General features: G+C 33.7%; 3 protein-coding genes across 5 annotated transcripts; 2 read left to right on the forward strand and 1 right to left on the reverse strand.

Annotated features, from left to right (window-relative positions):
• Nucleotides 1-21,486: 21,486 nt before the first annotated feature.
• On the forward strand, nucleotides 21,487-26,503 carry LOC129299578 (uncharacterized). Of its 2 annotated transcripts, XM_054938064.1 has the most exons (11): nucleotides 21,487-21,967; nucleotides 22,071-22,223; nucleotides 22,746-22,961; nucleotides 23,105-23,287; nucleotides 23,541-23,762; nucleotides 24,067-24,183; nucleotides 24,275-24,418; nucleotides 24,794-24,895; nucleotides 25,179-25,247; nucleotides 25,689-25,786; nucleotides 25,889-26,026. In XM_054938064.1, exons 1-10 carry the CDS (start codon nucleotides 21,773-21,775, stop codon nucleotides 25,743-25,745), a joined length of 1,458 nt encoding a protein of 485 aa, XP_054794039.1. In that variant the 5' UTR covers nucleotides 21,487-21,772; the 3' UTR covers nucleotides 25,746-25,786; nucleotides 25,889-26,026. The 2 variants fall into 2 exon arrangements, with proteins under 2 accessions (XP_054794039.1, XP_054794035.1); XM_054938060.1 differs by lacking the exon at nucleotides 25,689-25,786 and having other exon boundaries at nucleotides 25,889-26,503.
• Nucleotides 26,504-37,822: 11,319 nt separating this feature from the next.
• LOC129302976 (LIM domain-containing protein WLIM2b-like) lies at nucleotides 37,823-40,692 on the forward strand. The gene is made up of 6 exons (XM_054941935.1): nucleotides 37,823-37,991; nucleotides 38,189-38,444; nucleotides 38,851-38,950; nucleotides 39,035-39,069; nucleotides 39,189-39,278; nucleotides 40,236-40,692. The coding sequence occupies exons 2-6, from the start codon at nucleotides 38,310-38,312 to the stop codon at nucleotides 40,443-40,445; spliced, it is 570 nt and encodes a 189-aa protein (XP_054797910.1). The 5' UTR covers nucleotides 37,823-37,991; nucleotides 38,189-38,309; the 3' UTR covers nucleotides 40,446-40,692.
• Nucleotides 40,693-41,464: 772 nt separating this feature from the next.
• On the reverse strand, nucleotides 41,465-48,358 carry LOC129302975 (probable sugar phosphate/phosphate translocator At3g11320). 2 transcript variants are annotated; one of them, XM_054941934.1, is made up of 5 exons: nucleotides 48,187-48,358; nucleotides 45,147-45,614; nucleotides 44,466-44,569; nucleotides 44,141-44,369; nucleotides 41,465-42,006 (listed from the first exon to the last, which is right to left on the reverse strand). In XM_054941934.1, exons 2-5 carry the CDS (start codon nucleotides 45,585-45,587, stop codon nucleotides 41,860-41,862), a joined length of 921 nt encoding a protein of 306 aa, XP_054797909.1. In that variant the 5' UTR covers nucleotides 45,588-45,614; nucleotides 48,187-48,358; the 3' UTR covers nucleotides 41,465-41,859. The 2 variants fall into 2 exon arrangements, with proteins under 2 accessions (XP_054797909.1, XP_054797908.1); XM_054941933.1 differs by lacking the exon at nucleotides 48,187-48,358 and adding an exon at nucleotides 45,938-46,033.
• Nucleotides 48,359-50,702: the final 2,344 nt, after the last annotated feature.

Consider the following 50,702-nt stretch of genomic DNA (forward strand, 5'->3'; position numbering starts at 1 on the left):
TATATACTATTGCAAACCTGTACAATACACTACATCTTACAGATATCAATACTCAACCCTTTAATTACAAAACAGAAGCAGGAGCTCTAATAGCACAATTCATTCATAAATCATCATACCCAACCAACATACCCTCATATTTGTTCATCTCTCACTTGCACTGGTATTTTTGTCCTTTCTAGTTTCACAATTAACACATACATAATCTTAGGCCTAAAATACTCAATTAAACTTAACATTCACATAGTATAAGTAAGTAATTATGAATTATTTTAGCTGGCAATATCAAAAAAAAATTGTATATGAAATATCTCCCTTATTAAACATAATTAATTATATAAACTAAGGTAATCATAGGTTAAGCTCATTTTTAGATTACCAAGTTTGAAGTTTATAGAAATGAGATCTCAAGTTTGCATAAATAATAAATTGCTTAAACATCATTTAATAAACCCCAAATTAGAGTAGAAAAATAATTCAGAAGCATGAGATATCTCATAGGAGTAAAAAGACTCAAAAATAGTTAAAAATATCAAAACATCAAAAAAATTGGGCAATATGCCACGGCATGTGCACATAATCCACTGTTGTCTCTCTCTGTGCCATGTTAAAAAATTGTGGCGTGTTGCACATATTAGATAGCAACTTTGCTTTTAAATGACAATAACCCGAGGCAACTTTTGACGTGCCCCATTTCTCTGTACAACGCTCAAATGAGGTGATCTAGGTATCTACAAAAAGCTCTTTTCATAATCTAGCTAATGGCATAGGTTTTACTTTTAAATTATATCACACAAGGAAAATGGACACCTAAACACATTTTCAAACCTTTTTCACAATTTAAGGGTGTCCAAAACCCCACACATATGCCAAAAGTCATTCCTAACACCTAGACCATATTTAATGGACTTAAGACACCTATATAACACACCACTTGCACAATTACTTATCAATATTAAACTTTCACTCCTGAAACCCTATAATATCAAAACAGCAAGAGGAAGTTTAAGCATTGCATTTAATAATTAACATTCACAATTATGAGAAAATCAACATCCTTATACTTGCATTAGTATTTTAGCCCTATCAATACTTTAATAATCTTACATATAACATTTCAGGGCCCAAAATATATCCCAAGATTATAAACAACTTAGTGTAAATGTATACAAAAAATGTATCTTAATTAGCAATGTTTGAATTATTACACAAAACAAAGGAGAATAAGAGGCTTTACAATAAGAATTCTAGATTTCTAAGCCTCTTGAGCCTTTTTCCTTTATGCATTGGAGCTAGAGCTTATAAAATATTGAAAGAGAGGGGTGAGTATAACCACTCAGCAACCAAGGTATGCCTATGCAGTTGCATATTAATTGATTAAAGCAGACAAAGAGGAGTTTAAATACTCAAACATATGTAATTATTCATAACACAAGTGTAATATTCATGATTAAACCCATTTTGATAATTCACAATTCAAATCTCAAGGTACATTGCCACAGTACTCACAACTTGTAACAATGACCTGCTTTCACAACTCAATGCACATTACCACAACATCGACAACCATATGGCAATGGCATATTTACTATCACGACTTACCATAACTTTAATAATTATGTGACACGTCGAATATATATATATATATATGCATGATCAATTCCTCCTTATATCTTCTTTATATCTTTTGACTAAAACTATAAGCTTTAATATCAACAAAGACTTCATTTGTGTGACTGGACTATCCAAACTCACCAATTGTGAGGTGTGACCCAATTAAAGATCACAGAACTTTCTCTTAGACCATGGCTTCTCCTTATTCTCAAACCTCTGGGGTATCGTATGTAACACACTAAAATTTTCAAATCAATTTTTCACAAATTATTAATTCAATAAAATCATCTTTACATCATCGAACCCTTATCATGGTAGAAAAATTTCTACCATGACAATAAATAACTAAACTTCTTTTTTAAAACTCTACTATGGTAGAAAAGAGTTTATCATATAAATAAAATATTTTACAAATATCCTACCATAATAGAAAGAATTTAACATAATGAATAAGCTCTATCATGATAATTGAAAATACATTTATAATAAAATTTTACCTAATGGAAAACAATGTAAAAATAATTCATATAAAAAAATGATAATTTTTAAATCAGCATTTAGTGTAAAAGCCTATCTTAAGGTGGCAGAATCCTAAACAATTCCTAAATATAATTTTTTTATATTGTTATGTGAACCAAAAAGCAATTAGAACATGAGGGATAGATAGGATCCTCATGACATGATATTCAAATCAGTTTAAGAATCAAGAGGGACAGACATGATCCTCTTGGTCATAATAAATGCAGTTAATAAAAAGGATTAGAGTCTATATGCTCCACAAAATAAAATATATCCTAAGTTGGCACTAAATACATTGCATGATCCCAAATAAGAGGCAACATAAAAGATGGTGTCTCATACACTAAAGTTACGCCTTTGGTGCTTTCTCGGCCGAACTCGCTCCTGTAAAAATATTAACCACGGGGAATGAGACTTAAAAGTCTCAGTAACCAAAAATTAATATGTAATGATGCATATGGATGTAACTAATCACGCGATTGCTAAGTGAGCACACAAAAATGTTTAACCGAACAGTATTTTCAAACAAACCAAACAAGTATTTAATTGCATGACTAGACCTTATATCCTCCTTTTGTCATGCCTGGATGCCAAATCACCCAGCTAAAGGTGAGTTGGACTAAGCTACACACCACTCATTGGATCCAATGAGGGCTTATCACGTGGTAATAATTAACTAGACAGAAATTCCCAATAATAATGTATATTAAAATACCCTGACAAGTCATACATCATTAAATATCCAAACAAGAATATAACCGAATAATAATATCTCATCATGATAAACAAAACAAATTTTTGACCTACTTGGCAATAATTTCAAACAAGTATGTAACAATATTTATTTTCAATGATTCATAATTTATAATTTTTTTCAAACAACAAAACAACATATAACCAATCACATACACACCCATCACAACACATTAATAATAGTTACCTTGTGTCTTGAACAATAAGTTCCCCTTCACAACTCCTCTTTCACCACTCTCTTTATCAATACAATCTACATAATTATTTCATGATACTATATATTAATTTTATATTAAAATTAATAAATAACTCTAATTTAAAGAGTTAGAAAATCTTAGGCCTAAGATCCATATTAACACTAATTTAAGGTTTATGGCTCATTTAACTTTTCAAATTCTTTTTCTAAAATTATCATACCCTAATAAACTATATTTAAGCTTTAAGTCACTTTTAGTATCACAATTTCATCCTTTTATATTCTAAAAATTTCATCCAAAAATAAATTAAAAATTTTAGAATTACTCTAAAGCCTCAAATCACCATTCTATAGCCTTAAAAATACATATTCATACTTAAATAAATATTTAATAATCAGATGTTTAACCCTATATCTCAAATTCAACATAAATTCAACCGTATATATCTAAAGTCTAACTTAAAAATTCTTGTACATGAGTTTCAACCTCAAAAAAATATTCTATAATATTTATTATATCTCTAAAACTTCAATCTATATTTTTAATCCATCATATCATCAGATTAACTATCCTATAGAAAAATACTAATTAAAATATTTGCTTTACTCTGTAAAATAATCATTTTATTAGAAAGCTAATATTATTTAGGAAATAACTACAAAATTAATTTTGTAATTAAATAAATTTTTAAATACTAATCTGAACAGGAAAGTTAGAGCATACTTGAAGAAAAAGAAAATAAACAACCTTGTGCAGAAGGTAGAGCAACGTGAGAGGGAGAGGGAGAGATAGGAAAAAATAATATAAAAATAGGATTACATTGGGACTATCTGTGAAATAAAGCTACTCTAGCTATTCACACATGAAGGGCTACCTAGCTAAGGTTACCTAACTTACTTATAGGTTATGGTTTCTCCTAAATCTCATACTGTGGGGTGTCATTTTCCTTAAACTAGCTTCCTCATTGAATAAATAGAAAACTAGTTAGGTTTGAGTTAATTGTAGAATAAGTGGGATAGTCCCTCATCGAACAAGTGGGACAGTAAATATAAATGAATCCAGGTAAATCATCGAGCTCCAATGGAAACCTTACCATATAGATTTTAAACTTACTACTCATCTTACTAGATGAACTCTCATTTCACATGATCATGCAATGCACAAACATGAACATTCAATGGCACACATATGTCTCATACATTAAACATACATATTAACTTCATTTTACTCCACACTTTCACATTTCACACTCAGTCATGAAATTCCACATCATATATAATCATTGAACTCTATTAACACATAATTATTGAACTTCACTTAATATATAGTTATTGAACTCTACATATAGCAAATCAATGAACTCCGTATAAACTATAACATCTAAAAAAATTTACTCTTGATTTATTAACCTAGTGAGGGTAATTAGTGAGTTAGTAAGGTATATAGTGAGAGGGGTCTAATTAGTGTAATTATGGTGATTTTAGCCTTAAAAGTGAGTCTGAATCGATGGCGGGCTACCTAGGCAAGGAAAGAGGAAAAAAAAGTGAAAACTTATTCTTTATACCACGTGCCGTGGTGTGTGGTCAGTCCACTATAGCGCACAGAGGTAGATTTGAATCCAAAGGGTTCCTTTGTACCATGTGCCACGGTGGAGGGCAGCGTGTGCTGTGGCACACGGGTAAAATTTTTCATAAATTAGTTCACTTTCTGCATGAAAATAGAAGAGAAGAAGGAGAAGAAAATAAAGAACTCTACTTTTACTTTGCTAGGGCATGTTGTAGGATCACATTGAGGCTAAATTAAAGCTATCAAACATCCAAGGTAAGTTTATCATACCTTCTTCTTTCTTTCCCTCATTTATAATGGTTTGTGGTAGGGTTTGAGTTGAAGAGTCCATGTTCGGTCCATAGGATTATAGGTCCCATCCTATTGATTAAACTGAGTATAATAGAAGTAGTTTATAATAGGTAAACCCTACTTTCATAGTTTTATCAAGAGTTTGTTGAGTAGAGCATTTAACACCCAAAAATCCACATAAATGTAGTAATTGGGAGAGGTTTGTAACATCCTAAAAAAAATTTTAAGACTCAAATTTATTTTAAAAATAAAATAAAATATCTATAATTAAATTAAAATTTAGAATAATTTAATAGAGGCTCAGAGTTTGAATTTTACTAAGCAAAAGTTTAGTTTTATTTGATTTTTAACTATAAAAAAAATTACCAAAGTTGACCCGGGCTTTTGTGCAATAATAAAAAATGTTGGGTCCTTTCTTGTAATTTTCCCCAAACTTTTTGACCAGCAATTTAAAGAGCAAAACAGACCAGAAATGCAGAGAAAATGAGCAAGGAAAGAAACGCACAAACGGGAGGGAGAGAGAGAGGAAGAAGAGAAGAGAAAGGGAGGGAGTTAGGCTTGGATCTAGGAGTCTTTGCGACCGTTGCGAGCTCGGTTACACGATAGGTAAACTCCCAACTTCAATCCTCTTCTCTTTCTCTTGATTTTCTTTAATTTTTAGAAGAGAAATTTTTGGATTTTGATCCTAAAGGCTTTATTCTTGTAAGCTTTTGTTTCTTTGGATCTTAAGGAATATGTTTTGAGTTTCTATATAGTGATCTAATGTTTTGATTGGATAATTGGATGAAAAGAGGTGTTTTGGGCACAAAATAAACCTTGAGAAATTGGGTTTTTGCTCTTCAATGGTTTAAGCTTATTGATTTAGTTATAATTTTCTATTTGAGCCCAATAAGATTTAAATTAAGGTTTGGTTTTCATTATAAGGGCTAATGGTGAAAGTTGGTGAACTAAGTGAAAGTTTTTAATTAATAAGAAATTATATAAAATTAAAATTAGCCTAATGATGGCTAATAAATGGCTTTGGTGGTTAAATGATACTATGTGAATGTTTGGTTTAATACATGGACTATTAGGGTGGATTATGACTCATTGACCCAAGTTGTGTGGTATGAGTTATAGTCTTCATTAATGCTATTTGTCATGATAAGTGATGTGGATCACTTATATGTTGTAGAAAATTGTTGGTGAACTTATTGAAAAGTAAGGAACAAGCCGAGCCCTATTTTGTACAAGGGGAACCCTTTTGATACCAAGGGTTGAGGTAACAAGGGAATTTATATTTCTTATTACTTTGTTTTAACTATTTTTGAATAAATATTACTAGTTATCATGCATTACATATTTTAAAAGATTAAATGTGCTTTAAAAGGGGTTATGGGGTACTACTTTGATTATAGTGCAAATATGTTTTCTAATTGTTTAATAACAATGTTTTTATGGAAATGAGATTTATAAATATTATACTACTTTAGAGTGTTGAATGGTCAATACTCAGAAAAGGTAGATAAGAGTAAAAAGCATGATCTCGGTGGGAGTTCACCAATGAGAAGGTATGGATTTTTGATATTCTATGGCACACTGTCAGTACTCAGTGTTGTCTTACGTATTGTGGGCTCAGTGCACTAAAGTGGTTAGTGTATTGAGTGTTCGACACCTCTCAGTGGGGGAGGAAATCTGACATATAAAGTGTGAGGTTGAGTGCCTAGGCCAAGGTAGCCCTCACATGGAGAGTAAGTTGGGCTGGCTCTGGGAAGGAGTTAGCTTTGACTGCTCAGGATTCACGTTGAAGGGGCATAGGCGGTTCAGTGGATTAGATCATGCCTTAGATTATGTTTTGTGCCTGTGGAGGTACAAGTAGGTATAAGGTTACCTGTGAGTTAAAGAGTGCCAGGGGCCATTCTGTTGGTCATAAAAGGCCATACCGGCCTAGGTCATGCATTCATACATTTTAAATGGCTAAATTATATACTATGTTAAATTTATTATTCATTTATTTAATTATGGCTTACTTTGTAATAATCAATGTAGATTTCTCTGTTACTGAGACTGTGGTTGTCTCACCCCTTTCTTTTCAATATTTTCAGGTCCAGGTGAAGGATCCAGTGGTGGACGGGAAAAAGAGCAAAGCTAGGGGTTTGCTTGTGATTTGTAAAGAACTGCAACCCCTTTCTTTTGAGCAAATATATTGTAATGTATTTAAGATTAGGGTGCCAGTAGGATATGATTATGTATGTATGTGTGAATATGTGTGGATTGTGTGCTTGTGTATGAATTTTTGTCTGTTTGCAGACTTGTGGCTAGGAAACTTGGTTATGGTGTGTGGTTTTGATGGATTTACTTAGTAGACCAAGTTTCTATTACAAGCAGATCTTTATTTTGATATATATGTGATTTTATAAGCAAATGCAAAGTGGTTGCATTGCAAATGGTGTGCTATAGGCAAATATACACCTTGGATAGAGAGAGTGGGTGCGTGGGCCCCACAAGAAGCTCTGAGCCAAGTGAAAATTTTTAGCATATGTATTTATATAAATATATGATATTTGGATTGATTTGTGACCACTCTTGTATGATTTGTGCATTTTAGGGGTCTAGGGTCCATTTTGGGAAATGGCACCCGGGTGGTCAAATTTTGATGTATAGAAGTTTTTCATCATTTGAATGTTCTATCAGGTATTTTTAATCTTATTTGACGTGTCCAAAGTATTCCCATAGGTTTGTGACCATTAGGATGAGATTTGGATAATTTTGAAAATGGTTTTTACCAAAAAGCTACACTTTTACATTCGGGTGTCCAAATCTTAATCCGACTGTTGGATTTCTCTAAAATTTGGGTCACAAGTAAAACCTTTTATAAGCTTCGTGTGGGCTTTGGAATCACATCGATTGGATATCGGACAAAGAAACGACGCACTTCAGTATTTGGTCTGGAGGTGCTGTCATGACAGCATTAAATTGCTGTCATAACAGCTACAGTAGTTATATTCTAACCTGCACAAAATTCAATCCGTCCGTTGGATCGTTTCAAAATTTGGTATGCTAATAGTATTCTTTAAAAGTGACATGTGGGCTTTAGAATCACTTTGATCAGAGGTTGGATGATGAAATGGTGCACTCCAAAAGTTGGTCCGGAAGTGCTGTCATGACAGCTTTTTTAGCTGTCATGACAGCAAAAGTAACCAAATTTATAACATGTCTAATTTTTAATCCGACCGTTGGATCTTTTTGAAATTTGGTATACTTATAGTACCCTTTGAATGTGACGTGTGAGCTTTAAAATCACTTCGATTGGAGGTTGGATGGCGGAACGGCGCCTCCCAGAAGTTGACCCGGGAGGGCTGTCATGACAGCAATTTAAATGCTGTCATGACAGTATCTTTTTATTTCTCTTTCGTCTAGCTTGCTTCCATGCACTATAGTTAGAACCTATAATTTTTTTAAGGTTTTAAATGTTTACTTTGCAATTGTGTATTTGTTTAGTGATTTAAATGTTTTGTTTCCTAAGTTGGTTTTAGGATTAACTCCTTAACCACACTTAGTTTATTTGACTTGTGTGATTTTTAGATAACACTCGGGGCAAGTGTTACAAGGTTTATGTCCATTAATGTGATTTAAAGTTTTATTAATGATAATGTGCATTAATGAAACCTAAAGAGCCCTTTGGGTATGAATGGATAGTGATTTATGGGTTAATGGAATAGAATGTGTAGAGATATGTGTTGATAAATATTCAAAGATGGGATCATGATTATATTCTTGATTTTAGTTGTAGTGTGGTTTTATTTGACACCATTCAAGCTTGTAGAAGCTTTAAAAGTTAGTATTGTGAGGGGCAAGTCTTTAACCTTTTAAAGGTTTGAGGTAATTGGGAGAAACCTAACTTTTATAGTTAAATGTTAATTGTGTTTGTGAGATGCGATTAATAATTTAAATAAATGATGCATATCAACAATGTGTTTAGTTGTGAAATGATTTTAGAAAGGAAAAAATTTTACTATGCCACCTACTTATGATTTATCAATTTACTTATGGCATGTTATTGTAAAAGTAAAGAATTGTGATGTGTGATATGTTAAATGTGTGGAGTGATTAAATATGAGTATGTGAGATTAATTGCAATAAATTAATTCTTGAAATGCATAATATGTGACAAATGTACATAGCATGATCATTGTTGTGGAGTTTGCCTAGGGAGAGGAGTAGATTGGTTTAAATCCATGTGGTATTAGCAATGACTGTTGGGATCAAGAACTTGCCTTGGCATCGACCGTTAGAATAGGGAGGTAACCCTTGTCCCATAGTTGATTCGAGACTGTCCTCCTCATTCTGCAAGAGACTTGAACCTAACTAGTTTTCACTGGTTCATGAGGAGGCTAGATTAGAGGTACGACATCCCATAATTGTTAGTATTAGAAAAAATCAGATTACATAAGTGAGTGAGTTTACTTTGGCATGGTAGTTCTTCACAAGTGAAAGGCTGGGTTAGTCTGTGAAAGACGTAGCTACGTGATAACTACCAATTTCATGTCAGAGATAATAGGATGGTATAAGGTTGGCATATGATCATGTATATAAGTTCAGGCCACATTGAGGGAACATGGTTGCTATTATTGTGACCTCGTATTGTGTTTTGCAAAATAATATGATATTATGAGTTTTGGGCTCGTTCACATGGTTGTTAGTTTTGTGAACTGTGGCCAAGTGTTCATATGTGCTATATGTGTATGTGCCTATTTGCATCTATTTATTTACAATTGATATGTAACTGTATAGGTTAGGTGAAACTTAGTTACTGAGTAGTTGTACTCAACTCCTCAATTCTCAATATTTTTAAGACCTAGCTCATCAGATCCGAGTTAGGGAAAACACATGGAAGGTTAGAATTGTGGAGTAATTCTCTATATATGCCTCCCTTTTGTTGATTTATGTGTATATGTTATCGTATTTTTCAATTAGGAATATTTGATATTATTTTTGCACTACTTGCATTATTTTGTGTACAACTTGTGTATTTTATGCCTTGGGTTAGTGAGTTTCAGTTGAAAACTTATGGTCCTTTTTTGTGTTTTATGAAAATTGAGGTTAAATGGTAATTTTATGATATACGTGTTTTTGATTGTGTGTGGTGTGTTGCACAGGTCTGCAAGAGTTCATTAAGTATGGTCGGATAGTCGGTGTGAGCTATTGGCACATGTGGTTGACTTGGGACATCTATTTATGAAATTTTATGAAAAAGTGATCAAAAATGGGTTTTGATGTCCAACTTTTTATAGAGCAAGAGTTAGAGTGTGAAACCAGCGCTATTAGCTAGAGTTAGGAGAAAAATTGGTGTAGACACTGAAACCACCTCAATTGAATGTTGGACGGAGATTTGGGACGTGTTGGAAGTTTACTCCCTGTGCTATCAAATGACAGCACTGATACTGTTAAATTCATGCAATATGTCGTGGCACATAGCACCTCACACCATGGCATATAGCATAGAGAAGACAAGACGTGGTGCACATGTCACGAGCCACGGCGTACATGTTATTTTCTCCACAGAATTTTTTTTTTTGAGTTTTAAAACTCTTAGTTTTAGGTCCCTTTTGATTTCTAAGCTTTTGCTACGATTTTTATACTCTAATTTAAACTAATTAACTAATGTTTAATATTTGAAATGAATTTTAGGATTTCATTGTAAATGGTTTGAGAAATTCTCTTTTACAGAATTTAACAACTTTAGTAATCTTCGAGGGGATAATCTCTTAATTACCTTGTTAGTAGAACATGGTTTGGTTAAGTAAGGGAGACCTTACATAAACCATGTCATAACACTCCATAAAAACATAATATTTGATTTTCAAATATTTTTATACCACAATTGCATGTCAAATAATTTCGCACATTTTGATTCTAACATTTAAATCAATAAATCAATTAATATACAAAAGCACAAGAAAGATTTTTATAACATCCTCAATTTTAAACTAGATTATCTAAGCCCAATTAGATTAATTAAGTGTGTATTAGTGATGTGTGTGGCTAAAGAGGCCTAACGGGTGTGTTTGATCTCAATTTCAACCCTGAACATAAGTTTGAAGGATAATCGAGTTACGCGAGAATGAAAGAGGAAGAATATTTGAAGAAAATAATTTCGTGCCATGCACTGCAACACATTGTGTGTCTGCCATGGCATATGGTCACATTTCTGCTGTAATAAGTCACAAAAATGATGCATTAAAGGAGAGAAAAATGGAGCACAGGAGGGAGACGCAAAAGAGTAGAGCTAGGACTCAAGAAATCTGAGTATTGGGAGTAGTTTGGAGCTTCTAAACATCAAAGGTAAGCTTCTTACACTTAAATCTTTCTCTTTTCCTCCATTTTCTTAATGGTAGAAGTTAAGATTTGATTGATAATGGTGATTTTCGATCCATAGAGGTTATGAATCTGAACCCATTGACTTAAATAGAGTTAATGGAATAAGATTGAGCTAAGTAAACTTGATATTTATGATTATATGTGGATTGATGGCTGAAGAACATTAAATGTTCAAAAATTCCCATAAATATAGTGGTTGGGAATAATGTGATCTCATTAATGAATATTAAAAGACTTAATGATATTTATGAAGGTTATAAGAAGCTAAGAAACCCTATGAGTCAAGAATGAATCTTGAACATTAAAAAACATTGAAGTATTATTGAAATTAGCTCAAATATCAATATTGATGATTCACATAGTAAATGCTTGTAGTGTGACTATCATTAGCACCATTCAAGTTTCTTGAAAGCTTTGGGAGTGTGTAATTAAAGGGTGAAACTTTTGACCTCTCAAAAGTTTGAGGTAACTAGGAGATTTCTATCTTATGCTTTTGTGTGTTTATTTTTTTTATTGATTTATGATTGATAATTGAAATGTGTAATTTAAAATGAAATGCAAGTGTGGCATGATTTATTTGAGAATCTACTAGGTCAATTTTGTAAGTTTTATGCCTTGTGATGTGAAATTCTTTAAGAACAATATTAGTGAATTTTCATATTATGTTTTATTAGGAGTTTAATGACTTTATGATTGGAGAAGTACCATGAATTCTTGTTTATGAGAAGTTCAATAATGTTTAAAATGGTAGAGTTTAATGATTGTGAATGTGTGAGGTACAATGATTTTGAAATTAAAGTTCAATGACTCATTTGATTTGAAGTTTCATGAAAATGTGTTTAAGGAACTAATTGAATTGTAAAATGATGGAGTTCAATGAAATTGGTTATGTAAAGTTCTATGAATTGTGTAAACTATGAATTATTGCGTGATATTAAAAGGCAGAAGTTTGTCCAGGAAGAGAAGTAGAGAATTAAATCCACGTGGTAGGGCTCCCATCTGAATGATGACTTGTCTAAATTGATTTTATTCTTATTGTCCCACCTATTCAATAAGGGATTGTCTCACCTGTTCAATGACAAACTCAAACCTAGCTAGTTATCCACTGGTTCAACGAGGAAGCTAGTTAGGGTGTATGACACCTTATAGTTGAGAAACAGGCGAAACTATGTTCCATAAGTGAGTTGGGTATGTCTTGGTCGGATAATCCCCTCATAAGTGTTTAGGCTAGGGAGGTCAAGGATTATATACTATCCCATTGTGATATAGCCCACGATTTTATGTCAGAGGAATAAGGAGGATATAAGAAAAGTGTAATCATGCATATAGTGAGTAATGGCACATGATTGTCTGTATTGTGATCCTAATGAGAATATTCATGAATTGAGTTATAATTACTCCTGATTATGTGTGATTGTATTGTGTGATAAACTTTTTGGGATGTGAAGATTGTTGAAAATTTTATTTCCCAAGTATGTACTATTATGCTTAGAAGTGTGAACATAGATTCTTAAATGTTTTACATAATTTAAAGTATTGATATTATTTGCCACTTACATTTAAACTAATTGATATGCACTAGTAGGGTTAGTTGGATCTTGGTTACGAGTAGTTATACTCATCCCACTATCTTTAATATTACAAGAATTAACTTAAAAAGTTTAGATAGAGGAAATCTTCTAAAGGCTTAAGATTATGATCCAATTTGTACGCCTCTTTATTTTTGAGTCATTATGTGTATTTGACAATTTCAATTGCCAACTAAGGATAGCTCATTTTGATTATTACTTGCATGATGTGATTTGTGAAGTTGTAAGTATATTTTAGGCCCTAGGAGTGAGTTGATGACACATGTTATATGTAATAAGGCTAAAATACTAATGCAAGTAGGAGTAGAGCATATTATGTGATGATTATGGATTTCTTGACGAAAATATATTTAAACTCCCCTAGCATGTTTTTTAAGATTAAGGGGTTGAGTAGTAAAAATTTAATCTATGAGTATTTTATGGATATAGTGCATTGCATGAGTTAGTGTTAATGTTTTGCATGTGATCAAATAGGTGTCAATGGTTAATGGCTTGTGGTAAATGAATTGGACACTTGGTTTGTGAAAATTATTGGAAAAAAGTGTTCAAATTTTGATTGAGAAATAATTTGCTTATGAAATCAATGCCATTAGTTAGAGCTCGAAAAGAGCTTTCTGTAGACACCTAGTTCACGTCAAATGGATGTCAGATGGAGAATTGGGGCCTATCAAAAGTTGCCCTAAAAGTTATCAAATTGACAGCAAAATTCACTGTCAAAATTCGTGCAATTGCGCCATAGTGCATGGTGCCAATGCATAATATGAAAATTTTAAAATTTTCTTGTTTTTAAAATTTTAAGCAAATGCACTCATATATGCATAGATCCCATGTTTTTACATAATTTTAAATTCTGATTTGTTTATTTGGAGATCTTTGAAAATAGTTTTAGTTTTATATACTTAAGATCCTAACTTTTTTAACCATTTAAAACTTGGCATTGTGTTAACCACCTTAATCTTAACTTTTCTAACCATTTGTAAGCTTAGTATCATGTTATTTATCTTAATCTAATTCTCTTAAATAATTGAGATTTCAAAATTAAACATGGGTTAGAAGGAGAAGGATATTATAATTTTTCCCAGTTATTTCAAACTTTTAAAAGGTCAAATATTTACTTCTCAATTACTCACTCTAAAGCTTTCATGAGGCTTGAATAGTCCAAGTCGTGATTACTCTACATTTATTCACACAATTCCAACACCTAGTTCACACTTCAACATTCTCAAAATTCAATTTCCTCATATACCAAGGTATCTATATGGTTTATTAGCTTCCTCTAACATCCATTAACTTCATTGAATTCCTCACATTGCACCAACCACCTCATTAATGGTGGAATTTTATGTATTTATGGCTCCCAACAACTAAAAAAGTATAGAGCCATAAATGTTAGGTTTAAATAACCTAAACAACTCACATTAACTTTAGTTTAGTCAATGGGTTCGGACCTATAACCTCTATAAACCAAAAATTATCTTACTCAAACAAACTTTAACTCCCATAATTAAGAAAATGCAAAAGGAAGAGAGATTTAAGCTTAAAAAATTTACCTCTAATGTTTAAAAGCTTCAAAATACCCTTAAAGCTTCTAAATCCTAAACCCTAGCAGAGCTCCTTGCATTTCCTTCATTTCCTCTTTTGTTTCTTTTTGGTTCTACATCAGTTTCGTGTTCTTATTTCTATAAAAAATGTACCACGCATCATGACTCTTATCCCCCTGCACGCAACGACATGTATATGTGACATAGAGAGGGGATTCTAGCATTTTAATGGCTCATACACCACGGTATGTTGTGCTAAGGGTGAGCATTTTACCTGCAAACCTATAAACCCACCCATACTCAACGGGTTTACCCATGCCTGCATATAAAAGGAAGAAAACAGGTATGGGCGGGTGATTACTCGTTTAATGAAAAATGGGTGGGTAACGGGTAAAGGCACGGGTGGCCCGTACTTGACCGTATATATATTTTTTAAAAAAAAAAAAATAACCCCACATAGGCTTCATCTCTTCCTCTATTCGAGTCCCTTCCAACTTTCTGGCTTCTTCTCGGCTTGAGCCCCTTGACCAGCGGCAGTGATTACCATCATGACCGTCGGTGTGACTTGATTAACTTCTTCTTCTCGGCATCATCCCCTTCTTCTCTGTTCTTTACTGTTTGAGTCTTCTGGCTTTTTCTCATTCTCGGCGTCTCCTCCCTTCATCGTTTGCGTTGCTGCAAGAGAGCCTTACTGTTAAATGACACACAAATCTAGATGTGCTTTGACTCGCGCACATATAGATTTGCTTCAGGTTCTCCAGATCTGCTTCTCTTCGCACAAATCTGCGTCAATCTGCTTCACACAAATCTACTTCACTCTGTTATCTTTTCTATTCTTGGTCTGGTTTGAGTTGTCTTCCACGATTTGCCTCGACTTAAGCCATATCCTCAATGAGTTGCTTCAACTTCACTGGATTCAATTTAAGTTTGAGTTGCTTCCATATTAGATTTGGTTTGAATGTGTTACTTGAATCTCGATTTGTCTCATGAATTAAATGGAATGAGAATTTTTTTGTTGTGTTTTTTATTAAGAATATGAGTACTATAGGTTAAATGGGTAACCCAAACCCGCCTGTACCTACCCAGACCTGTTTTAAAATGGATGAAAATGGGTGTATGCGAGTGTGGGCGGGTGGTTACCCGTTTAATTAAAATCGAGCGGGTAACAAGTAAGGCCACGGGTGGCCCGTACCCGCCCGTGAATAGCCCTATGTTGTGCACACGTCGTAACATGTGGCATAAAGCTATTTCTCTTTATTTTCTTACTTTTTGACGTCTAAGTGCCCCAATTTCACTTTAGACTTAATCCTAAAACTGAAATTATAACTCAAAACACTTGTTAACTCTTTGTAATCACATACTACTTAATTAACTTTATTTACTTAGTTAATTAAGGTTTAAATTCTCTAGGATGTTACATACACCAAGTCTATGATCTTACACAATAAAGTTACAAATTCACCTTAAAAAATGCCATGTAATTTTCATGCTTGTAATATGAACAATCCATTAACCATGTCTTCTTATGGACCATAGCTTTCAAGATGATAGGTTGTATTTTCATGAAATTTGTACCTTTATGATGTGTAAGGTAATAGGCTTTGTGTACAAGTCTTAGGCTTAGTGTGCAAGGTTACAAACTTGAAGTATAAAGTGATAGATTTGAAGTACAAGGTCAAATGCTTAAGGTGTTAGGTCATATGTGTAGGGTGCAAGGTGATAGATTTGAGGTACAAAGTGATATATATAGCTGGGGACCCAAATAGACCCAAACTTCTTGAAAAGCTAGCCCAACCCAAATTCCTAAGGTCCTTGGGCTACTAAAATGTTCGAATCATATCATTTTTTTGTGATTTTATTGTTGTTTCTTCGCCTAACGGCATCAAAAAATGATTTTCAATTCATAAAAGAACAAGTCCAAGTTGAAAATATAAAGTCAAAAATACAATCCAACAGATGTCCAAAATTTGAAAATAACAAGAAGAGAATTGAACTTTTACATTGTTATGGACTGTTAAGGATCCTGCTCTAACTCAAGGTCGATAATTGTATATATTAGTGACCCTTGTCATGAAACAGACCAAGCAATAGATGCTTCCAAATTAAAGGAACTTCTTTGACATGGCAAAAAAAAATCTTCTTGGGTGATAATTCATTGTCATATTAAGGCAAGAGAATGAAAAGTGTTCCAAATCCTCACATGAAGTGGTGGAAACACTACTTTTCAGCTTCTTGTTCTGAAAAACAAATACATGAAGGAGTATAAATAACAATTTTCAATTTGTTATTATTCTAGAATACAAAGACACTCAGAAGATTGGAATCTTCACTTTAGTTTGCCCTTGATACAATTCTAGGAAATGAAAAAGAGATGGCCAAGAAAAAAGTAAGAGGCCCTTTTTGGTTTTTTTTTGCTTATGATACATATATGAAAAATTCTTAAGTAGACTGAGCGTGTCATGTAATTTGTGGTCTATTCAATTAGAATGCTCCAAGTCATCTAAATGAAATCTTTTATGACATTATTTTAATTGATTTTATTCTTATAACATAATGCATATTTAATTTTTTACCTTTTCTTTCTCTACTGTCATTAATATTAAAATCAATTTATATTTAATGGCATTTGAATGTCATGTTTTTATTAGACTGACTACATATGGTGTGACATACTTGATCTATTTAAGAATTTTCTTAATATATACATAGCTATATAGGTTTGGGAAATAAAACATTGTAGAGATCTTACACAAAACTAAGGAGACTGGATAATAAATACTCTATATACTGGAGAAACAAAACCCTTAATAGAAAATGCTTATTGTTCTCATGGACAAAAATAGTGAAGAAACACATGACATTACTTAGAGTGACTACTGAACTCAGAGCTTGCCATGATTAGAGAAGATGATGAGGATTCCCAATCAAAATACCTTTTAAGCTTGTTCGTAGCCGTGAGCTTGAGTGGGTGAATCTTAAATTGTGGTTGTGAGCTCACTTGGGTGAATATTAAATCGTGGCTATTTGCGGAGTAAAAAAGAACCGAGCAAGGAAGGTCACTAATTTTGGTTTGCTAAGGAAAAAAGATGGTTGTTGAACAAGACAGATGAAGAATATGGTTGCTGAGCGAGAGTGCAAAGTCAAGAGTGAGACAAACAAAGGCACTCGACGTAGAGATAGAGCTTGAGCAGCTCAATAAAGAGAGAAGAGTAGAAGACTCACTGGAGACTGAAGTAAAGACTACAAAAATGAATAGGCAGGGTTTGCTTGAAAGAAGGAAGTACTAGAGTGGTGCCTGTGTAGTGTTTTAACTTTTAATGGGTGAAGGTGTAAATTTGGTCGTTAACTTTCTTCGGGAGCACTACATAGCTTGTACTATAAGGTAGTGTAAAATAAGTTATCAACTTTAAAAAATGGAGTATCTAGTGACCTTTGTTGTTTTTTATTTGACAGATGTTAACTTCCCATATAGGGCCCATAAAATTTTGACTGAATATGACACATGTCATTCCACCTCAACAAATAATTATTTTTAGGTTAAAGGTATAAATCTAGCTACAAACTATTTTTTGAAGAGTACTAGGTAACTTCTACTATTGGGTGGTGTAAATAAAATTATCAACTATAAAAAATAGATCATCCAGCACATTTCTATCAATTTTGACCAAATGCCATTTATTTTCCGACTTATGGGATTCACAATGCGTCAATCTCTTCAATATTCTTACTTTAGTTCTCAATCTCATCTTGAGAAGAAGAGGCTCAAAGAATTTTTATTTGAAGACATTCATAAAGATGATGCTAATGAAGTAGAAGAAAAAGAGAAGAAAATAAGGTTTCGTTTAAATTTTTGGGGCAATTCAAGCGAAATAGTAGTTTGAATTGTGATGCTACAACGTGTAGGAAAAGCTTAATTTAAGCTTAATTTAGCTATGAATTATTTTTGAACCTATAGTGGCATCACAAATTTAGCCATAAATTATTTTTATAGAAAATAAAGTGATTGAATCAAGTTTCTCCCATGCATAGTAGCACGGCAATTCAAAATATTACTTCACTTGAATTGCCACAAAGATTTAAACAAAACCTTGTCTTCTTCTACTTTGTTGGCATCATCCTCATGAATGTCTTTAGATAAAAACTCTTTGAACCTCTTCTGCTCAAGTTGAGATTGAGAATAAAAGTAAGAAAATTGGAGAGATTGACGCATTGTGGATCCAATAAGTTTGAAAACAAATAGCGTTTGGTCAAAATTGATGGAAATGTATTGGATGATCCATTTTTTATAGTTGCTAATTTTCTTTACACCACCCGATAGTAGAGGCTATCTAGTACTCCTTAAAAAATAATTCATGGTTATATTTGTACCTTTACCCTAAAAATAATTATATGCTGAGGTGGAGTGTCATGTGTCATTTTCAGTCAAAATTTTGTAGGCTCCAAATGGAAAGTTAACGTTTGTCAAATAAAAATTAGCAGAGACCACTGGATGTTTCATGTTTAAAAATTGAAAATTTATTTCGCACCATCTCATAATATAGGTTATCTAACACTCTTAAAAAATGGTTGATGGCTAAATTTACACCTTTACCCACTTTTAATTCAATTTTTTTAAATAGAGAAATGAGTAACTTGGTCCCAATTTTGTAGGGCTTATTTGAATAAACCAAATTAGCTTGAATTATAATAATCTTACCAAAATGTTAAGCTTGGTTTTAAAATTTTTTGCTTATTTGGACTAGTTCAAATTATCAACTCTAATGTTAGGTTTAGCGTGTAAAGTAATGGGCCTGATGTACATTTAATCGTTAAATTGGTCTTGATCTCTTAAAATAATTTTCTTCCCAGTGAGAGATTTTATGGTAATTTTCCCAAAGGTTTATCTGTGCTCCCATTCAAATATGTTAGAATCTACAAATCCACAAATTGACAAGTTTTTCATCATGTATCTTCGCTTTATGCCATCATCACTTACATAGTCATAATGAAAAGATTTTCAGTAACTGTGACCCAAAAAAAAAAAATCTTCCCAACAAGAGCAAATAATAACTGTTTCCTAACTAAGTAGAGACATAGTACACATATAAGGGGTTAAGATTTCAGCTCTCCAGATCCCAACCTTTTGTCCAAGCAAAATGCCACTCACTCAAGTTAACTTAACTTTGGTTGCTAATTATAACTATTATTCCAAACTTGTGACCGCTTAGTTGATTTTCTTCAAATTATCACCATGAGTCTTGACATGGTTGCTAAATTCATGGTGTTGTTTGGTCTTCTAATTAATTCGTGGCAAATCTCAACTTCCCCTTAGAGATTGAGTTATCGCAATTACATTATTGGAAACTTCGAAAAAAAAAAACTGTGATTTAAAACTAACATATTAACTTTAATTTCGGTATTGTGGCCAAAAAAGCATGCTAAATTGAACTATTTTTTTGGTAAGACATACTGACTGGCTTGAAATAAAATTAAAATAACATCTATTAATTCTTAAAAAAATCTAATAAATATTTTTTTCTTGAGACAATGTTGGCATAAGATATTATTCTGTGTTTTTTTTTTTAACCTTGTGATATTATTTTGTAAAGAACTTAAGATAAACCATAGTTATAATATAAACTTCCTCTGGATCAAAATATAGGGCATTGATAACTAATTTACAATTCTTGAAAATGTTAGTTGAAAGCTTACATACCCTATACGAGAGTCTTGATGATAGTAATTAAAATTCTAATATATTGCATAGTTAAAAAATAAGGATAAAGGGACAAAAATACTTACAAAGTGGTTAGTCAGAGGCATCAAGTATCATAAAATAAGAAAAAGAACATAAATACTCATAACGTTACATGAGTGGGTGTACAAGTGATCAAATTGTTAACTTCGACCTAATACCATTAACTTTGACCATTAAATACTGATTGTACATGTCATGTTAGTCTTTGTTGATATAGACTAATAAAGAGGCAAAAATACCAATAGAGTTGTTGGCCAGGAGCAAAAATACTCATAATGTTATTAGAATTGGTGCAAAAGTAACCAATCCATCAAATCCCTTAAATGTTGACTATTTAGCTGATACCTAAGTAAAAGTTGATCATTTTTTTGCTAATATGGACAAAAAAAAATTCCCAGATGAAATTCTTTGAAGGTTAATCGATCATTGTATGAATATCATGTGAGAAAATATTGTTTGACCCAATATCAAATTAAATCACTTGTTTTTTTTATAGTAGTGGAAAAAACCATTTGAAAAATTTGAACTTATCATGAATAAAATTGTTTAAGGTTGTGATAATGTTTTTAAGGTAAGGTGGCATAGGAGGTGTGCTCAGTTTTGATCTTTGATTGTATATAACCTATCTTATTATATTAAATCTCAGGTTTTGCAGATAAGAAAAATGAGTAGAGAGAGAGGGAGAAAGGAAGCGATATATGTGGCGATAGAAAGAAACCATTTGGCATTAATTTTGATAAATTGATCAATATTGCACCTACTAAAGTAACATTATGGGTACTCATACAATAATCGATCAACATCCATAAAAAATTCATTTGAAAATATTTTTTATTTACATTAGCAAAAAAAAGTCAATTTTTGCTTAGGTATTAGTTAAACAATCAATATTTAAAAGATTTGATGAATTGGTCACTTTTGCACCAACTCTGATAATGTTATGAATATTTTTACTCTTGACTGACGACTTCATAGGTATTTTTATCCCTTTATTAGTCCACATCAGCAAAAAATGACATGTGGTATGCACAGTTAGCATTTAACGATCAAAATTAACAGATTTAGATTAAAATTAATAGTTTGGTCACTTTTATATCCACTCATGTAATGTTATAGATATTTATATTTTTTTCACTATAAAATATTAGGTGCTTCTGGCTGATTATTTTATGAATATTTTTACTTTTTTATCCAAAAAAATATTTATAAAAATTACCAATGCTAAAATCAGTAAGGTTTTAGAAAATGTTTAATATTATGATAGGAAGTAAGTAAGTATTTATTTACAGAATTCACTCAAGTCAGAAAGAGAATGCTGATCGCGGTGGGAAAAACCTATTGCGAATTGGCGATCGATATACGGCTACTGCGCGAAAGAAGAAAAGGCGTGGGAAACCGTTGCTTCTCATTCCTGTATTTCACTTGTTCAACCCTAGGCCTCCTTCGACTATAACCATCCTCTTCACGAATCCATTCCTCCTTACTCTGCGGAGGCGGCGGCACTACCAACAGAGCAGTGAGTTTGATGTTCCGTTCTGAGTTCCTTGTTTAAGAAATAATCGCATACCCGCCCATTGCCATCCCTAAATTCCAAGCTCTTCTTTCATGGAATTTGGGGCTTGTTCCAGGGTGTGTAACAGTGCCCAAGTCTCGAACTTCAGCCCCGTCAGAAGCTACTCTCCAGGACCTTCATGTTTTACCCAGTTTTCTAACGTTTCACTTCGTTTTCCCACCTCTGTTTCTAGCAGAGGATACCCATGCAAAGCCATGCTCAACGAAACGGCCGCAATCTCTGGAAAGGTTCTTGCTATTTTTCTTTTCTTTGAACTTTATGATCATCGTTGGAATGATTCTATTGGCAGTGTTTTATCTTATGGGTTATGGTTGAATTTCACGCGTCCAGGTGAAGAAGATGGATGGAGCTCATTCGGGTGGATTTGAGCTTTCTGGTTTGACGGCTTTGTCGCCGTTGGATGGTCGTTATTGGGGTAAAGTCAAGGAATTGACTCCTTATATGAGCGAGTATGGGCTAATCTACTATCGGGTTCTTGTTGAGGTAAAGTGTCAATTTAAGCTCGACTTCTTTTAATTTTTTTTTTTTAGTGGGCGTAACAGTGAAGGGCTTTGTAAAGAAGCAAATTTATCTCATAATTGTATCATACCTAGTGATTGATTGAGAAAGAAATTTACCACATTGCCATGTTACATGTTTCATTAATGAGGAAAATTCTGAATCAAACATACGTGGGTTATTGTTTGTTTGGGAATTTACATTGGTTTACTCTATGATGTGGTAGAATGACAGTCACATGCCAATGCTGCTAAGCTGTAATTTTTGTGTTAAAGGTTATGAATTGGGTCTGATTTAACAGTGTCCGAAGGAATGAACATGCAATGATTCTTGATGGAATTTGACTCCTTGCATAAATTTGTGTGTGTACTGCTGCGTATATTTCATTGTGTTGAGCATTTTACGCATTTAGGCATACTTAGTCCATGGTGGGCTAATTTTACTGTTACTTTTGATGAACTTTCTCCTCAACTTGGTCTTTTATTTGATCAATATGTTATTTGTCAGATTAAATGGTTACTGCAGCTGTCTCAAATTCCTGAAGTTACAGATGTTCCAAATTTCAGTGAAGAGGCTAAATCTTACTTACAAGAAGTAATAGATGAATTTAGCATCGGCGATGCCATGGAGATAAAAAATATTGAGAAGGTGACAAATCATGATGTAAAAGCTGTGGAGTACTTCTTGAAGCAGAAATGCCAGTCAAATGCTGAAGTAGCTAAGGTTGCACTTCACTTCCTTTCCCCTTTCTGTCAACGAGGTTGTGCACTACTTTCAGTTTGGCATGATGGCATCATGAATTTTGATGGTTCACAACATTTTGAAACTTTTCAGTAGCATTCTTATATATCCTTTTTCCATTGCAGGTTCTTGAATTTTTTCACTTTGCTTGTACGTCTGAGGATATAAATAATCTTGCGCATGCCTTGATGCTGAAAGAAGCAATGCAGAAAGTCATTTTTCCTGTGATGAATGATTTGATTAAGGCTATATGTAACATGGCCAGAGATAATGCACATGTCCCAATGCTTTCACGTACACATGGGCAGGTAGGCTATTTTGTGAATTAGTTTAATAATCAAGATTTCTTGTCTTTTGTGGTTTTAAACTTTTGTATTTCCCTATGTATTGCATGAAATATGAAAGATAAGTTATACCATCCATGACTTGTGAATAATAGTGCGACTTATTATTCATTTTATTATACATATTGATAATATATTGGTGATGGTACATGAATATTGATGTTATGCAACATCATGAAAAATTCACTCTGCCATTTTTTTTCCCACTTTTCTCCAGCCTGCTTCACCAACTACATTGGGAAAGGAAATGGCAATATTTGCTGTGAGGTTAAGCAGAGAAAAGAAGGAGCTATCTGAGGTGGAGATGTTGGGAAAATTTGCTGGTGCTGTTGGAAATTACAATGCACATTTTGTGGCATATCCTGATGTTTACTGGCCTCACATTGCAGAGGGGTTTGTAAAATCTCTTGGGTTGAGTTTTAATCCTTATGTTGCTCAGGCATGTTCCTCTCCTTTTCCTTTATGCTAAGATTGGGCACAACTTCATGTTATTTAATAAACCAAGAAGGCTGTGAAGACTGAAATTTTTATGGCTTGTGCCATGCCTCTTGGCAATAATATAGACGTTTTTTGAAAATTTTCGTCATTTTTATCTTGTTAACATCTTTTAAATTTATGAAGAAGTTCTGCAATTTTATGAGCTGGGGGATTTATAAATTTCAAAGCAGAGTTCACTCTAGCTTCAGCTTGTTGTTGATCGCTTTATATATCCATCTGATTATATTACTTTGGTCTGGTAACAGATTGAAAGTCATGATTACATGGCTAAACTGTTTCATTCACTTATCCAATTCAACAATGTACTAATTGACTTTGACAGAGACATATGGGGCTACATATCTTTGGGTTACTTTAAGCAGGTGAGCTTTCTGATATAGAAGCTATAGTTAGTGTAGGTTGTTGGACTTTTAGTATTATAATGATCTCCTTAATGCAAAACCTTTCTTTCAGATTACCAAGGCTGGGGAGATTGGGTCATCAACTATGCCTCACAAAGTAAATCCCATTGACTTCGAAAATAGTGAAGGTAATCTTGGAGTGGCCAATGGAGGCCTATCTCATCTAAGCATGAAGTTGCCTATTTCACGTTGGCAGGCAAGGGTTATATCAGTTTACTTTTTCTTTCCAACATTTTTTACATCATGTCCTTATTGAAAATCTAAACTATGGTGATATGTGTGTATAATAGAAATCATGTATATCGGTTTACTTTCTCTATCCAACATTTTCTACTTTTTATCAGTTTACCTATTTAATCTTCTGGACTTTGGTTCGCAGCAAGTATGAATTGTGGTATGTGTGCATAATAGAACACATGTATATGTTGTTTGATCATGCTGTGGAAAACGTTTTTGTGTTAGCTACTATGGTCTATCGATCTCTTAGTACAATTGAGTGGTAGTGAACCATTGATAGTTTGATTTTAAGTTGCTATTGGAAGTAATATTTTTTCCTCTTTTTTTTTTTCAGCGGGACTTGACTGATTCAACTGTCTTAAGGAACATGGGTGTAGGAATAGGCCATTCTCTTCTAGCCTACAAAAGCACACTTCAAGGGATAGCAAAGCTTCAGGTATTAAATAGAACGTGATATACATTGGTGGTTTCTCAGGATGTGTTTTTCTTTTTCTAGTTGAAATGAAAATAAGTAAGGTGATAAACTTTGGTTCTTTCCTCTGTTCATTCGTAGCAGTTTATCTGGGAAAGTGCTTGTATAAATCTGCAGTTACATGCTGCTTGCAAGCCCATGGAGCAAATTTCTCCTGTTTTGGAATAATCCTTGAGAAAAGATAATGTCAAGATAGGCTTTTCTTCTTACAGTTAGCATTGTTTTAAAGTTTTGTTTGCCAACTTAGGTCAATGAAGCTCGCTTGAGTGAAGACTTGAACCTATGCTGGGAGGTGCTGGCCGAACCAATACAGACTGTATGTATATGCTTCTGACTTTTGGTGGTCTGTTAATTTGTTCATTTTCAATGCTTGAGGGTACCTTTTTGAGCTCTTTATTAGTGATGTGATATTCGCTTAACACATTTTACTAATTGGTACAACATAGACAAAAACAATTTTTTAGTGCGAACTGAGTTACTGATTCTTGTGAATAAAATTAAAAAAAATGAATAGGTATATTTCATAGTGCCTTTTTGGCTATGCTGGCTGGAATAAGAGCCGTTTCCTAATCATCATATGTATTTTCCCATCACAAGAAATTAAATAATATTTTTTTGAGAGATAAACAAGGAATTTGTGCTTCTGTTATAAAACAAAATCGGAAGCAAATATAGATAATTTTTTAACATAATTGCCCCAATTGAATTGAAAGAGCTGCAAGTTTTGCCTCACCTATTAATGGTATTGCTTGTGCAGCACGGCCAGACAGGCCCTGAGTCCCTTCTCGAAACTTGGTTTAAGGAATACTTGTAGCCAATGGGTTTTTCTAATTCCTGACATTATATGATAAAATGGTTGGCAATTATTTGCTGGATTCATTTGCAGATTTGTACTGGCATTGTTTATTGTGCTAGTTTTAATATAGATGTTTGGTGTCTTTGCAAATGCATGTATAGGTCATGCGAAGATATGGGGTTCCAGAACCCTATGAGAAATTAAAGCACTTGACGAGAGGGAGGTCGGTCACTAAAGAAAGCATAAGGGAGTTTATTGAGGGCTTGGACATACCGAAAGAAGCAAAGACGCATCTATCAAAGTTGACACCACATACTTACATAGGAGCGGCTGTGGAGTTGGCCAAAAATGTGGAAACAGCCGTGAATGCTGTGATTGGGATGAAAATCTTTTGAGAAGCTTCAGGCCTCAGTATTAGGACCAGATCTGAAGACACTTCCCTAAATTTAATTCCATGTTGGCTCTTGTTGTACCTGGGGAGGCTCAATTCTTACCCCATTTTCCATTGGGGGTATCACCAACGATTTTCCTTTGGGTCGCTCCGAACCCTCCGCTAACATCTAGATTTCATAATTTACACTCGATTTAGATTTAGAAATAAGAAAATCTCTTGTATTATAACTTAAACGGTCCATGGTTTTTTTTTTTTGGGACCTGATAAACGACCCATGGTTGATGGAGTAGATTTTTTATGGTGAAAGTCACCAGCTTGCGCCTCTTGCAATATTGAAGTGGTGGAATAGCGATTTCCGGTTCCAGACCTGGGATTGTCGTAATTGCAAGTTGGTTTCTCTAATCTTTGATTATATTTTATCATGCTTGAGTAGTGTGAAACAGATAGTTGTGTTTTAATGCATGTTCTATTTTGAAGGATATCATCTGCAAGAATAAATGATTTGAGTTTAGTATAAAAAAGTGACAATTAAAAATGAAGTTGTTAAACGATGGAGAGTGTTGAGTTTAATTTTTTGTGTTCAATTTAAATGATTCAAGGGTAACAAAAGAATAGGGCGATCGCTTAAAAAAAATAGGCTGGTTTTCTTGAGCATAGGGTGATCTGATTTTGTGAATCATTACACCAGCCGACCATTGCAGAAAATCGTCCTCCCATTCATCACATTTCAAGCACGCCGCAAGACCATGTTGGATCCCAAAACCAAAAGAAACTAGTTGTAATGATTCTGATTATCCCAATGGTTTACGAGAGCTAAAAAGCCATGACGAATCTGGTTGAGATTCGAATGCACATTCTTCAGGCATTAATGTAGAACAGTCAAGATGTAATAAATCTCTGAACGAGCATTTGATTAATGAGAACTGCCTTGAGCAACTTAACCAAACGGTACGTTCAAGCATACATCCTCATAATACTTCTGAAGGTTCAAGAGTGAAAAGGAGGAAGTTTTTCAGGGTTAAACATTTAATCAAATATGCTAGATGACTCAAGAAAAAGAAAGCGGTTCTCATCAGTTTGGGATTCTTCTGACTTTTCCTTCTCCAAAAAGGGTTTGTTTGTTGAATCTCATCTTTAATCTACTTGAGATCAGTTTATGAAGGACCATCTTTTTTCACTTGTTAAATCCAATGCTTTCTGCATGGTTCATAGCTATGCCACCCGGATTTGGTCAAAGTTCTTGTAGGACTTGCTTTGTGAGGGCAAGGGCAAGAGACCATTTGAGGCCATCGTCTCTCTTACACAGGCGCAGAAAAAGATGAAGTTGGATTTCTTTTAAGAGGCTCGGGAAGCTGCCTACCCAAAGCATAACAGCTCAAAGGTTGGAACACCTTATTACTAAGTTTCAGCTGGATGTTATCTTCTTGCAAGAAACTAAGATATCCTTTAGCGTTGCTTTTTCTAAGGTTGAATACCTAGGATTTATTTTTGGAACTAGCACGGATGTTGCTAAATAAGGGTGGAGGCATGGTGGTTGCATGAAAGAAGCATGTTGATGTTGTGGTTCTGGGCTGTAACCATATATACTGTTGCTTTTTTTTTTTTTTTTGTAACTACTGGCATTTCTTGTTACATCTCCTTTATTTGTTGTCTTCCAAGAGCTCAAGATAGATTTCTTTTATGGGACTGGATTAAGATTATTGCCAACTCAATCATTGCGCCTTGCCTGCTTATTGGAGACTTCAATCAAACCTTATCAATGTCGGTCAAGGCAAGTGCAGTAAGAAACTCATCCTCAACTGGTTAATTCAAGGAATGTATCTCACTTACAAACCTTTTGGAAATCAAACAACATGGGCCTAAATTACCTTGGAGCAGTAACATGAAGGGTTATGATTTGACTCTTGAATGAATTGACAGAGCTTTCTGTAATGGAGAGTGGCTGCAATCTTTTACACACTCGAATTTACTCAATCTTCCACGAGTTGCCTCTGATCATTGTCCTGTTATTTTTTCTACTGCTTTTGAGACTCCTCCTTTCGTAAGCTTTGAAGATTTGAAAACTTCTGGCTACCTTTTATAGAATGTGAGGAAATTATTTATGCATGTTGGCGAAACTATGTTTCAAGATCTCTAAGTTTTAAGGTTCATAACAAACTATCCAGGTTGCTATCAAGTCTCTCTTTTTTAGTAAATCTAGGGTTGGGAATCTATATCATAAGATTAATTTGCTTAAGAGTGAGATATAGAAGCTTACTGCTGTAATAGATTCCTCTTATCCTCCTGAGGAAAATCTTCTACAACGGTTATAGTATATCAAGCGTGATTTGGAGTTTACTTATGATTGTCAACATAGTTATTGGGAACAAAGAGCTAAGGTGAAATGGAAAACAGAGGGGGGAAAGAAATACAAAATTTTTTCATCTTACAATTAATAATTGTAAGGCCAAAAATTTCATGAGATGCCTTAAACTTGATTTTGGAATTTGAATTGATGATCAATCAGAGCTTCTATCTGTTACTTGGGAGCACTTCAACATCTATTCATGCTTCAGTGAGTACAATTTTGAGCAACTTACAGCTGATATTAATGCTTTTTATACGCCACAAGTGAATGAGTTTAATCAAATGATCCTTATGGCTCCTATCTCAAGAGATGAAGTTAAGGCAGCTGTTTTTAGCTTGATAAAGGATAGCTAGCCTAGACCAGATGGATTTCATGCTAATTTTTTTTCACAAATTCTGGACAATTGTTGAGGAAGTTGTCTTCAATATGGTCTCTCACATTTGGACCTCTGAGAATGTTCTCAAGTCTCTCAATCGTACTCTCATCACTCTCATTCTACAGGGTAACTCCATCAAGATTTTTAGAGATCTACGACCAATTAGTCTTTATAATGTTTCCTGCAAAATATCTCAAAGGTCTTGAATAACAGACTTAAGGTGATTCTTCCAAGTCTGATCTCATCTTTTCAAAGTGCTTACTCGCCAAATAGACTCATCACTAGTAACATATTAGTGGTGGCAGATCTGGTTCATCAAATCCATTCTACAAAGGGGAAAAGGAAAGAACTTGATTTCTCCAAAGCTTTTGATAGATTGTCTTGGATTTTTAAAAGGCTATTCACAAAACAAACTTCCCACCTAAATGGATTAATTTGATTCTTCAATGTATCTCTATGGTGGAATATTGGATTATTTTTAATGGATGTCTTTGTCATCCAATTTCTCCCTCCAATGATATTTGTTAAGGAGATCCATTATCTCCTTATCTCTACATGATTGCTGCTAACGTTTTCTCTTGTCTCCTCATTCATAAGGAGCAGTAGGGGGCTTTCAAGGGAATCAAAATATGTCAAAACTCTTATCCAATCTCTCATCTCTTATATGCAGATGATTCCACTATTTTCTTTGAGTACACGAGGGATGGTATTGAAACCATTAAAGGGATTATTTAAGATTTTTGCAAATGGTTTGGTCTTCTGGTGAATGTTCAAAACTTCCTTGCTTCCTAGTCCTAATTTCCCTACTAAAATTCAACAGGAACTTGTTGAACGATTAGACATTCAACCCTCTGACTTGCTAAAAAGGATAAGTCTTTTATTTATGCCCAGGTTATGGAATCCATTGAGGACAGAATTGCCTCTTGGAAGGTTAAATTTCTATCACAAGTTCCCAGACTTGCTCTCATCAAATTTGTGCTCTCTGCTTCTAATATCTACACTCTATCTTGTGTAAGGCTGCCATAATATCTTTGTGATGCCATTGATGCTAAGCTAACTAATTTCTTTTGGGAATTCAATGATGGCAAAAGAAACATTCATCTACTCAAAAGAAATATTCTCCTCTCTCCTATAAAAGATGGTGGACTTGGTTTGAGGGACACTAAGAATATGAATGTGGCTTTATTGGGTAAGCAAATTTGGAGAGTTCTTAATGCTGAAGAACATTCACTTTTCGGAGACATGATTAAAATTAAATATTTTCATAATACTAATGGGCTTTTTACATAAAATACCTCACAATGCCTCTTGGTTTTGAAAAGATATTTTCAAAGCCTCGAATTTGATCAAAAAGCATATCACTTGGGAAACTTTATGGAAGCTTTCCAATAAAGGTTTTGTAAGGTCCCATTTATTAATTCACAATTAGGTCTAAAATTGAGGAAATCACAAGACTAACCTGAACAGATTATCAAGTTTGTAAAATTTACATAAATGGGATCCCAAGTTTCAAAACTTAAAATGCTATCAAATCATTTAAAAAACCAAAATTAGAGCAAAACATGCAAATAAAAGCATGGGCAGCATATGAGATAAGATAATATCAAATTAGGATCAAAAGAACAAAAACAATGATTCTGGCATAATTATGCTGCATCATAAAATTTTATGCTACGGCATAAAATGCAGAACATGACAGATTTCCTAGCTAAACTCCTAACGTGCCCTAAGTCTTTGTCCAATGTCCTATTGAGATGATTTAAGTGTCTACAGAAAGGTCTTTTAAAACTCTAACTAATGGTATTGGTTTTTTTTAAACTATAATCCAAACACAAATTGGACATCCAAATACAACTAGCACATTTTTGCCATTAAGCCATAACTTGGATGTCCAAAATTCGCATCAAGTGTCAAAAGGGAAACCCAATACCTAAACTACATTCAATAAACTTAGGACAATAAATGTAACATACCACAACAATTAGATATCATATTTTACAAATTCAACCCTCAACCCCTTGATTTTAGAAATAGCAAGGGGAGGCATTTTAATTTGACTTCAAAACTCAATATAATCGAATACAAACATGCATATAGTCAAATTTATATTTGCACTAGTATCTTGTTTTGTTCAAATATCTCAAGTAAAAAAAATACCATACACACTAGGGCTAAAAATATATATTTCAATACTCAATATTCAATGGTGCAAATGTAACAAAATATAAACACCTTAATTGGCAATATCAATTTTTTTATTCAAAACAGGGCTTATGCCTAGATTTTATTTAAATAGAAACCAAATAATCACTATGATCTATTACATCTTGATAAAGCCACTCAAAAATCCTATTAGAAGGGTCTCTACAGTCGTCATTGAGTAAGACCATATTTAGCAATCTAATGTGCACTCATATTACTTTCTCTATGAATATGCCTCACCTATACATTCCACTCTTCATTAACCATCTTCAGTGCATGACGCATCTGTTAAATTTGAGCTTTATGACCTTCTCTGTGAATATCAATTAATTACACACATGCATCTAAAATTACGAGAGTCCTACAGTAGGAAACCAAGTTCCTAAGCCTCTAGTGCTTTTCCTTTGTCTTGCTCAAAATAGTACCTGTAAAATGTTAAATAGAGGGATAAGTATAACCACTTAATAATTAAGGTTGATCTAACATATACAAATGCATGTTAATTAATTACAGTGATACAAATGGCATATTCAAATGAAATACATTCACATATTAAAACATCTAATTCATATAGTTACAAAACTAAAACTCATGTAATATTATATTACTTAGCATGTAAGGGTCGCAACAATAATAATCATGTGCCCTTTGTAAGACATGCAAGATCATAAAAATAACAACCATGTGGTTATATAATAATATGCATTAAAACACATATGGCGTCATAATAATAGTAACCATATGCCCCTGTCAAATTATGCCAGACTATAATAAGAACTATTATATGGTTGGGATATGATATGCATGATTAATGCCAACTCTATATCCTCCTAATACCTTTGACATGAAACTGATGGCTATTTAGTGGGCTATGTCCATGAACTCAAACTTCCCAAGCTTTTCACCTGTGAGGAGTTATCCAGCTAGGGCTATTACACTCACTTGTGCAAGATGGTTTCTCCCAATACTAACAATTATTAGGTGTCATGTCCTTAATCTAACCTCCTTATGAACGAATCAGACTATTTAGGTTCGAGTCCCTTAAAATACAAGTGGGACAATCCTAATAGGATAATGACTATTTCTCGATTCCAACGATTGGTAGTTTAGCTAGCTTTTAATTCCAACGGTAAGCCACTAATACCACATGAATTTACAATATTTACTCATCTCTTTATAGGCGAACTCCTGTCTCATATCTTCATGCCATGCGCAAATGTTCAACACGTAGTATGCAAATTTTAGACATTAATCATCATATCATGCTTATCAATATCACAACACAATTATTTTCAACACATATCTTAAATTTGCAATTCTCCTCTTTCATAGTCAATCATTCACACTTTCATGTCTACACACAATAATAATCATACATAATATATATATTCATAATTTCCATTCACATCAACTTCATCATATAACATAAACTTATTTAGATTGCTATAATTTGTATCAAATATAGATTTATGAAATATATCATGGTTTTCAAATAATTCTTCTCACATGTATAATCAATTAATCAAGTAAATGTAGAAGTTAAATTTCTCCCGATTACTTTAAACCTTTAAAAGATTAAAAGTTATCCCTTAATCACAACTTATTTTCTGAACTAAATTTAAGCTCACTGGTGTTTCATGAGATTAGTCTACAATTAACATCAACACTCACAACTAATAATCATTAAAATCACGACTTTCAATACTAATTTCATACTTTAATAACTAAATTTCCCAACTATAAGATTAACCTCACATCTATTGAGTTCATTAGTTTCATTTAGCTCTCAACAACTTAAATAATCACCAATATAACATCCAAAAACCTAAAACCATCATCAATATCACAAATTACTTACTTCTAACTCTTCAGTTTCAACATTTTAATCAGCAAAAAATCTCAACTCTTGAGTTTAATCACAATATTAGGTTTATTAACTCCTACTAGCTTCGACTAACACTAACAAACTCCTTAATCAATATCAATGGCAGCTATCTACCTCAACCATCACCATGTATTGCACTTTAGGGCATAATTTCGTCCATATTAATGAGCCCAAGCTCAAGGATGCTTAAACTCATCAAAGATAGGTTTTGGTAATTCAAACAACTTTCATTAGTCCCATTTAGACTAATGGGTTTGGACCCATAGCCCTAGGTTCGAAAAGCCTCATCTCTCAACCTTAAATTCCTCTTCCAAGATGTATACAGAGAAGAAGAAGAGAAAAGGAAGGTATTCTTATGTGAAATCAAGCTCCAATCACCTCTAAAATGTCCAAAAATTGATACCCTAACAGAGAAAATACTCTTTAAGTCGTCCCCTCTCTGTTTTTTTGGTGTTTCTCTTCCTTTTGAATAGTTTTTGCATTTTTAAAAAAATTATTTTGGAAATTGTGTTGTAGCATAATGCAGATTAGGCCTAAATCAAATTTGCTCTACAATTTGAGCTTGGATGACTCAGTTCACTTTCAAATTCAATCCAAAGGCTAAAGCTAAACACAATAGCTATAGCTAACCATCCTCAAACCCATTTACACTTAAATTTATATATTTACCCTTCATTAACTTAATTAATCAAGATGGTAATTTTCAAAATGTTTCATATTTTCCTTATAGTTTAAACATTTTAAAAGTTTTCGATCTTGTCATTCATAAACCATCTCCTTGGATGGCTACTAAAAGGAATGCTCCTCTCATCACTAAACTCTATGGCAAGGAGGATGCTAATTCCGTTTTAAGGATGCCTATTTCTTTTACTAGTTTGATTGATCTACTGATTTGGGATTCTGATTCCTACAAAATCAAGGATGGTTATTCAAAAATTGCTTATGCATATCAAGATAGACCCTTATCTAGGGAAAGAATTTGGGATTTTCTTTGGAAACTTCAATTGCCTTAGAAAATTCTCCTATTCATTTGAAAGATTATTCATGAAGTAATGCCTACTAGTGATGTGTTAATTAAACATCATCTCAGCTCTACTCTTCAGTGCGTTTTTGGTTGTGATACACAAGAAACTTTGCATCATCTCTTTTGTGATTGCCCTTACACAAGAGTCATCTGGTTTGGCTCTTTGTCTATAAGCTCCACAGGCATTTCTATCCAAGATCTTATCTTTTAGCTCTTACAAACTTCAAAAACTTTATGCCAGAATCAAGAGGCCCTGGCTTTAGAACACATTTATTTACTTCTGCATTTGATAGTATAAAAGAAATCATGCTCTACATACAGGAAAGATAACTCCTATCCACAGGTCATTTGAGATTTCAATGAGCAATATCTCTTTCTCAAAGGTGCATGCTGATGGGACAACAACCAACTTTAGGGGAAAAACACTGGTCTTAGAACTTCTGAAGGAATTTCTAATTCTTATTCTCAGAACCAAGCTCATTCTCAATTGGGAGATCTAGGCACGTGTTTTTTAGAAAAGAAAAAAAAAATCTTACGGTGTTGTTTATTTATCTCTTAACAATGAAGGTTAGGTTAATTTGCTTCTCAACAAATCTAATGTTATTTGTCTACATCTTTTGTTGGCCTTTTGTGTTCGCAGCGTACTGTTCCGAATCATGAATTTCTCTTTAAAGTAGTTTGGAAGATATGCGAGATTTGGGAATTTGAAAATTAGATATAACAAGAGAGTTTGCTTCTGTTCCAATTGATAACATCTTGTATATCAGGATCTTATAAAGTTTTTGGAGACCTTTAACAACAACACTATTAAAAAATGTGGTACACATAACTCGTCCTATCCTTCTATTTTTTTCTTCTAATAATGCTTCTATCTTATCTTTGACTTTGTAAACTTCATTTTATTGTTAATATATTTGTCTTTTTACCCAACAAAAAAAAGGTTAAATGAACTTGTCTTTTAAATAGTTGAAATTTTTTTAACCTAACTCGCTCGATATTGTTTAGTGGGGTGGCAGGTTGGCTGGCCGAGTCCAACCTTTGTTATTGGCTCTCAACCCAATAAATTAGTGGTCGCAAAACTCATGAGAAAACGTTTTGTTGTTTTCGGAAGTATATCTCTTTAGGTATTATAATATATATAATATTGGTGGCTGGACATAATGTTATGTTTTCTCTTTAATATTTATATATTTAAAACACACATATTGATTAACAATATAAAATTAAATTAAATTAAATTATAATATTAATGTTTTCATCTATATAAAAGAAAAGGGAGAACTGCTGTCTGACTCTGGGATGCACAAGTCAAGCCTTCAAATCCTTGTGTTTAGAGGATTCAATCACAAGCCACACTATGACAAGTCACGGGGGTATATTCGGTATGTTTGAAATTCTGACAAGTAAATGAGTAATAAAAGTTCCAACACATATAATTGATATTAGCGTGTTTGGATAGCCGATCTAATCGATTTTGGTGTCAATTATCCAAGCACCAATTTTTTCAAAAAATTAATTTTTTCCCAAAGTCGATTTTTTGCCAAAGCTGGAGGAGTCAGCGTTCTAATTTACAAAACCATTGAAAAAAATTACAAAAAAACTTAAAAAATTATAAAATTTAATAAAAATAAAATCAAATTCTCTTCTTTTCTTTCTCTTTTTTTTTAACAAAATTCAAAGTTTGAATCTTTAAAAAAATTACTAATGTAAGTTCTTGTCAACCATCACCCTACACTTAACACTTATTATAAAACTAATTCAAATAAAGTATTAATTAATATGGGAAAGTTAATTTAATTTAATTAAAATTAAAGGTTATTACAAAAATTATTGTAAAAGTCGAGAGAGAGAGATTTTTCGTCATTTATTACATTATTACATTTTTTATGTTGCTAAAATTTTAAGACAATGCTTAACATTTTCATTAGATATGGCTCATCTCCATAATGTCATTAGAGATTAATTTATATGTTATCATCTTCATTAATTATTGTAAAATTAATGTTTGGTATTTAAGAATTAAATCTTTCTGTTTTATTAAATTCGGTCTAACTGAGATATATTGTGTTACTTATTTACATAAATTTAAATGTTAATATTAATTTAATTTAAATTTTTTAATTAATTAGATATGTAATTTAAATAATATATTTTAATTTTTAAATAAAATGTAACAACGTTAATAATATTATATATAAATTTATCAATAATTTAATTTTAAAAGGTAATGTCCTTTATAGTAATTTATACAGCTAAAATTGATTATGAATAAATTATCCAAACATCTTCAATTCTGTTAAAATTAATTTTAAAAAAACAGTATCCAAACAAATTACATTATAATATAATCAATTATAATTATAATCTATCATTTAATTAATTATTTTCATAATCTATTATACCCAATTAAAATTTAAATGAGCACATTGAGAAGCAGATAAGATGAGCTTAAGTCAAAACAGCATTTGGAGCCAAGTAATCGATTAAGTGAAAAATGGGACATTTGGATACTTTTTACTAAAACTCGATTTCCGTATAAATAAACGATTTTCCACACAAATCCAAATAGGCACTAAGTAGTGTCAAAGACGCGTTTATTTACAATTTATATATAATAATAGTTTTAGTTGTTCAATGCCCTCAAAGCCACTTCATACAATTCTTTTGTTATTAATTTGCTCAAAAAAAAATTGATATAATTTCTCTTTACTCGAACAATCTATTCTTCCTTGATACTAGGAATTGTTGCAAAGCATAGCAAATCTTTAAAAAAAAAAAAAAACAAGAACGAAAGAAAAGGACAGCAAGATGTGAACTATGAATTCGACCACCAAAAAAAATATGAACTATGAAACTTAACTTTTATATTTAAAAAATAAATTTCAAATATGAATTTTAAGCACCTATTTAAATTTCAGTTTACATATGATAAAAGTACATTTAAATAATTCAATTATTTATTGAATTTAATAAAATATATCTTAAATGTAATTTTAATGTATCTTTGAGGTAATCCAAATGGACTGTAAGTTTTTATTGAAATACATATGGCAAGATATGATTTGAATGACGAGAAATTAATTTATTTTAGTCTTTGAGATTGAAAAGACACTGTCCCCCCGTTGCCATGAGACGCCTGCTCTGCTGTATCCTGGAAAGATGTTTAATTTGGATGAGGTCAAAAAGAAAAAAAAAAAACGTATTTGTATCATTCAAAATTCAATTAGATACTCCGTTAGAAATAAATTTGTTTTGCTTTGGTCCTCCCCCCACGTTAATGCTTTTATCGTTCTTGAGATATCTCCATTCTTCATTGACTTGATGCAAATTAAACTACTTTTTTGTAAGGGAAATATAATTATTACTGTTTATAGTTTTACTGAATTTTGTCTTTAATTTCATAATCTTTTATACAAAACCTTTATAACTCTAATTTTTTTTAGATTGATGAGTAAATAAAATTATAAACTCTTATTCTAAAATCGTCTTAAACCTTAAAATATACAAAATAAATTATAAATTTTTAAATTTATAATAAAATAAATTTTGATCGTTAATTTTTTAATGCCGTTACTGTTTATATAAGTATTGTAATAGTTAAGATTAAATTTGTAGAAAAATAAATTCTAAACAGTACCTAATAAATAGTAACATTGTTAAAAAGTTAATGGTAATAATTTATTTTATTATAAATTTAAAAATTTAAAATTTATTTATATATTTTAAAAATTTAAAATTTAGGATAATTTTTAAATAATAGCTAATGTTCCTATTTACTTATTAGCTTTTTTTTTTTTAAATGAAAACTTTGAAATCCATGGAGGAATAAACTCAGTGAGGGATATATCGGAGAGAGGGACGCGGGGGGAGCAATAAGGACTAGCATCTGTATGATTGGTCTGTCATCATTTTTCCTCTTGTTCGGTCCCTTTTACCCTCTAAATCTGTAATTGTCTCAATCTCCTCTTGGCTTTAAATCAGCAGTCTCCTTAGACAGACCTCACCGATCCGCCATTTCTCACTATCTATTTTCAAGGTAAGTATACCCCTTTGATTCTGCCAGTTCTATAGCATCTCATTAGCTCCCGTCCCCAGTCTAGGGCAACTTCTTGACTTTCTGGGGTTTTCTCTGGGGCCAAATAGATTATCAGACAGATATTTGTCTTTCAGTTTGACCCTTTTCTGACTATTAACTCAAACTGTTTTCTTCTGTTTTTTTTCCCCCATTACCAGGCTAGTCTATCAGCGCAAGTTATTACAAATACAAATCTGAAAAGATATATTGTCTTGGAATCTGATTCACTGCCTTGGGGATTTGGGATTGGTGATAAAGCTAGATCCAAAGGGCATAGCTATGTCTTTCATTGGTACCCAACAGAAGTGCAAGGCTTGCGAGAAAACGGTCTATCCCGTGGATCAGCTATCCGCTGATGGCGTTGCTTACCATAAAGCTTGCTTCAGATGCTCTCATTGCAAAGGAACATTAAAGGTAGTCTTTTGTAATTATTTTTTCTATTGCATTCTTGATGTAATGGGGATATCAACTATTTCTTTTTCACTTTCAAAGTTTACTTTCGAATTTTAATTTGTTTGTTTGCTTGAATCTTCACTTTATTCTGTGCTTCCGTTTGAGTGAACTCCCATTAGCTGGAATGACTTCTGAGAAAATGGTTTCTTTGATCTAAGTAGATTAAAAAAAAAGGTTTATTCATTCATGATACTAGCCAGATTGAAAACAACGGATGCTTAATCTACCGGATGATTTGTCACAAAGAAAAAAGTTAAATTTTGGGGGTGGGGGCGAAATCCATACATTATTGACGTTGTTGAACATGTTTTGGTTAACTTGTAAAACATTGTGAATCCTTTACATTATTGATGATCTCTTTTTCCAGCTAAGCAACTATTCCTCGATGGAAGGTGTTCTCTACTGTAAGCCTCATTATGAGCAGCTCTTCAAGGAGGCAGGAAATTTCAACAAGAACTTCCAGTCACGTAGGTCTTCTTGCGAGATAGATCTGTCTTTACGATTTCTAAATCAGATACCTCTTTAATTGGCAATAATTTCGTTTTGAGCAGCTGCAAAGCTAGCTGAGAAAACAACTCCTGAGCTGGTAATAAAAATATTAAGCTTTTTCCATTTTTGGAAACTTTGTTCAGATTCTGCAATTCATTTATACGTCTATGGCATTTGGTGTTATTGTTAACTATTAGCATCTTTTGTATATTTCAGACAAGGTCCCCTAGTAGAGCTGCCAGCATGTTCTCTGGGACACAAGAGAAATGTGCTACATGCGGCAAAACTGCTTATCCGTTGGAGAAGGTACAGTTCTAAACCTTGAGAAGTGAATTCTTCGATGATATTTTATTTAGGTTATAATTTTGTTGCGAATGGATTAAATGGGTGTTCAGGCCTTGAGAAAGATAGATTTCTATTACTATTCACAATTTCACATCCATATTCAGTGCATTAGTGGAACGTTTTCTCTTTGGTTCAATAACATGTGAGCAACAGAAACAATGTTATTCATATATCCCTGTCAAAATTTTTAGGGCTGTGGCAGAATATAGCGATGGTGATCAAGTGTCTCTGCTATTCATTTTGATTTAATAAATTTTGGACTCATGTCAGCATGAAGAGACATTCAATAGTTTTTGTTACGTGGCATTGATTGGTGATTTATGCATTAATTTCTATTCTATATGCCTCCCTATGGTATCAGGCTTTGCTATCAAATACTGGGAGTTTGGATTCCCTTGTGTTGAGTAGCTTTGATATGAATTCCTTGCCTTATTGAGAGATTAGTAAAATTTCATATTTATAAGGATCGTGTAGGTTCACGCAGAGTGTAATAGAATGTTTCTATATTTCATTTTTGGCTGCCCAGTCGGTTATCAATGTCAAGTTGTAATCAGTTAACTTCATAGTTGAACTTGTTTATGCCAGTGTCTATTTACCTTAATCGATATTTGAAAGGTACACCTAGTTAACTAGTTAGTGTGCCAATCCATCATGATCACCATGAAAATATTTACAGTGAAAGGCTTGTGTGCTGGTGTAATGTATTAGTTCTGGGGAAAAAATGAACAAAAGTTGTGACACTAGTCTTCAATTCAGTGAGGAAGATCACAACCAGCTCTTTCCAAACCTAGAAGTCAGTAGCTAGACATATTTTATGCTTTACATAAATGAGTGAATCCAATTACTATAGTCCTGCTGAACTAAAATGTCTTCGTTTGTTTGTCGTCATCTATAAAGGCATTGTTATTTTGAGTGTAGGTAACAGTCGAGGGCCAAGCCTATCACAAATCATGTTTCAAGTGTTCACATGGTGGCTGTCCCATATCTCCATCAAATTATGCAGCTCTTGAGGGCATTTTGTATTGCAAGCACCATTTCTCTCAGCTTTTTAAGGAGAAAGGAAGCTATAGCCATCTCATCAAGTCTGCATCAATGAAACGAGCAGCAACCCCTGTTCCAGAATCCTAAATCTTGCTGCTGCCTCATGTGTCATTGTTTGTCTGTCCTGTCCGACAAGTGTTTGTATGTGTTTTTTGTTCTGCTTAGTCTGCCTTTTCCATCTTCCTATGTGTGGTGTGCAAATCATTATCAATTGTGCATTCAGTTAAATAGTGTGGCTTGCAACATGTGTCTTTCCGAGGGATGGCATAGCCTCTCATCCATTTTGTACCTGTCCTGAACTGAGTGAAGGGATCTTTATTGGTTCCTTTTTTAATGGCTTCTTCGCTCATGCTTCGGCTTTAGCCCCTAGCTTAGGTGCTTAGGACTTAGGTGCATGAAGGTTTCCTCCACCCGGCCTAAAAGAATTTTAAAAGAAAAAGAAAAAAGATTGTTGACGGGTTGTTAAGAACTACTAACAAAAATGGTATATCTGGCTGAAAATCATCGAAAGGGGTTATAATTGTTTTTAAATTTATGCTCATCCTTTTTCTGCATTGCTTTTCATTCAAGGGAGGAAAAATCTAGAGTAGAATTTATGCCACTGTCAGCAATGACCGTTTCATTAGGACCATGCATTAAGGTTAGTGTGAGACAGTCGTTGGATTAATTTTTCTATTGATTGATGACTGATATTTCCCCAAACATTGGGGAGTGATATTACAAAAGAAAATGAGATAAAGATGGCACCAAGTAGGTTAGTCATGAGACCAACTGCTGCGGAATTCGTCCACCAAGCAACAGTAGTTGTCATTCTACGTGTAGTCATAAAATGAGATTGATGAGTTGCTCTGCTTTTTGAATTTTCATTAGAATCCGTATGGCTTCTCTTCTTGAAATAACGGGTTTATACCAATTTTTTCAACTCATAACCTCTTGCACATCAATTCTCATTCCATGTTATTATGCGTTACCAGATTTCTATTATGTATATCTCACGGGCTGGAAAACCCACGAGCGGTGGTCGGTTGCAAAGCAAATACATAAAGGAATTTCTTTGAATCTATAATCTATAAAGGAAAATTTGAAAGAACATATCATGATCATAATTATGTACAAATCACTTTAAATAAAATTAATCTATTTGATAATTCCATCATGCGTTACAGCAAAAACATGAATGTAGATCTCAACAAAAGAATAAATGCAAGATATTCCTCGACGATCCCAGCATCATGGAGCTAATATATAGAATGAGTAACTTACTGAAACTGTCTACTGCGGGCTGATTCTGCACAGCTGCCAATACAATGTCAATTGTGAACCCCTTGAATGAGGCTTTCCAAATGGGCAAAAATGTTGAATAATCAAACATTTCACACCTCCGGATCTGACCACTATCATCATTCAACAGTTTTGCCTCATGGAATCTTGAGGTCGTCTGTGCAGTAATGAAAACAAAATATAGGGGCATCACTTGAGACTTCCCTAAGAATGTTGTGTATCACTTGCTTCGCTTCTTGGCTTCACTGTAAAGTACAACTCCACACACTGTGAGCGTGTAACCTAGCATTCCAGTGACAGAGACTGGGTTTCTAAATATTAGAATTGAAACTACTACAGCAACAGCCCCCTTAGCATTCCCAAGTACCTGCATGAACGAACTCTTATGTTAGTCCGTATCCATATGTCAAAAGTGGAGAAAACCTATAAACATTGTTCAAGCAAGTTCTTTAATATATCATTGCAGCCATAGCTCATGATTGCTATGACGAGATACTTAAAATCAGATGTTGTCAAGAGATTACATTCCATAACCTTTTAAATATTCCAAAATACGAACAGCAAAAACATTAGTGAAAATGTCACAATTCGTGACACTAATTTGTTTTTTAGCAAATCGTGAAACTGTTTTATAGTTAACGATTCTTAGCCTTCACTTCTGTTATCAACTCTAGATTGTAGATAGGAATTTCACTCCAATCAGATTCCTTTCTCCTATCAACTTAAAAAACGAAACATCTGGCCACTACTCCACCTAGTAATCTTTGAATTCTCTGAGTCAAGACAAATATTTACAACTCCAACCACAAGGCGACACACAAAGGAAGAGAGAGCGAGCTGACATAAGGAGAGAAATTAATTTTAAATCTTCCTCTTCAAAACAGACAAAAAACCACTCAGGAAAATCGTACTCAGTTTAAGTTTCTATCAAGCAACCTATGGCCAGAAATCAATACACTGCAATTCCTCCCCAGGATTGTTTTGACTCAGTTGAGAAACAAGACTAATGGGTCTATGATTAAGGTTCTTACGCTTTGACCAGTGGACCAACTAAATGAACCACGGTTTAAGCTGGAAAGATCATTGGGCCGAAAAAAAAATGCTGGAAAGATCAGGAAAAGCCTCCCACTCCCTATACTCCTCTAGGAGATGCGAGATGTGCAGCTCCTCCAAGAGGAGACATGGACGATCTAGATCTGAACAGTCCTCTTAGATGGCAGCACTGCCAAGAGGCGCAGTGGTTTCATACACTGGAAAAGGGAGATTAGAGTAGGATCCCATACCACCACAAGAATAGGACTGAGTGGTTGGAAGAGAATTTGAGTAAGGTGATCAGCCTTATATGAGGGAGGACATTTTGGTGGAAGTACCAGGAAGATTACTGGTGACTGATTCTCTCAATTTCTCTCTGACTCTCATTGTATCAATTTTTGGGAGAAAGAGATACATAATCTAAGGATCCCACTTGAGTAGTGAGTCACACTTAAAGGTGTGGGATCCACTTAAGTAACACACCTACACACGTTGTCTCTTTCTCCAAAATTGATAGCATAACTTCAGGGAAAGTTTGAAAGGATCCATTCTCGGAGAGTATTTGCTATCATGAGCCATCTTCACTGTTGCCTCTTGTCTCTTTTCATACTATATTGGTTTAAGCATGGTCCTGGGGTGTCGTAAGCTGGCTCCTAGCAACTTATAAGACATGTTACAGGCATTATAGTACTCTTCTCTAACTCATAATCTAAGTTTCCACTTTCCACTGCAGTTTCTTTCTCAGTTTATCTTCACTGCGCTGTTAGTGTGTGTTGTGTTGTATTTGGTGTTGCTGGAGCCTGTCTAAAGTTTAGGCATTGTGACTTGAAGAGTGTTATGCTCCATTGCCTAAGAAGGAGATCCCCATGCAACAAATATAGTCCTTTGTTCTTTGTGTTCTCTTTTGGTATTTTTAGAAGGGGGATCCTATCTCAAGCACCATGAGTGAATCCGATGAATTAAACAAATTATGCAACAATAGGAGTCCACTGATAGCAACCCCACCCTAAGTATTTGGACCTTAGCACCTTATACATAAAATTTCACTAAAAAATTATTTTTAGACCTAAACTATCATGACCTGTCAGTAAAAGGGTTGGTCAATGCTAAGATCTAGGCTAGCCCTTGAATTTTCACTGATCCTCTGAACTGTTATTGGAACAGGCTTGTATTATAATTTTGTAGTATCTGATTCTCTGGTAATAAGAAGAGATTGCCCCTTTCATTAAAAAAAGATAAACCCAACCACAGACGTAGGAATGTGTCCAAGTATGCAGGGAAAATGAGCTACTAAAACATAAACCACCAGAATAACGAAGACCATGCAAAAATATATATACTCTAATTTAAATACTGGATCTGTTTGTAACAATTGCAAACATTTGACTTTTTATTAACAGAGAAGTCTATTAGATTATTAATTTTAGAGGGGGGAAACACACAACCCTATCTGAAGAAATGGGGCATACCTGAAGGGTAAGAGCACTGGTATGCTTTGTGACCAAAAAGTTGGTCAGGTTGACAAAATATGCAAGTGCTGAGTTGAATAGCAGATACCAGATGATCTTGGTATCATCTCTGGCAAGAGCTAGTGTGATACCAACCACATTTTCTTCCATTATAAGTGTGGCTGGAAGAAGGAAAACAACTGCCATCGGAGCCATGTAAAGAAGAAGGTTCATAGAATTCAGCTTCTCCCTAATATAAAATAACTATGATGTGAGTTGTTGAAGATATTGCTTTAGTTGCACAAAGTGCAGAAAAAAATCAATGAATTACTCAAAAATAGCTTACCCTTCAGAAGAAAGTAAAATTCCCTGTAACACTGTTTTTAGGGCTCTTGCAGCTGTCGCTGCAACACATATTATGAACCCAAATAAATGGAAACTTGGTTCACCCTATAATCACATAAAGACCAATGGAAGTAACAAATTAGAAGTCCGAATCCTGAGTGCATAATATATAATTTGAACATTACATAAGAAACAAGATCCACAACTTTTTACATCTAGAATTTGAACATTTGAGAAGCACCAATCTCAGAGTAGGATTTGTTACAGAAATAACTAAAATATAAAAATACATTTAAAGATTCTTATCAAGTGATCATGAGGGATGCCAAAGAGGTTTATAAAAATAGTGCGCAAAATGAACTAAACAACTTGTTATCTGGAATTATAACAATTCATTTCATGCTGCCATCCGATATTCTATACGATGTTACTGTTGCCACTGTTTCTTTTTGGGGGGCCAGGGGGGTTATATTTTGCTGAATTTGTAAGAGAAATAAGTAGTGTAACATGATAAGAATCAAAACGCCATCAACAAATTTGCCATGAATGAAAACACTGTCTGTATTCTGTAACATGTGCTTCATCCAATTCTAAAAGGCATAGAAAAACAAAAAAGAAAAATTGAATTGCACATGCAGAGTCAAATTATAAATTGAAAAGAAAAATAGGATAACTCACGTACCCCGCTTGCAATGATGACTCCAGTAACAACAGGAATAAGGGTCACATAAGTAAGCCACGCCTCCCTCTTGAAAGTCATGAGGTAAGCAAAAACCGCAGTGAAGAATGGAGTTGTGGCACCAATTGCCTGGTTGAAGGACACGGGCAAGTACCTGAGCGAAATGTTGCCAAAGACGACGGAGATGCAGAAGACGAAACTGAGGGTGGAGATCTTGAAGAACTGGACCCGGGATCGAATGGTCTGCATAGGCACTACCTTCAACCAAGCTATAGCAATGTAGCTGAGCAAAGAGCAAGCGGTCATGTGGCACATGGTGAGGAAGATCGGGTACTTGAAGCCATAGTTGCTGAGCAAGTACTTGTTGAGCAGGAGGACCCCAATGTTGGAGGAGTACCAAGAGGCGATGAGCGAGAATGTGAATAAACGACTCTGAGCCTTCATTTTGGGAGGCCGGCCTTGATCGGAGTCCTGAAATTTGGAAACAGAGGAGAGAAGAAGGGTCAGCGCCGAGGGGTTAATTGCATAACTAGAAAAAGGGGACGGATCTTATAGGGTTTGGCGAGGAGGGATCTGAGCAATGGAGGAGCTATGGAGAAAAAGATATTAGGAATGAAGAGAATGAAAAGTGCGAAAGCCTTCTCCGATGGATCTGAGAATCTGGCGTCACGGCAGATAAAGGGGCGCCCCCAAGAAGCAAAGAAATTAAGAAGAAAGTTACAGAATGAGACAGGCGCAGAGAAAAAAAGAGAATGGTTCCAAATTAAGGAGAAAGCTGGAGGCCTGAGAATTACCGACAAGAAACGTGCCTCTGCAAATGAATGGAAGGCACAGTGGGAAAGAGAAGGGGCATTTAAAGCAGAGGAGGGAAACGCGTATGCCAGGCCAGCCAGGGGAAGTGACTCTTTGTCCGGCACTTCTTCTTCTTTTTCGTCTTTTTTTTTTTTAATTATTATTGTTATCTATTGAATATTGATTGAAATGAAATTACAAATATTATATTAATTATTAAATCGCCTTTATTTATCCATGTAGGGACAAAGAGAGAAAATCGTTTTTATATTTTTATCGTTTTCTCTTGCTCGGGGCTATTATCATTATTATTTTTCTCGTTTATTCAATTAAAACAATTGACATTTTTTTCTGATAATTCAATCGGGTTGGTTTAATTGAATTAAAGTTTCGTAATGAAGATTTAGGATGGAATGAAAATTTTAGTGACAAATAATGAGAAGTATTGCTTATAAGCTGTTTCGGTTTCTCTTTTTATTTCACTTATTGCAGCATAAAATCGAGGTTTCAATTAAAAACGTCGACTTGACGCGTCTATTGAAACGGAGGCTCGAAATGATTTCCGTAAAAGGTGATTTGAAACTTGAAAGTATTAGGAAAAGGATAATTGTTTTTTCCCCCCTAAAAATGGAGGAATATTTATCTCGTGATGAAGAAACGGAATGTCCAAAGTAACTGGGAAAAGAAAAAAGATTTCGAGGTGTTAGCACGAGATGGTAAATGAATGAAACGCAAAAGGAGTCACGAAACTAGGGAATCATTCCTGAAGAACGTGGTTCGTCTCCGAGAAGTAAAAAATAAAAAAAAATAAAAATTAAAAAAACTACAGAATCGTGTTTGGGAACCTGAAAAATGACAGCGGATTATTCGAGGATAGTAGACAAATGAGAGAGAGGGTGGCGTGGTAGGTGGGAAAGCATTAGTTACTGAAGAGGAATAAGGACCGTCCAAACGCCGCCTTATTTCCTGCTTCTAATTAAGCTGCCTAAAACGTATGACTTTTCTTCAAATATTAAGACCAAAAAAATCCGAGTCCTGCAGAAATTAGGTCCGTCCCCTGACCCTGAGCCATTCTCATTTTACTTTTCTTCTTCAACCTAACAAACTCGGCATCTTGCCATATAAATTTTGACTGATAGTATTAGGTACTATATTGTATATATAAGAAATTGTCCCCTGAGAAGCTGTACGTGTAAAAACAAGAGGATCATTTGAAAGTGTGGGAAATAAAGAAATGAGGCGCCCTGCCCCTAACCTGCCTTTAACAATGCCTATTCATTGATAAAAATTAAAATAAGGGATAATGCAATTTTTATCTCTCAAATTTGTTTTAATTATTAATTTAATCTATCAAATTTAATTTTTATTGATTTAATTCCTTGAGTTTCTCTTTACTATATCAATTGAGTCCTTATTATTTAAAAAGGATGTAAAACTGTAAAAATTTGTTAATATTTATGCAATCTATAAAATATTTATGCTATTCATGCAAATTAATAAAAAGAAGTGTAATTATTAGTTAGGAAAAATAGACTATGAAATTTTAAAAAAATTAAGAAAACAAAGCATAGTATAAAAGATTATTTATATTGATAAAAATTAAGCTGATTTAGGACTCAATCTGTTCTCCCTTAATTACAATTCATCAATGTACTTTACACGTTAAAATATTTTGAGAGTTAATTTATATTTTAAAATTTAAATGATCATGTAATAATTTAAGAAAATATAAAGAATTCATCCCATAAAAAAATAAGCAAATTCTTGAGTGGCACGTAGCCAGCATTGTTAAATTCATGGGTGGACTCGTGTGTGGAGGGTTTTGAATTTTGATTCACATAAATGAAAGTTTCAGACGGTGCGTTTCATTTTGTAAACTCACATGACGGATCTTGTCACGTGGTACATTGGAAGCGTCGTTGCAGTCACTTTCCCCCCGTAAGTCTAGGCATAGAAATCAACCAAATCCATTTCCATATACATTAAAATTTATTGAATCCACCAAAAGTTTAGTCAAAACTTGCGATGACTTGGTATAGGAGTGGATTTTCAACAAAGGAGGATGGGATCAGCCATGAATTATTTAGCACACCACTTGGCATGTACAAGGAAAATATAAACAGAGCCACGCTTCATTCATGTACGCGCTTTAGGCCGACGATATTTATATTATTTTCTTACTTATTTCTACAGCAGAATATTTCATTAAATAATGATGATGATGATTAGGAAGAATAGGGATCGGACGCACCTTGTGAAAGGGCCAATCGGGGAGACAGAAATGGCTGCTCCCTCAGAGACCTCGAGGACACCTCCTAAGGGATCCCTTGTGGATGGGGACGAAGAAGGTGGAGTGAAACGCAGGCATTGGTGTCGTTTGGGAAACCTCACTTCATACCCGCGCTACATAGGTCTCGCCGGTGATGGGCCATCTGAGAATCCCCCAAACTAGATTAATCCTAGTGTTTGTTTAGTGAGAAAATGGGAAGGAAAGTGGAGAGAGAAAAAAGTGAGAGTGATGATACGTGCCAGAAAGAGGTGGCACGGCTGGTGGAGCCATGAACGCAATCGCAGCCATTGATGAAGGTCCCTGGAGAGTCTAGACTCGACGACGAGGAGAAAGAGAGAGGAGAGGGGTGAGAATTAAGAATAAGGAGTTGATGAGAAAATGGAAAGGGGGGGAAAGTGAATAGGGTTCGTGATTGAGGCCAGATTCAGGGGAGTGAAATGACAGTGATAGGGCCTCGTACTTTGGGAGATGTTGCTCCAAACTCTAAAACTGCCAATGAGATCCAAGATTACGATTAAAGATTCAATTACTTGGAATTCTGCGGCCAATTGGAACCATTCCACAAACACACACAGCAGAGCATATATGAGAATTAGAATACAGCAATTGTTAAAATTCTTCAATTTAATCCACCCATGATATTCATCATACAATGATCCATTCACTCAGCATAGATATTTTTGGCCAATGATAGCCATATGAATGGCAAATTTATATATATCTCATATCTTACAATATTTTTAAAAGTTTTGCTGAAACAGATATTTTTGACAAGATAACTTTAGTCTTTACGAAAAGCATTTTCATGGCCTAAGCCCTAATGTCAGGGAATACATTTTTACTAAAAATCATACTCTCATTTTCACAAAACAGTTACGTTATGTAAATTGGTAAGGGAAAGAAAAATTTATTTGACGGATACGGATGTAAATTAGTAATTTATTTTGTTGTTTTAAAGTACTCGTAACGTATTTATGTAAATAAACTCTCTGATTCTCTGCGCTAGACACAGAAAATTAAAATTTAAACAGACAATCGATGAAACGACGAACGAGTGAGGCGTTGAGCTTGTTAGCAATAGAATATATTCGAATCTACGAACAATGTTCGCATAGGGTAGTCCGTCCAATAATTTTCGTTGCTTCGGATATTTCGTTCACTTCCTGCCATTATTCATACCATTTTTTTGGACTCAACAATTGTTTCCAATTACATCAGCACAGTTGGTGTCAACACACGCGTACACAAGCACAGTTTACATTTTTTTTAATCAACACATATATTTAGTACATAATCATATAAATGCATGATTAATTTTCAATACATTTCATATGTTCCGTTGTTTTGGTTGGAGTTTATCAATTTCCCTCAAAATTTACGACGGCAGAACACATCACATCCTATATCAAATAACCCGTCCCACTTGTACGTTGTCATATACCTGCGCTCTCGTTGTGTTAAAAAAATAATAATAATTTTTTTAATTATATTCTGTACTTCTTCAACAAATAGATTAGGTAAAACAAGTTTTTTATAATAGTCAACTACGGGTCAAAATTTTTAAAATGAATGATACATAACAACTGAAAGCGATGCACAAATTTTTTAAAAAACAATTATTAGAGTCCAAATTTTAAGTTAAAAATATTTATTTTAAAATTTTCATATTAAGTTTAAATAAATATATTTTGTAAAAAAATCCTTTAACATTATTACTTTACTGTTTAAAATATATTTCTGAAGTATGCTAAATTAAACTTTAAAATTTAAAAATAGTTCAAAATAAGCATTTTAAATCGATATTTTGACCTATAATTTCTCTGAATTTTCACGCGGGATGCAGCCTGTATAATTTGTTAACGCAAAAATAAGATTTGAAAAATTGAAACTTTGTGTGTTGGGAGGGCATGCGATGTGCTGCACTGCATCCCATCTCAGTAAGGTACACCTAATCACATATTATAACTGTTACTGTTGTTACTGTGCATGAAAGTCAAGTTATTAAATTATTCAGTATCTTCTTAGAGTCCCAAAATAATAAATAGTTTGGTATAACAAAACAATTGTCCATAAAGCATAGTTTGTGGTACCCATTAAGTCAATTAATGGGTAACATGTCATCCAAGGCTCCCCTTACATGAAGCGGAATATGCGACATGTTCAGTTGATTGACTTCCTTTTCTTTATTGGTCGCCCAAAAAAAATAAAAATAAAAAAGTCATGTTAACTTAAGTTAATGAAGGCTACACGAGTGGCTCTGATTGTCTAACTAAAGTAAATAGTGTGGTGTGTTATGGTCGAAACTAACTACTTTTATTATCATATTACTTTGGTCAAAGTTACATTTTGACCAAAGCTAACATAATACACACTCATACGTTGTTCTTAGACAAGTTCTCAATGGCTATAAACATTCACATAATCATGATTATGTGATCACTAACTGGGCTTTTTATGTAGCTACTACAGCCTTTATA

Source organism: Prosopis cineraria, unplaced genomic scaffold (assembly GCF_029017545.1).
Source record: "Prosopis cineraria cultivar Desert tree isolate PC_DT_omini unplaced genomic scaffold, ASM2901754v1 PC2, whole genome shotgun sequence".
Classification (NCBI taxonomy): domain Eukaryota; kingdom Viridiplantae; phylum Streptophyta; class Magnoliopsida; order Fabales; family Fabaceae; genus Prosopis; species Prosopis cineraria.

Coding starts and splice junctions, on each gene's coding strand:
- LOC129299578 (XM_054938060.1), top strand. CDS start 21,773: ATGGAATTTGGGGCTTGTTCCAGGGTGTGTAACAGTGCCCAAGTCTCG. Junction 22,962..23,104: donor CAAATGCTGAAGTAGCTAAG/GTTGCACTTCAC, acceptor TTTCCATTGCAG/GTTCTTGAATTTTTTCACTT. Junction 23,288..23,540: donor TTTCACGTACACATGGGCAG/GTAGGCTATTTT, acceptor ACTTTTCTCCAG/CCTGCTTCACCAACTACATT.
- LOC129302976 (XM_054941935.1), top strand. CDS start 38,310: ATGTCTTTCATTGGTACCCAACAGAAGTGCAAGGCTTGCGAGAAAACG. Junction 39,070..39,188: donor AGAAAACAACTCCTGAGCTG/GTAATAAAAATA, acceptor TGTATATTTCAG/ACAAGGTCCCCTAGTAGAGC. Junction 39,279..40,235: donor CTGCTTATCCGTTGGAGAAG/GTACAGTTCTAA, acceptor TTTTGAGTGTAG/GTAACAGTCGAGGGCCAAGC.
- LOC129302975 (XM_054941934.1), bottom strand. CDS start 45,587: ATGAAGGCTCAGAGTCGTTTATTCACATTCTCGCTCATCGCCTCTTGG. Junction 44,570..45,146: donor GAGTCATCATTGCAAGCGGG/GTACGTGAGTTA, acceptor ATGTGATTATAG/GGTGAACCAAGTTTCCATTT. Junction 42,007..44,140: donor CCAGTGCTCTTACCCTTCAG/GTATGCCCCATT, acceptor TCGTTCATGCAG/GTACTTGGGAATGCTAAGGG.